This window comes from Peromyscus californicus, unplaced genomic scaffold, assembly GCF_007827085.1.
Source record: "Peromyscus californicus insignis strain IS unplaced genomic scaffold, ASM782708v3 Scaffold_8__1_contigs__length_139910024, whole genome shotgun sequence".
Classification (NCBI taxonomy): Eukaryota; Metazoa; Chordata; class Mammalia; order Rodentia; family Cricetidae; genus Peromyscus; species Peromyscus californicus.
The window spans coordinates 38,220,058-38,292,146 of record NW_026294606.1 but is presented as its reverse complement, the minus strand read 5'-3'; positions in this window follow the sequence as shown (position 1 = coordinate 38,292,146).

The following is a 72,089-nucleotide window of genomic DNA, read 5'->3' as shown; positions in this document are numbered from 1 at the left end:
GCTTTTAAGAATTTTTTCTTCTCTAAAAGAAAAGGTTCCTAATAGCTTTCAAGACATTAATGCTTTATTCTCCTAGTTTCAACAATCTAAGAGCATCTTTAATAGAAAAATATTAGTAGACACTTTGAGATGCATATTACATTTTTATGTTTAAATCTTAACATAGTAAGAAAATTATTCAGAGAATATTGTATATTTGGAATAGATTTCTATATAAAGATCAGAATAATGCATATTATATTTAAAAGAATCTCAAAAGTCATTTAATTTTAATGATGCTTAATAGTATTAAATTACATGTCTAAGCATAGAAGCTAGTATGTAGGAGAGCTGGGGGTACATCTCATGTTTTTCTGTGCATTAACTCCATGTTTTTCCTATTTGATTCAATTTATATATGTCCTGATAATTATTTAATGAGTGTACATTCTCAGAAATGGGTCATTGGACTATTCTGTGATATGAACATCAAAGGTGTGCTCACACAAAGTAAAATGATGAGAAGATTACTAGGTTGACATATCCTATGAAACCATTATAAATTATGTCCTTGCTCAAAATGTCATGTGTCACAGTATATATGCCACTGTCAACTGTGTTGTCCCCTTAGATAGTATTGTGATTTTTTTTCATTGAAACTGATCTCCATTCATGCAGAAGAGACTGATGACTGTGCAGCCATGCGGGGATAAGTACTGAATAGATCAATACCCAGAACCTGAAACACAGCATTTGCCAGACGAGAAAGAAGGAAGTTACACTGAATGACAGAGTGTCTTCTAGGAATTATGTCGGATGCTCTACCTAATCCTTCTCATTTAATTTACACAGATACCCTTTGTTAGTTTATTTTCCTCATTTCTGTGATGAGCTACCTGACAAGAAACACCTTAAGAGAGGAAGGGTTTGTTATGACTTATAGTCTGAACCTACAGTCCATCATGGCAGAGAGTCGTGGTGGCAAGAGCAAATTTTGGCTGCGGCAGCAGAGGCATGAGACTATTTAGTCACATCTGTGTGGACCAGTAGGCAGAGATGTAAAAACTGAGCTAGAAGTGGGGCTCAGTTGTAGCCATAGATGCCTGCTTCTTAGTGATCCACATCTTCCATCAGGATCCCCAGTTCTTAAGATTCTGCAACCACCCAAAGCAATGCCACCAACTGAGAACTGAACATTCAAATACACAAAGTTCACAGTTGAATCACAATACATGCATTCTAGTTAGTTTTCTATTCCTATGGTTAAAAAACCATGACTACTTGTCCTGATCACCTTTCCACATGAAGGGAAGCGAGGGCAGGCGCTCAAGTCAGGAACCTGGAGGCAGAAACTAAAGCAGAAACCAACTGGCTTACTCCTCCTGGATTGCTCAGTTTGCTTTCTTTTTTTTCACCCCAGGACCACCTGCTTAAGGGAGGCACTGCCCACAGTGGTCAGGGCTCTTCCACATGAATCATCAATCATGAAAATACTCCACAGAGTTGCCTATAGGTCAATCTGATGGGGGCATTGTCTAGCTCAAGTTCTCTCTTCTTAGATGACTTTAGCTTATGCCAAGTTGACAAAACTCTAGCCAACACAATACCCAACATGGTAACCATACTCACAGTTTTTTTTTTTTTTTGGATTTGTCGAGACAGGGTTTCTCTGTGTAGCTTTGCGCCTTTCCTGGAACTCACTTGGTAGTCCAGGCTGGCCTCGAACTCATAGAGATCCTCCTGGCTCTGCCTCCCGAGTGCTGGGATTAAAGGCGTGCGCCACCACCGCCCGGCCATACTCACAGTTTTATACATGAAGAAACTGAGCTTTGGCAAGGTTGAGAGTGTCCATTACTGCCTGTCAGCACATGCTAATCACTATTATTAGAAGGGGCAACCCCAGGAACTGAAGTTCAGCTAGTTGAGATGAGTGGTAGAAAGCAAGGGTGCAAAACCTTTCAAAGTTTTGCAAGAAATTCTTGAATTGACAATTGGAGCAAACGCATGTCAAATTCCAGGTGAGGCATATTTTGTATCTTACAGTTTTATTTTTAATGATGGTTAGAGTAACTCTATGAATATTCTTTAAATTCATTATTGGATTTTCACACACTCTCTGCAAGGATGCCCCTTTCATTATTGGTTTCAGCATCACCCTGGAAGTCATAGCAAGTGCTATAAGATAGAAAAAAAAAAAAAAAGAAATGTATACAAATGAAAACTTTCCCTTGTTCACAACTGACAGTATTATTTATGTTGACAATTGATTAAGAGCCTCATGGACCTACTAAATAGTTATTAGAAATGTTGAAAATGTAGGACTGATGCTCACAAATGGAATATTTTCCTATATATCAGTACTGAACATCTAGAATTTGAAATTAGAATACTCCAAATGAAATATTAAACTATAAATGTTATAAAACAATGTAAAATCAATGTGTAAAAATTAATAAAACCCTAAACAATGTGTCTATGAATAAGTAAGTAAATGGAGAGACAGGAAGTCTTGATATTTTCAAGATGTCTGTTCTTAATTTCATCTATAGAGTCAACACGAGTCCCTGAAAATGGAACAGATACATTCCTTGTAAAGCTGAAATGGAGCAGTCAAAGGTAAGAAATACAGTTAGAGGACCAGGGCTACCTGTCCTGGATGGTTTTATAGAGTCATAGTAATCAAATGTTTGTTACCAAGTAAAGAACACATGAATACACAACCGGAATTGAGTCTAGAAATCAGCCCACATAGAAATAAACTCCACTGACTGTTGACAAAGGGGCAAAGTCAATTTAATGAGAAAACATATATATTGATTTTCAGCACATAGCACCAGAATGAGTGAGCTTTCATTTGCAAAAATCTCAATATTTGAAGAGACATTTTAAAAAGTTTTAAAAAGTCAGCAGAAATATACTGTAGACCTAAATATAAGCAAGATACAAAGTTATGCAACTTCTCTGATATAACCTAGAAGATATACTAGATATACCTGAACATGGCAAAACACCAAAGATAGAACTGATGAAAGAATTTGTAACTGGATTTGTTAAAATTAAAAACTTTGCCACACTAAAGACAAAAATCCAAGAGAATGAGAAAATGAGAACATATTTGTAGAAGGCATAAAAAGATAAAAAGACTTTTATTCAAATATATGAACAACTATTAAAACTCAAGGAAGAGAATGAATAAATTGAATTAAAAATGAACAAAAGTCCTAAGTACATACTTCCCCCAAAGAAGATATACATGTAGCAAATAAGCACATGAAAGATGCTGAATGCCATGTGCTCCTAAGGAATTCCATACCGAAATGAGTAGGTGTCATTGCATACTCATTAGGATGGCCAGAATCCTAAATACTGGCAACATCTAATGCTGGTAAGTATGTGGATGAACAGGGACCTTATCCACAGTGGAAAGAACTGCAACCTGGCACAAAGACTCCAGAAAACAGGATGGTAGTTTGCTTTTCTTTTGTGAAACAAGGTTTCAGGTTGATTTTGCTGTATCTTGAGGTAACCTTGAACTTCTGATCCTCTTGCCTCTATTTTTATATGGCTAGGCTTACAGATATGTGTCAACAGACCTGATTTACACAATTTCAGGATGAAACCTATTTTTTTTTGCATATTCAGCAGCAATTCTACACACCTAGTTACATCCTTAGCTCTAATGCAGTTTTCTTTTCTATGCCAGGCACACTCTAGTCATGCCAACCTGGTGTCATACCCTGAGGGAGGAGCACAGCAATTGGTGGTCCAGTGTCAAATGGTCAGCTCTAAAAACATATATGTAAGTAACATTATATGCACTCAGCAGGTTATGTGTGAGAATATATATATGTGTGAAAATACATATGTGCTTGCAATGGCAATTAGTGAAAAATGAGGCCATCAATTTGAAGGAGTGCAAGGAGGGGTACATGGGAGGGTTTGGAGGGAGAAAAGGGAAGGGAGAGATTATAATTAAATTATTTCATAAACAAACAACAACAAAACAAAGCCTAAGAAATCTGAAAACGAAAGGAAGAATTAGAATGAGAGGTAAAGGAAAAATGAAAGAAAGGAGGGAGGGAGGAGGGAAAAATGGAGAAGGTAGAAAGAGAGAGACCAGAAAGTAGTGAAAAAACCGGTAGAGACTATGTTACAAATTATAGATTATTCAGGTAGAAGAGAAAAATGTTTGCGAAGAAAAATGTCCAGGATGAAAAGAATGGAAAGAAAATACTTAGAGAATCACTTGAGCTATTAAGGTGAGAGGGAGCATGGAGCATAAAGGAATATATAGAAAAGGATACGCATATTCATGGTATGGGATGAAGAATGTGGGTAAGGTAAAGCCTGAGGGATTCTAGGTCTGAATCCTTATAACTATCTTCTTGAGGAAAGAAAAACAGACGCTGGGCCACCCTAGGCTGGCTGGACTTCTGTAAGCGCTGACTCAGAAGCTGTGGGTCCTGAGGTTGGGTTGATGAGCATGGTTTGACTCGGGCTATCTTATAGTCAGCTGCCGAGGGGATATTTGTAAAATATAGTAATTTTCTCAGGCATATTTTTCTTTTGGCAAACTACAGTTGCCCCTTGTTAGGGATGAGGAAGCTGGCACCGTATTGGGGTGTCATCAATGCTGTCCTGGTTAGCTAGCACAGGGGAAAACAGCAGACTTACACTTCATCATTTGGATTTTTCTTTTCTTTTCTTTTTTCTTACTGTGCTGGAATAGCACAAATCAGAGGGATTTCATGGAAGTTTCCCACAAAGAATTATAGTTTTGCAGTAGCACTGATTTATCATCCAAGAGACCAGTTCATAAAATAGAAATGCAATAAAACATAACAGGGGGTGGTTTTCCCTTGTCCCCCGTGCAGCTCTTACTGACATTAATGGGACTTGCACGTGATCTGGGGAAGGGGCGTCTGCATGGTGTTTCCATGCTTTATATTTAGACAGATTCACTGAGAAAAGGCCCATGTGTTTTTTTCAGGCACAAAACAGAATAAAAAGAGAGACACAAGACCTGTCCTTGGAGAATACTGTGCCTTTTGTTGGTGTAATTTGATTTATTTTCCTGTTCAGGAGTATGAGAACAGGGCAGGGGAGCCAGGGGGTACAGAGAGAAGAGGGTGCCATTTTATTACTGCAACCTAATGTGCTGAGAATGAGTTCACTATAATCATTTCAAAGCACACATTTTAAAAGTGCATCTATTTCGTGTTGATTTAGCACTCCACATGGTATATTTTAGTCCACTCCCAATTCTGACAATATATAAAAACCATCTCAGAAGGGGGAAAAGTAATGATTTTTTTCAATCCTAATTCAATCAGACTTCTAAGCCTCTCTGGAATTGAGGCAATTGCTTTTTGCATCTGTTTCTTCTTACTTAGTAAGGACTGTCCTTGAGGTTGTGAGTGCTACTGAGTGGGTAACATTATTCCATTTATTTTTTTAATTAAAAAATGACCCATTTTCATGGTGCAATATGTGAAAAGTATAAGACATTCATATATAAAAACTGATGATAATCTTACTACCCAGAAATGTACCATAGAGATATATTGTGGATAATACTTATGTATATTTTATGGAATTAACATTTTTAGATCTTGCCTTGTAAGTTGTTTTATGATAATCATTTCTCCATGTCCTTGTACAGTCTTTGGAAACATGATTCCAATGGCTGGATAATTAACCACTTATTGATTAACGAGAGGTGTTTAGGTTGTTTCTAAATTTTTGCTATTAACCATATTTCTTTTTTATAATGTTTTGTGCATGAAATTGATACTCAAGTCTTACTGCTTTTCACATATTTGCCATGTTGGTAGGTAAAATTATTCCAGCTTAAACTTTTTGTTTTCATTAGTTTGATTGATAAAGCAACTGAGCAGTTACTCAAATATTTATTTGGCTGTGAAGTCATTATTTGGTGACTAGAAAACATTCTGTAACACCACATAAATCCTCCCATTTCAGTCTGGGGTTTGCTTTAGCCTGGATTTACGTATCAGTTCTGAGCAAATGGTTTAGTGCTGGAAGCTACAGGTTTTATTAGAGAATGCTTAGAGACAGCTTGTCTTTAAAAGACATGTAATTACTCGTGGACTAAGAAAGAAATGTCTATGTCCACATCCCACTATGTCTGAAATATGTGTATACAAGGATCAAAACCTGCTTTCTTAGTAGTCTGGGAGTCAGTGTGCTGCCTTGAGACAGTGTGTCTCCCAGTACCAGTTACATCCTTAGCTAAGGTAGATGTGGGCTCTGCTCAAGTGCCAGAAGTTCTAAGCATAACTGAGCAAAATTCAACCATGGGAAAAGGGCTAGAGAGCTGGCTCAGTGCTTACAGCTCTTGCAGAGGACCAGGATTCAGTTCCCAGCACCCATGTGGCAGCTCACAACCTCCTGTAACACCAGTGAGTTCTGGGGGAACCTATGATGTCTTTTGGCCTCTGAGGGCTCCTGAGTCCATGTGACACGCATAAACTCAAGCTGAATTACACATAGACACATAACAAATAAAACCAGAAAGAAGTAGACCTTAATAAGTGCTGAAAAGCTATCTTTTGGAGCATTCAAATACCAGGGATATCACCTCTAGAACATGACCAGAGTTTTTCTTTTCAGGCTTTTAATTTCTTTCCTCTACCCTGCTTCCCATTCTCTACCGTTAGCACTTTAGCTAAATTAGTGAATTCTAAACTGCGAGTGACAGTAACCAAGGCCTACAACCATGACAACTCCATCCCAATGAGCGATGAGCGTTGTCCAAGGGCTTCTGAGGCCAAGACTCCTGGGGCAGGGCAGTGTTAAGAGTGAATTCATTATATAGCACTTCCTTTATTTTCTTTCTGTTCTGAGTTTCAACAAGATCTAGTTTTTGTATTCATTCCATGCTAACAGGCTGCTTGGCACACCCATGCTGGTGACAGCAATAGGTTTACAACCTTCATCTCTTCAACTTCATTGGCCTGTGGGCTGGAAGCTAAGTTTGATTTTATTCAACCCATTGTTTATCAAAATGTGGATAAAGAAACAATCCCTTCTTGCACAGGAATACATCCACCTATATAGTTCAGGATTTCTGCAACAGAGTGGAGTTCAAAGAATAAAATAAAATAAAATAAAATAAAATAAAATAAAATAAAGAGCACTTCAAGTACAGTCTTTAAAATGCAGAGGTTTATTGATGATAACCCCTCTCCTCTCTTCCCCTCTCCTTCCCTCTCTTCCCCTCATCTCCTCTCCTCTCTTCTCCCTTCGCTTCTTTTATCCTCTTCTCTCGTCTTTTTTTTTAAATCTTCTTAGACAGGATTATACTAAATAATTTCCAACTCAAGATCCCCTTGCCTCAGTCTACTGAGTGCTGTGTTTAGTCATGTTACCATATTTGGCTCTATTTTATTTCCATTTTCTCTTTTCTTAAATATCCTGGAGCTTTAAACAGTCTTGTATCAAGGCACATGCAAGAACAGAATTAGTATTTGTCTTCTCAAAGGCAGTCATTTTCTGTTTGGTTAATTATCACATCTCTAAAAGTATGTTTGTCTAGCTATTTATTGATACAATTAAAGTGTTAGACAAATTATTTTGCTAGGATTTGTGTTTTATATTATTTTGGTGTAATTTTTATTTCCCAATACAATTAAAAAATTAGACAGCTTGTTATATGATACATTAAGATTTCTCCTGTCTTCTCATACTACTTGACATAGTTTTTTTTTAAATTTCTTTCTGTCTACTTTTGGTTCTCTTGTAAAGAAAAATTCCTTTGAAAATATGTTTCTTGTCCCTTTTTTTCCCACTGAACTCGGACAGAACTCTTTCTTATTTTTAATCATGTCAGAAACTTCTAGAAGGCTGTGTTAGCTCTTCTCTCCCTTGAGCATTTTACTTTTCTGTTCCTTACTCTCATTTTTGCCTGATTTGCAGAGGACACCAGAAGGGAAGTAGACATTTGTATCGAACCTTGCACAGGTGACGGCCTATGTGATATCACTATGGATGGGTTTTCACCGGAGGGTAGGAGATGTCTCACCAAGGAGTAATCTTGAGGTGGGATTTTATGAATGATTGATCGTTGCACCGAGAGGTAAGACAAGAGGTAAAAGCTTAAAGGGAAGACAGCAGAGTGGAGGAAAGGGCCCTGGTGCTGTGGAGAGGGACACTTCCAAGAAACGGGGGACTGTGCTCCACAGCATCCCACTTGGCAGGCCCTTTAACAACTCATAAAGCAAGAGAAAGAAAATGCAGAGTGGTTTAAAACAAAACACAACACAAAACAGAAAACAAAGTAAGCACTTACTGGAAGGCTGGCCAGGTAGAGGAATGGGTACCTCACCTAGAGGGGAGTAGCAGGCCTTCATCGTGGACCTAGGTAGACCGGCTTTGGGGGGCAAGGCATAGCAGTTACTTTGGTAATAGTGGTTTGAGTGATTACGGGAGCTATTTGATTAGTTTTCAAATTAACCCTCTTAACTTACACAAGCGTATTTCAAGCTTGGAAACATGTAATTCAATCCTCACAGAAGTTGCTTCCCAGGTAGTCTGTCTCTAGCAGGGTGGCTGCAGGAGAGACCTTTTCCTCCTCCCACTCTGTTCTGCCTTGAGCCCCAATGCCACCATTCCCTCTGAGGAGGGCAGTAGAGACCCACTAATGAGGCTGTGGTTGCAAAGTCTTTGTTTCTTTTTCCTGCTCGAACCAGATTTGCCTTCTTTCCCTGCATAATTTGATCATCCATGCTCAGGAGAATAATGGTGTCCAGGGGGAGATTTTCAATGACTGTAACTTGGCACCGTTGTCTTTAAAAAGAATAGAGTCACAAATGCAGACTGCAAGGGTGAAATCTAGCTTGTAGATCAGTACACAGTGCTCACCTTCTCTAGCCTCTGAAGCTCTAAAGCTGCCTGGGCCACAGGAGGTCTCAACTACTAGAGGAGCTGACCTGGAACTAGGGTCCACATCTCTAAATACTGCAGCTTTTCACATATGATTCTGCCCTCTTTCTGCTCACAGTATATTTACCTACATCCAAAGAAAAAGCACCTCTAGTTCTTATAAGCACGTTAAGAATCTTGACTCAAGGTCTGGTTCTGTCTAATTTCACATTGGACCCAAATCTGAGTAGCGCTTCTCCCCCTTTAGCAGAGGACTTATTAGTTTCTGAATATTTGCCAAATATTATACCCCACACGAAGTTCCTTGAAGGATGAAAAAAGACCTAGAGGACAACAATGTCTATTTTGACGGAAAAGATAGAAACAGAAATACCAGATGGGGTAAAACAGTGTGAGGCCGTAAGAGAAGGAGTGTGGTCAGGTGAGTTTGAACCCGCTGCTGCGTGAACACTGTGCACTCTGAGACGCAGATGCTGGTAGCAATGACTTTGGGATAGAGAAGTGGAATCTGACCCAGGCCTCAAAGATGGGGCGACTGGGAAGAAGGAGGAACAGGAAGGAACATTCATGACCTTGTTCTCCTATGTCAGATACTGGCCTAGGACTGGGCAGCAGACTCACTCCCACAGACTTCAGGAATGGTAGAGCTTTCACTCAGCATCCAGTAATACCATAGTCACCGTGATTGGATTGGATATTTAATGCAGTTCAGGTGTTTTAGTCATGATGTGGAATTAAAGATCGACAAGGACGGCCGGGCGGTGGTGGCGCACGCCTTTAATCCCAGCACTCGGGAGGCAGAGCCAGGCAGATCTCTGTGAGTTCGAGGCCAGCCTGGGCTACCAAGTGAGTTCCAGAAAAGGCGCAAAGCTACACAGAGAAACCCTGTCAAGATCCACAAGGACACCTAGAAGGTAGAGCTTTCGTTTTGTTTTTGGTTCTTGAGATAAGGTCTCACTTTGTAGCCCATTTAACTTCAAATTCCTGATGATCCACTCATGCTAGCTAGGTTCCTGGGGGGGCGAGATTACAGAGGTGAGCCACTGTGCCCTACTAGAAGCAAATCATTATATTCACTCATTTACAGAGATGAGTAAAGCTGAGTTTTCAAGGTCTGGCCGGGCCTTACCTGTCCATAGAAGAGCTGTAGGGAGTAGTTCTCTGTAAGTACCTATGTCAGGACACTCCTCCTAGAGTTGACCCTGAGGAGCTGGAAGTGGAGTTTGAGCATTGATTCTTTCATTTTAAAGATGTACTTGGCAATTATGTTTTCTAGTGTAGAGGTGTCATTTAGTATAAGAAAGAGTTGACTGTAAGCCTTCCCTGTAAGCTTGAGGGGCTGTCAGATGCAGGAAAGTAAAGCGGTGCTAGTGGCTGTTTGTGCTCATAGTTCTCATTATCTAACTCTCTCCAGTGATGTTAATGTGTAGCCAGGCTTAGGAAGTCATGGCTCAGAGGACCCAGAGTGGGTCCAAATTCATACATGTAATGCAGGGTAAAAGGTCAGTGTTAGAGCTCAGGGGCCAAATTCAACCTCTCCCGATGTGACAGGCTGTGTCCAGAAGAGTGGGGCAAGACAATGGCAGAGAGCATCGTTAACAAAGGGTGTGTGCATGTGTGTGTGTGCATGCACATCCACATGTGTATGTGTGTGACATATACAAATACCTTGAGGAGATAATGCACACAGCAGTCTAGCTAACTAGGGCACAAGCGGTGTAAGGTGAACAAAAAGATTCAAGACATGATTGGGTTCGCATTTCTGGTGCCTGAGGCTAGAGCACTCTAGAATTCCCAATAAACAGAAGAAACTCTGCCAGTTGTTGCCTGGGTACTACCTGGGTCACATTTCTGAAAGCACCCCGAGTGTTTTGTGAATGATCGGACCTGAATCTAGAATGTTGACAGAAACTGACTGAGCTCAGTCTTTTGTGTATGTAAAGCTATCTGGAACTGAATAAAGGAGATGTTGCCAAAGCCAAGGGAATAAACCAGATAAGCACAGGCCTGCAACTGTGTGAGTCGGACAGCATCCAGGTGCTCAGCACTCACAAAAACCACTGTGCTCCAGGTGCCAAGGCTTAACTGTCACAATGCCACACTCCCTAACTACACAAGATTTCATAATCCACTTTTCTAAGAAAGGAGGTTTAGTTAACAAGAGACCTTGTGGGATGCTACACCCACAAGTGTAGTGAAGAGCGATGAGTGATTTCTGGACATTTTAAAGGTTTAGGGTTCATTGATGGGTGAAAGGAAAGGGCTAAATCCAAACTCAGATGTTGTCTTGTTGAATAGGCCCAGGTCCTGCAGCCCTCAACTTCCTTGCTCAGGAAATATTTTTCTGACTTCGGGTCAGGCGAGCACCACAATCTGCATCCTTTTTGGCCACCTGCTCTGCCTGGTCCCACATCAGAAATGCACACACAAGGCTTTGAATAGCAGGCATGCTTCTGCTGCTGCTCTCAGCATCTGGTGAGAGTGAGTGGGAGGTGTGGCTGTAATAGGTCTTTAGAAAAAAAATGCATTGATTTCTCCATGGACTTTTTTTTTTTAAAGGCTTTGGGACATGACTGAGGGAATGGCTAATTACTATTTATGACTGTTTCATTCAGAGCTAATTGCCAGAGCTGCTGCAGACACCGAGGCCTTCACAGTGACTCTGCACCAAATGTGCAAACACTCATAAAACAGTCGATGGGGCCAATTCTTTGCACGTAAGTCCCGAGACACAGTCAGTGTGCTTCTGCATTTATGTGTGAAGGCATGTATAAATAAATACACACACACACACACACACACACACACACACACACACACTGGTCCAGAGGTAGTTCTTAAACTCCTCTGTAGTAGTTCTTGGGTATACTAGGAGTCATATGGTATTTTTTCTTCTTCTTGATTTGATAGGATGATCAAGGACATGGAAGTAGTATGGAAGAGACACAGGTTCTCTGGAATTTCATTAAGGGTAAAAGCAGAGAGATGCTCTTCTATGGAGGCTGGTCTCCTCTCCTCTCCTCTCCTCTCCTCTCCTCTCCTCTCCTCTCCTCTCCTCTCCTCTCCTCTTCTCTCCTCTCCAATCCTCTCCTCTCCTCTCCTCTCCTCTCCTCTCCTCTCCTCTCCTCTCCTCTCCTCTCCTCTCCTCTTCTCTTCTCTTCTCTTCTCTCCTCTCCAATCCTCTCCTCTCCTCTTCTTTTCAGTTTCCCTCCCTTCCCTTCTCTCTCCTCCCCTCCTCTCTCCTCTCCTCTCCTCTCTTCTTTCTCCCCCTTCACCTCCTTCCTTCCTTCTTTCTTCTCCCTTCCACTTCTCTCTCCTTCTCTCTTATCTCCTTACCTTATTCCCAGGGAGAAAGTAAAGTGTATTGAATGAGGGTACATTAAAGAGTCATTAACAGATAATCAATGTGGTGTCTATGAAATGTTAGTTATCTTGGAGCTTAAAATAGACACAAAGCATGTAACAGAGTGATTTAACAGCAACAAAAAATAAAACAAATAACTAGTGAGAATCCGTTTTTCCTTTTGATTTTCCTCTCAAGGAAACCAGACTGATCTTAGGTAAAATGCAAGGAGCTGGGGAAGACTCCATAGGATTGTCCCTATAGTAAAGAGTGAGACTGGTCTATCTTTAAGCTGAGGACTGGGAATGGGATCAAGGCTGATGTCCGGGATGGGTCTATGGCTTCTTTACCAGGGAAGGTCCATCCTTAGAATCATGAGTGGAGATGCACCCTAAGGTGATGATTGTATAGCTCTTAGAGGGTGTAAGCAAAGCAGTTCCTCCCAAGGTGAAGACATCCAAGGAATGGAGATATTTTCCTAAGAGAGGCAGCAAGAGCAGCTATGCCCATTGGGATAATGCATTTTTGTGACTAGACTTTGGTTTCTAAACCCCTGGGCTCCAGGCCTCAGTGAAGGTTAAAAGCAATTTTGCCTTCTGAGGAAAATTTAGGAACAGGTTCCTGAGAAGTTCCGGGGAAATTATAACAGATAAAAAGTAGAGCATGTTCTTGCTCACTGTAGGACAATGCACGTCCCCACCATTGGTCATCCTGGACATAAGGAAGCACCTCTAAACCCAAATAGGTACCGGGGGTAGAAGCCCAGGCTTGAAAAACCCAACATTATGGAGACTGAGGCAGAGGCTTCACAAGTTCCAGGCTAACCTAACTACACAGAATAAAACTAACAGTCAACCAAACAACGGTTGAAGCAAAAACTATCATCTCACCACTCTTCCCGTCATTTCATCCATCTTGAAGTCAGAGCTTAGAGTCAGAAATAAGTTCATTTAGGAAGTACAGTAATATGATAGTTTTCTTTACCAGAACGTGGTTTATTAAGTCCATACTCATTGAAAATAGCTGAAATTTGGGCTGTAGTGATAACTCAGTATTTAAGACTGTGTGTCACCCTTTAGAGGGCCAAGTCTGGTTCCTAGCACCCAGATGGGTCACAAAGTCTGCAATTCTAGCTCCGATGGATCCATTGCCCTTTTTGGGTCTCTGTGAGCACCTGCACACATGTAGCATACACACACCCCAAAACACATATACACACATGCAAGAGTAAATATTATTAAATATCTAAAATTGAATTTAAATGACAATAAGGAAATATTCATAGGCATGGCTTAGAGTCACAGACCAACTAGATAACAATTCCTGGTTGTAGGTTGGCTTTCTGGAAACAATGGATCACTTTTTTGTTGTTTTAAAACAGTTTTTATTTATACTTTAAATTTTTCATGTATGTATGCAATGCATTTTGATTTTTAAAATATAGTATTTTAATTATTTTTGAGAATTTAATGCATACATACACATAATGTATTTTGATAATATTCATCCTCTACTCTCTCCCAACTCCTCCCAGATCCACCTTCATCCCTCCCAAATTTTTATTTTTAATAGTCCACCAATTTTTGGTGCTTATCAATTCATGAGTGTGGGGTCACCCACTGGAGCATGGTTGATCTATGAGGACCCACATACTTAAAGACAACTGATGCTCTCTCCCCAGAAGCCATCAACTTTCGATAGTTTGTTAACCTCTTATCTTGTTCTGGAATAACTAATAATTATTATTCTTGGGAAACTCATAGAATTGCTGTGGATCCTGTGCAAAGTACAAGGACTGTAAAAATAAATAAGGTAGTGCCCCAACTGAGGCACTTGGGAATACTTGAGTAGAGAGATGTGGAGAGAACACACACTAACATGTGATGTTGAAAACAGTTATGAATGCCACAGCTGAAAACTTGGCTTTTCCTTTTTAATGTCTAATGACACCTGAGGCTGAGGTACTGAAGCATGTCAAGCATGCCTGATTTTACAGAAGGATCTGATTCTGCTTTATTTTTAAAGCATTGTTTCTGTACCTTTATAAACTATATGTAGAAATGCTTTCATTGTTTTTGTTTTTTCTAAGTGGATTCTAAGAAAATATTGATTTGCTAGGGAAGCTGTGAAAAGATCTCATGCCCTGAGGGGCATAAGTGACAGCAATGTGTTGTCTCACGGGAAGCTGCAGGATATTCTGCCTCTGCAGGCTCTAGGGCAAACTTCCATCTTCACATGATTTGGTCCTTGTTTGTGTCTTTGTGTTCCAATCCTCTTTTCACAGACACCAGTCCTACGGAATGAACAGCCTACTTTCTCTAGTATAACTCTGTGTTACTAATTACTTCTTCAATGATATGGTTACCCAGTGAAGCCACATTCTTGGCTTCTGGTAGCTATTATTTCAACATAGGAAAAAAAAAAAACCAAACCAAACTTATTTTCAGCAGAGAGCACCATTCAATGCACAACAAAGCTTAACTTTTGTTCTCTAACCACTTGACAATCTTTTGTTCTAGAGATCTCAGTATTTTATCAAGAAATTTTTATTCATTTTCCATACCAATTACAGATCCCTCTCTTCCCTTCTCTTGCCCTTCCAGTCTGACCCCCCCAACCCAACCCCCCATTCCCTCCTACAAGAAGATAAGTAAGCCCTCCCATGGGGAGTCAGCAGAGCCTGGTACATTCAGTAGAGGCAGGTCCAAGCCCCTCCTCCTGCCTCAAGGCTGTGGGAGGTGTCCCTCCACAAGTAGTGGGCTCTGAAAAGCAAAGAAATCTTTGTGTAGCTTGATCTGCTTAAGAGGCCCCCTGGCAGTAGGATCAGGATCCATCCCTGGTGCGTGAGTTGGCTTTTTGGAGAGCTCAGTTTTGAGTTGTTTTACCATTATCTCAAGTGGGCTGACTTTCATGGCCCTCTTCTGTATAAGACTCTAATTGAGAAATATTTACAAAGGGATTTTTGAGACACATTCTAGGAAGCTCTGTAGACAGAGCAAAGATCTGCTGCTTCCATGTACTGCATATGTCTGCCTCACTCCACTGATGTTCATTCCTCAAGAACTATGGGATTCACATGAGATGAGGTCTGAGTTTCAAAAGATAAAGTTAAGCATGTTAGTGTGTCCACATTAAATACAGATGTAAAGGGGTTATAGAGACTGCTCACTCAGTAAAGCATTTGCCCTTACTGTGTGAGCATGAAGACCTAGTTCAATCCCTAGCACCCATGTAAAAATGTAAGTCATGGTACACATGTTGGTAATCTTAGCTCTGAACTGGCAGACAGGACAATCCCTAGAGCTCATGGGCTAGCCATATTAACTGAAGTAGCAAGCTTCCAGTTCACTGAGAGATCCTGTCTCAAAAAATAAGGTGGAGAGTGATTAAAGAAGACACTAAGCATCAACCTTTGGCTTCCATATGGGCACATGCACACATACACATACACACACACACACACACACACACACACACACACACACACACACACACTGGGAAAATGAACAGACTCTCTGACCCCTATTTTCTAGTATGGACAAGGTAAGAAAGTCAAACATAAGCATTGTAATGGGCATTGGGGTTGCCTTACTGTCTTACAACAGGTTTGCTGAATGGGTATTTTTAGAATGCTGGTAAACCCTTGTACAGTTGCTCAAAACTTGAAATATTGTTTCATTTCTCAAGCCACAATTGAGTTAAAAACCAACCCAAGGGCAGAGACTTCTTTTCCATTTTCTTTCCTTGTTTCCTGACAACATTTAATAGAGTTACTTGTGCAATATACATGTTCAGTGGTTGACTATGGAGAGTTTTGAGTTTCATAGTTTTGACCCCTGAATAAAACTATATTTTGTGGTTCACAGTTTATATTTTTAAGTGTGAGTAGTTGATGTACCAAGTTGATATATATATACATATATATATGTATATATATATATATGTATATATATATATATAGTACAACCAACATAATGAACCAAGATCATAAAAACGTAAGATGCAGCCGGGCGGTGGTGGCGCACGCCTTTAATCCCAGCACTCGGGAGGCAGAGCCAGGCGGATCTCTGTGAGTTCGAGGCCAGCCTGGGCTACCAAGTGAGTTCCAGGAGAGGCGCAGAGCTACACAGAGAAACCCTGTCTCGAAAAACTAAAAAAAAAAAAAAAAAAAAAAACGTAAGATGCATCTTTCTTGTCATAGTAAAACATATTCAAGAGCTAGGCATGGTAGTGTGTTGCTGTGATTCCAGCACCCGGTAAACTGAGTCAGGAGAATTGTTGCAAGTTTGTGGCCACATTATGAGACTATACATCTACATTCAATCAATCAATTAAGCAAATCTCTCCAAAACAAAAGTGTATGCATTTAAGGGTGAAATGGGCCGATGCACAACTGAGCACGGCTTCTATGCAGACACTCCTTTCTGCTCTCACACACTAACTGCTTGATATTCTCAAACAACTGATTTTGTAAGAAGCATGTGTTCATTGAAACATTAATAAATGTCCCAATCTTCCTTAAAACGAAGGATTGCTGGTTAGAGAGGTCCTTAGGGGAGAAAGTACTTGTGGTGGAAGCATGAGGACCTGAGTTCAGGTTCCTCAGGACCCATATAAGGCTTGACATGTTAATACAAGTCGGTAATTCCAGTGTTCATATATGAGAGGTGGATACAGGAGAATTCTTAGAAGTTAGCAGTCCAACTATCTTGACATACATGACAGCAAACATCAAGAGTTTACATCTCAAGGTGGAAAGTGATGACAGACACCCAAAGTTGTGCTCTGACGTCTACATATATGCGGTGACACATGCATCCACACTCACACAGACATACATGCACGCACATACAGTAGAAAGGTAGACAGACAGACAGATAGACAGAGGATAGATTGATGAATAGATAATGAGATAGTTTCTTTCTTTCTGCTAACTTTGAAACAGTAGCTTCTGGTCCTTGGTAGAAAGCTCTAAGCTAGATTTCAGCCTTTTCTTTCTGCCCCAGATACTTATAGCTGGTACTTATAGGTACAAACAGCTGGTACTTAAATGCTGTGGGGTGTTCTGTATGTTAAGTGTGTTGCTCTGATTGGTTAATAAATAAAACATTGATTGGCCAGTAGCCAGGCAAGAAGTATAGGCAGGACAAGCAGAGAAGAGAATTCTGGGAACAGGAAGGCTGAGTCAGGAGATGCTGCCAGTCGCCACCATGACAAGCAACATGTAAAGATATTGGTAAGCCACAAGCCATGTGGCAACTTATAGATTAATAGAAATGGGTTGATTTAAGACATAAGAACAGTTAGCAAGAAGCCTACCATGGCCATACAGTTTGTAAGCAATATAAGTCTCTGTGTGTTTACTTGGTTGGGTCTGAGTGATCACGGGACTGGCGGGTGAGAGAGATTTGTCCTGACTGTAGGCCATGCAGGACTGGAGAAAACTTCAGTTACACTTATAGATTCCTCTAATATCAAGTGTGAAAAAGAAGGATCAGGAAGGAGACAGGGCAGCATTTCCTGGTGTGTTGTTTTCTTTTTTCCTTCTAGAACTTGGTAGTTAATATTGACCTCTTCCTTTGGGCACTGTCATTGGCTATTGGTGATGGTGATTCCTGGAGACCTTCTAGTCAAACTTAGTCAGGATATGAGAGGAATGAGCATCTCTGTCCTAGTTCAGTCTCTTTATTCTGTAACTCACAGAAATATAGTCCATTACAGTTCCCAGCATCTGTTCGAGCCTCTTGTACATTCTCCTTGTGAGTGGCCCCAGAGCATAGAATACACTGGTAGCCATCTTTGCCTTTTCTCCTTCTTTGTTTACATCTATCTGCTTATTTGCAAACACCTCCTCATATTTTACTAAATCCAATGGAGTCACCTCTTTCCTCTTCCATAGCCTTCTGTTGTCTTCCTAGATTTAAACCACACTTTGAGTAGTGTGATTCTCCTAAAGGCCATGAAAGATTTTAAACATTTCTGTGTTGTACTCCAAATGTTGCTTTACTATGCCTAGAGATAAAAGAGATGGTCAGCGGGTCTCACTGCTCTTTTTCACGTCAAATGTGAACTCATAACAAATATTGATTTCCACAAAAAAAGATCTTCACAAAGCCTTTCTCCCTTATCTATCTATCTATCTATCTATCTGTCTGTCTGTCTGTCTGTCTGTCTGTCTATTTATTTATTGAGCTGTCACTGTGTCTGTTAGCTTTCTCAACAGCTTTTTAAAGGACTTATGAGTATCCACACAGTATTTCAACTGTTATCATTTGTAGTCAAAATACACTTTTGAAAGGAAGACAGTTATTCATGACAGCCAGATGAGGAGTCTGATGTCCAAAGAGAATAACTACCTTGTACAAATACACATGACAGCTAAGTTAAGCCACACTAAGTGTCAGATCCCAGCATCTCTGACTGTGTGAAGAGTTCATGTCTTTCCATCAGGTAATACAGTCCTCAGAGTAGGCGGTAGACACTGGAAAGATGGCAAGAAGGAAGAGGAACAGTTGGGGAAAAATATATTCCCATTATTTGATATGTCTTTCATTGAGCCAGTAATTTTTAAAAGACAGTTACATCTATGAAATTCTTTCAGTTTTCAAAATGAGGGATGAACAAGAAAGGACAAAAATAGAGGCAAACTAAACTCAAAAAGGTTTTCTCTCACCAATTCAGTTGTCTTCCTTTGGCCTGTTGCATGATGGTCAGGGTTAAGTTGCAGCTTAACAAGATGACGATTATTCCAAAATAGCTAGTCAGTTTCTTATTTCAATTTACTTTCTAAAACCAGCAATATGAATGGTACTTTAAAATAGAGCTGATGAAGACTCTAAACTAAAATTTCCAGGAATTTGCTGATTCCAAAAGCTAAGGAGCCAAGCAAACAAAAATAACCTCTCAGCAGAACCATTCTGCCTGTGCCCCAGCACCTTGAACCTCTCTGATTTTTCTGGTTTATTTTGAGCCCCTGGGGAACAAATCCCTGGCTGTTTCTTAACAAGTGAGAATGACTTGCCCAGACACACAATAAAACATTTGTGGCAAGCGACTGTGCACACTCTTACTCCAGATCATGCTCAGCACAAGGTTCAATGACTGGCTGACTCAACAAAGGGCCTTCTGTCTGAGCTCCCAGCCAAGGCTGAATGCCAATTGTCTTAAATCTGATTGCTCCTTGAACCCCAGCCCCTCACATGGATGAGAGTGCCTTCTGGAATGCCAGGACCCAATACAGCTGACCAAGAATATAGTTTTAAATCACATTTCCTTTGCTCTTCATTATTGGTCATTTTGCTTGTTTTTGTATAGTTTCTCATACACACACACACACACACACACACACACACACTTCTCCCTTCCCTTCCCATCTACTATCCCCATCCCTTTTTCGCTGGACCTCTTTCTCCTCCCCATCTAGTCCTGCAGTGTCTATACCACTGAAGAAAATGGCATCACTTCTCAAAGTAAATATAAACAATTGGTGGCTCTTCAGGAAGAGATGGAATCCCATGGCACTTTCTTTTTCTTTTTTTATTTTTCCTCTCTCCTCTCTTCTCATTTCCTCTTCCCTATCTACTCATCCTCTGTTTCTGTTCAGAAAGGGGCAGACCTCCCATAGGTATCAACAAAGCATGGCATTTCAAGTTGGGGTATGACTAAACACCTCCCCTTCTATTAAGGCTGGGCAAAGCAATCCAATATGAGGAATAGGTTCCCAATAATCAGCCAAAGCGTTAGGCTCCCATTGTTAGGAGTCCCACAAGCAGACCAAGCTGCATAACTGTCACATATCTGTAAAGGGCCTAGGTTGGCCACATGCAAGCTCCCTGGTTGTTGGTTCAGACTCTGTGAGTTCCTATGAGCCAGGTTAGCTGCATCTGTGGGTTTTCTTGTGATGTTATTGACCTCTTTGGCCTCTACAATCCTTCCTCTCTCTCAAGGCAATTTCTTTATCTGTAACAGAGTATTGAAGGGCCCAATCTTGTCTGCTTCTGTTTTTCATGAGTGCAGTGTCCATGTTGTATTGTAGCTGAATGGCACCATTTCATGGCATTCCTAACCATCCTTCTTCTCATACGGTCTTTTTACCTTCTCTTCTGCTAGATCTGCAATGGTTGGGGGAAGAGTATAGATTTCTTGTTTAGAGCAGAGCACTCAATACGTTTATTCTCAACACTTTGACCCAGATATAAAGCTCTACATTAGCCATGCCTTCTGCAAAGTGTAGCTTCTCTGCTCCATTCTGAGAGCAGTACTTGTGCACAGGTATGAACAAAAAAATCAGAAGGAAGTTCAACAACTTGTCAATTTAAGGAAACAATGCAGCATGATCCCAATGTGGGCTCATGATCTTTTAGCCACAGTCCTTTAAACAGGTTTAAAAATTAATACCAGATGCATATTCCTTGTTGTGGAATGGGCCTGTATTGAAATCTCAAAGTGCTTAGTTACCCCCAATATAATCAGACCTGTGATCATACTACCTGACAGATTAGAATTGGATCAAACATGCTCTACACCTGGATGAGAACATTAATGAGTTTTCATCCTCCACAGCCTACATAGTATCTTCACTAGATCACTAGACAACAGGAGGGATTTTCCATCTCAGTTCCTACTTGGTTTTTGTGTCTTATAACCAAAGTGCATGGCATTTTAAGTACCAGGGCCTTATAATCATTGATTATTATGAATGTATCCTTATTCTTTTTTGCTTCTCTCCAAACTTTGTGTATTCACTCCTTTGGGCTTTTTTCACATACAGCAGCTCCTTAGTGCGAAAGCAGATCTTGAGATCTCTTACAGTGATGTCACCAATTTGATCTAGCCTTCATACAGTACCCATCCTGAGGGTGCACTAATATACAGTATACCAAGAAGCAAGCAGGTGATGTAGGACTCAAAATACCTTGGAATAAACAAGTTGAAGAATGCTCTGGAGGGGATAAATGGGAAAATAAATTAAAAAGGCACAGTGTAGAGGTGTTCCCTTAACAGAGAGGACAGCAAGGCAGCCTATGGAATCCCTTTGTCTACCATTCCTCTACATTTAAAGTCACAGTTTGCTCTATTCCATGGAGATGGCTTAGGCTTTATTCCTGCTAGTCATTATTTTACCTAGAATTTCTTATTTTTAATTTTGAAAGCATCATGTTTACCATAAGATTAAAAGAGCAACTATGAAGAAGAAGATAAAGAAATCTCCACAATTTGAGATACTTCATTATAGGACACACACACACACACACACACACACACACACACACACACACACACACACTTGAGCATATAATACACATGGAAAATTATTTATTTGGGAAGCAATGTACTTTTCTTTCAGTTTGTTTTTTCAGATATGATTCTGAAAATTCTCATGAATCTCAGGTTGAACTGAAACATACTATGTGGCTGAAGATTACCTTGAATTCCCAGTCTTCCTATTTCTACCTCCTGAGTGTTGGGGTTATAGTTATGTACTACTATATCTGGTTTATATGGCATTGAGAGATGAAGCCCAGGGCTTTGTGTTTGCTAGGCAAAGTGAGTTACTTCCTCAGCTCAACCCCAAAGGGTTTTTCTTTAGCAATGTATTTTGAACATATCTTATCAGTAGAAAATGTTCTTTTACTATTTGGCTAGCATTTTTATTTGTGCTATATAATTATTTATTTTATTATTTCCATTTGTTCTCATGGTTGGAAGAGGATTACAAGAAGATTATAAAACTCCCCTGTAATGGAAGGGAAACTCCAAGGCAGAAAGTCTGACACCAGGGAATTCAGAACAGAGTCTCCATGATCACCAGACTCTGAGTCCTTAAGGACAAGCCCTTCTGAATGTCTCTTACAGCCAAGCCTTCAGGTGTTGGTCAGAGGGCTGCTCATCTTCCATATAAGTACCACTTGATCAATTAAGAAGAACTTTTTTGGAAAGTCAGTGACTTGGAAGGTAGGTATGGAAAATCAAAAGGACTAGGTTTTTGTTCTCCTGGGACAGGTTGGCCTTCCCAGCATCCACTACTTGTTTTTGAACAACTTGGGCCCTCACTCATTATCTCCACCATATGCCAGGAGCAGTGACTATCCCCACCCTCATCATCATGGTGGAAAAAGAAGCCCAAGAAGAGAAGTTGATTTTAATATATGGACAGGTATAGGTTATGGAGGCCTCCACCTAGATGGAACAGTAGTGACATATTCCAGAAGCTTATGGTAGTTGGTAATAAAATATTAACTTTAACACATAGCAGCAATAGATACCTGCACAAGACTGGGCCCCTCAATATTCCACCATGGATAAAGGAGGTACCCACCAGGCTTATCCATTCTGAGGAACTATTGGCTGTTAATGGTGGAATGGTAGATGGGTTAATTTTTTTTGTGTGTTGTTTGTTTGTTTTTTGTTTTTGTCAACTTGACACAAGCTAGAGTCATTTGAGAAAAAAAGAAACTTATTGGGGAACTGTTTTCATCACATTGGTCTGTGAATTAGTCTGTGGTGGCATTTTCCAGATTAAGTATTAATGTAGGAGGGCCCAGTTCACTGTGGACAGTGCCAACCCTGGGCATGTGGTCCTGAGTTTTGTAAAAAGCAAGCTTAAGGAGTCATAGGGGCAAGCCAGTATGTAGTGTTGCTCCAGAATCTTGTATTGGTTCCTGCCCTGCTTGAGTTCTTGCCTTGGCTTCCCCAAATGACTGGCTGTGATGAAGCCATGTAAACAAAATAAACCCTTCCTGTCACAAGCTGCTTTTGCTCAGCGTTTTAGCACAGCAACAGAGGAGCAAACTAGAAAAGTGTGTTTTCTTCAATGGTGTACCTATTGGGGGAACACATGGGGAGAAGAAGTTTAGAGGGAGAGGAAGAGGATGATAGAGGGTGACTTGGGGTAAGCATAGTCACCACACACACATGCATGTGTGTTGTATTGATGTTTTAGGCAGTCTTGTGTGTGTGTGTGTGTGTGTGTGTGTGTGTGTGTGTGTGTGTGTATGTGTGTTTTTGTGTGTGTGTGACACACACAAGAGAGAGAGAGAGAGAGAGAGAGAGAGAGAGAGAGAGAGAGAGAGAGAGAGAGAGAGAGAGAGAGAGAGAGAGGAGAGAGAGAGAGAGGTATTGTTATTTAATCTGGAAGGAGATGATAGAGTATGACCAATAGGATAGTCCCTGAGACTAAAGCTGAAGATTGGAAGACCACAAAAATACTAAAAATAGGAATGGGGTTGTCTAGTGCAAACAGTGTTGAGACAGTGGGCAGAGTCATGGGACCACATTGACATCATAATTCATTTAAGTGATTCTCTTTAATCAATTGTTTTAGATGTCAACAATTGTTATATATTCTAATTTGCATTGTAAAGGAAATCTTTGTAGCTATTAACCTAATTATTATGACAAATAATAACGGAATTTTCAAGTAAAAGGCAATGTACCTTTCAAAGTAATTTTGTATTTGTTGAAATCATTCCACTTTCACACATTTCTTGAAAAGCACTCCAACTGTGTGTTCTTCCTAATAGCCACTTTCTTTTCACTGAACTTAACTGTTCTCCCATCCTCACAGTCCTAATACAACTTCATCAACCAAACTTTAAACTTTTATGAGTATTGGGTTCAAATAAGAGAACTCTTTTATGTACACATAATGGAATATATCAATTATTCAGTTTCTACTTCTGTGGCTATTTCCAGAGCTTCATGATGAGTTCAACACTATGCTCAGTGAGGAATCAATAACTTATCTTTTCTGGATCTCATTCACTTGGAAAGCAACATTCAGATGACTAATGAGTAAAGTCTTGAGCACATAATTTAATTGTGAAGTTCCTTGTATTCTGTTTGGAAATGTTTATCTTAACAGAAAATAGACACTGTTATCTTCGCAGCAGAATCATTATTCAGCTAGGAATGAGTGAAATTATCTGATTATTTATAAAATCAGACTTCTAATTATATTTTTTTAATCATGCAGCTTTTGGTGGGGTTATGCCCATTCCCAAATTGAGGTTTTCCTTTCTCAGAGAGTTATTTTTCTGTACAATACTATATAGTTATCATAAAACAACCATCACTGATTTCTTAATTGCATTCTTAGATATTGTATAACAGAACATGGTAGTAAATTTGATGGAGTTATTTGAGATAAGTTGCCATATGTTTACTGTTTATACAAGCCAGTTCTTCTTTTCTAGTTCTTAGAACAAGAAAGGTGGTAGTTCACCTCCTGATACTGTTACCCATTGCCCATTGGCTCTCTGCTGCACACACACACACACACACACACACACACACACACACACACACACACACAGACACACTTCAGACCTTGTCAGGAATGGATGGCCAATCTTCTACATTTTTCTAGCCCAAACACAGTTTAATTTTTAGGATACAAAAGGACAAATGTGAGCAAATACTGTGTTAGATCTTCACCAGATGTCTCAGAGTTGCTTTTGCTTCTTATCTTCTTTCAAATAAGTCGAATCAGATGATGGGGCTGGAAAGTAACTGCTATCTAAGTGTGCAGGCCTACAAGACAGTGCTGTGAGCCAATCTTTAATACTCTCTTGTTGTATTGGGTAGACTCAGTTATCAATTTTGATAAACAGATGCTCAAAGGTTAGCTAGTTCCCCTTGGTTCAAGGCAGTAATAATGGGCAAGACCTCATGGGGCCTCATAAGATGGCATCAAGAGAAGAACTAACAGCACCACTAATAACTGATTTTAGCATTGAGGAAGTAAGCCTATGCAAACTTAAACCTCACCTGTAAAATCCCAATTCCATATTATCTCTCTGCGATAAAAGCACATTTCTAGCCTAATACTGAAGTTGAAATCTGAATCCAGCTGTCCTCTTGTGTATTGGTTTGAGTGAGAAATTTCTCACTTAAGCTCAGAATTTGAATAATTGATTCCAGTTAATGGCACTGTGTGGGCAGCGAGTTTGGGTTGTGCAGCCTTGCTGGAGGAAGTGTGGCAATGGTGGTGGGCCTTGAGAGATTAAAGCCTCATGTCTCTTCCATTTTTTTCTCTCTGCTTCCTCTTTGTTTTTGAAGATTTGATCTCCTGCAGTCATGCCTACTGCTTGTTGCCATGCTTCCCTGATATGATGATACTTATCCCTTCAGAACCATAAGCAAAAATAGAGTCTTTCTTCCTTAAGTTGCTTTTATTCATGTTGTTTTATCACAGCAACAGAAAAATGACCAAGATTCTCCACTTAGCTTCTCCCCTAGGCAGAAGAGGTTTATTTTCCCCATCAAGATGGTTTTATAGGTAGTGGGCACTTTTAATTCCTTAACTAGAATCATCTCTGATCTTTCCTTCCTACCTCACAGATTGATAAACATACAGAAAATAATCACCACTATGTATATGACCTCTGAAGAAGCAAAAAAAAAAAAAACAAAACAAAACAGTGATCATGGTAACTTATTTATGAATTTTAAATAATGGAGTATGTGGCTTATCTTTAGAAGTCAACCCAGGAAAATAAATCTCATTCAGCCAAAAGTTCTACTATGGCAGAAACCTCAGCCTCTTGCTAATATGTCCATGTTACAGCATACAAGATAAAAGGTAAAAAAAAATTAAATCTGAGTTTGTCTAATCAAGAAACAGGTCAGAATGCTCTATGGTTATCATACATCTTTCAAAATTCACCGTGAGATCATGGAACTATTGAAAGCTAGGATCCTACTTTCACAGAAACATCTTTTAAGACACCAAAAGCATGGAATAAGTTCATTGGAATCTTCATCTTGACATGGAAATGAAGACATCAGCATGGGCTGTGCTTGCAGGATTGCTGGAGCTTCCGCCTGTATCCTCTGAGCTCCTTGGAAGGTGGCCTCGCTTCTGTCTTCTACATGGGGCTGGCATTTTGTTTCTTTTTCATAGATGCAAAATATTCTTTATGTTCTAGATGGTACTGCATATTCTAGATTACCCTAGATGTAGGTAAAATTTATATTTTGCTTTATTTTATTAATATTAAAGTATAATTTTAAAGTAACATGTATCTGTAAGTACAAAGTATGTTTTTCAGTAGTAAAATTTGAGAAAAATGGACAGATTTTCATAAAATCATAATTCTATCAAGATATGTTTAGTCTCTCATTTTTTAAAAAGAATCTAATTAATTTACTTTTGGTCAAGTAATTAAAATTATTTAGATTAACTTCTAACTTTAACTAATGCTATTTTTATTTTTTTTGTTCCTTCATTCACAACAGTGTTAAACAGTGTGGATACTGTCTCTGAACATGCATTTTGTGCTGATCTATGTGATACAGAATATCTGAGGACACACAATATCTGAGGACACACAGTTCAGTTTGAGGAATGGTATATAATTTCCTCTCTTATATTCTATTTGTTTAGCATCATCAAAGTTTAAATCCCAATTCGGTGGTTTTTCAAAACTAACTCTGAATCCTAGAAGAGTTATTTCTTTTCTTTTCCATATAACTTCATATTTCATTTCATTTATTTTTCATAATTCTCTAAATGTATATATTATCATAAACAATATGGAATTTCTACATTTAATATGAAACATGACCAAACAGCAAATACACATGATCATAGATTGGCAAATTTATAGATGATAAGCTAATGTTAAGCCACTTTTCATACTTATGGATACAGGTAGGCATAAGTCAATTAAAAAGGAAGCAATCATATGGATTTTTTTTGGCACCAACTTATGTGTAGTACTTTGGAATAAACAAGGACATGGTGCTTTTGTTGAAGGAGGCAAATAGTAACCACAGCTGCAGAATTAGATGCAGATGGTAAGTAGCAACTAGGAAAGGCACATAATTGATGCCAGTTCCAAATTATCTTGGTCATCAGGGACCATGGTGTGGGAAAGTGGTAATGAAAGTCCCTTCATTCTTAGATTTTTATAAACAATAATAATAGTTAAAGTAGTTCTCTTAGTTTTGATTTTCTTGATGAAATATGCCATTTTGTTACAAAAAAATAGGTTTTGCTTGTGAAATAGAAAAGGGCATCACAGTTTGTGTGAGATGGGTGACTGGGCTGCAGGAACATAAGGAATAGTGCTTGTGAGTCACACAGACATAAGTCACACACAGCATCAGGACCCTGTCTCGCAGACAGTTTGTAAACACTAGCTTCATTTCTAGAAGAGAAAATACAATATAAATTTACAAAGATGAAGATGCATAGAATGAAATTATTTTGTCAAGTTCAGAAAGAATTGTGTCTTGAGATTTGGTAACACAAAAATAATCATTTAACTTTGAAAAGTATCAGTTTATGGTTAAAAACAGAACTATGAATCTCATGACCTTTTCTGTGAATAGCAATATAAGAACAGAAATAGGAACACTTCCCTTAGAAATAGGAAAAAACTCATGGAGACATCTGTCTGTCTAAATTAGTTAATTTAATGCAATCCTGGTAAAATACAATTGTTATTTTTTTTAATGCAGATACACATTGAAAATGTATTTTTAAAGCAAGGCTACTTAGATAATTTCTTTAAAAATTAAAACTGGTAATGGGTGGTGGGCATCTCAGTCTATCAGAAATTAAACTACACCATAAAATCTATAATTATCATAATTCAGTGTTGGTGCAGAAATAGAAACACCATTGAATCAAGACAGGAATATAGAAATGTATATAAATATGGTGCAGCAGCTTATGAATGATATTCTACAATGGAAGTAACCAGTGGCCCTTAGATAAAAAGAGGACTGTTCTTTCCAGGGTTGGGATAGGAATGGTATAGCAAAAGCATGTAAGTGTGTGAGTGTGTGTGTGTGTGTGTGTGTGTGTGTGTGTGTGTGTGTGTGTGTGTGTTTCACATGTACTTGTTTTGCTTATGTGAATTTGTGCACATATTCATGTGTGTGTGCGTGTGTGCGTGCAGGTGAGGTGTGTATGTCGAGGCCAGAGGTCAGTGTTGGCTTTCTTCCTCAGCTACTCTCTACTTTGTTTTCTGAGATAGATTCTGTTACTGAACCTGGAGCTCTTGGCTTTGGCTAGGCTGGCAATCCAATCAGCTCTAAGGGGTAACTGTCTCCTCCTCTCCAAGTGCCTGGACTGCAGATGCTTGCTGACACACCTGACTTTTTCTTGGGTGCTAGAGATTCAAACTTATGTCTTTATACTTGCATGACTGACATTTTACTGACTGAGCCAATTTTAAAGATCGAGCATAATTTATGTGAAATAACTGTTTAGGCTATTTGCTTTTGCACATATTTGAATTTTTTACTAATGAAATATTCTTAGAAAGCAGGATTTCTCTGAAAGGATTAAAACACACAAATGGCTTCATTTTGTTAACTCTAAAATGATAATTTTATTTCAAAGTACAGTTTGCAAATTAAGAGCTTGCCTTTTGGTGGTGATGAAAAAAACATCCCCAAACATGGAGACAGTGGTGGCGAACCATATTTAGCTTTACCCCCAAACACCATACCAACTTTCTGCCAGGTATCACATACATGATAATTTTTCAAGTTGAAGATTCTAGAGAATATTTTTATGCATGAAAGAACATGTGTGTCTGAGAACAATTAAGCTATGCTTTGTTGAAGGAGGTACCATTAGCAAAATGTTATGAAAACACACATCTCAGGTTCATTTCTCAATGTCACAAGTAAAGCTGAGCTGCATCATTAAATCCTTTAATTATGAAACAATGCGACATTTTAATGAGACTGTATCAGTTTTCAGTGAGATCTATCTGTAGCTGATGGAAAGAGATCCATTGATCTCTGTGAGAATCAAAGTCAACTTGAATGTTCTGAAATTCACAAAAACTTCATTTAGCTCTTGTGAGAATGGCAAATTCTAACATATCAAACTGGATTTAGATGTGAAAAAATGATGATAGACAAATATATGATAGATCAATAGATAACTGTTAGGTAGTTATAAGATAGTAAATAGACAGCAGCTAGCTAACTATAGCTAGCTAGCTAGGTTGCCAGACAGACAGCCAGACAGACAGCCAGACAGACAGACAGACAGACAGACAGACAGACAGACAGACAGATAGATAGATAGATAGATAGATAGATAGATAGATAGATAGATAGGTGGTAGATAGATGATTGCTAGTTAGAAGATGATAGATATTCCTGTAAATAGAGCCATTAAGCAAGGAAATTAAAAACTCTGCAAGCTATTAAAGACAAAATCAATCCATTAAAAAGAACAGAAAAAGTTTCCACAGTACTTGGGGTTGAAGCATACATTACCATATTCTTTAAAGAGAAACTTTACCAACAGATGCTGAAGTCGTGGGCGGTGACATCTTTAACATATTTGTGACCACATATTATGGGCTTGCTAAAGTACTCTGCTAAGAGAAAATTTCCATGGTAAGGAAGATAGAGTAACATACTTTCTGACACTTTGCATAGGTATGTTTCTGTATTTTGCCATTCATCTCTACCATCCACATCACTCTTAGCTTGTATTTTAAAGATTAAGAAATCTGATTGTGTAACATGCTTATTGTTTTCTGTTGAGGCAAGGTCTCACTATGTAGCTCAGGATTGCCTTGAACTCACAATCATCCTGCCCCAGCTCCCCGAATGCTGCCAAAGCTGCCACACATCACCAACCTGGCACTGTGCTTTAGTTCTAATCTGAGTGAATGAGTTCATGTAAAGAAACCACAGGACAATCCCAAGAAAACAATCCATGTTGCAAAACTGAGCAGGCTGCCAAGTATTCTGTACCATCAGTTAAAAGCTGCTGTCTTAAATCATGGCTTCTTTTTGCATGAATTTTTACTGATAATAACTGAAAAATTGGGTGAAAATTTGAAAACTGGTGTAACAAAAGATGATTTCAAAGGTTCTTTATAGTTCCAAAAGTATTCTTCTATGAGAAATACAGACCTTAGGATAGCAGGCAGTTGGGGGTTGTTAATATTCCTCTTCATTTTATACCTGGGAAGAAAGATTCTGAATTTATATCTGCTCCTTAAAACATAAATTTATGCATCACATGATAAAATATTCGACCTGAGGGTCTCAGTCCTATCTTGAAGGAATACCTGGAGAGATGGAGTAGTAAATTGAATTTGTGGAAATATGGAGATAAAAAATCCCTAACATTTTAAAATAGGGAATAAAGAAATTTAAAAATAAATTAAGGTAGATACAAATGCAAATGATAGGGGAAAATAAAGAAAGGAAGCATGCTGTCTTCAGAATCAATCTACAGACAATTCCATGCTATGAAAAAAGGTAAATATATGGACTGCATGGAACAGCTTGTTTCCTGGCTCCAACTCTTACTAGGTAAATACTACCCAACAAGCTGTGTGGATTGCAACTGATTGTCACTACAGGTGTGTCCATTTGCCTGTGTTTATGATGCTGTCCCCATATGAAAATATGAACCGTATATCTTGTCCCTCTCAAAAATGTCTTTGTAGCAATTTACAAGATAAGTTTACATGTTGGTCCTTGTGGAGGTATGAATAAACTTGTGCTCATCCCAGATAGGTCATTGATTACACATTGATTCCACCCAAGTCTAGTTTGGGTGAACCAATAGTTTATTGAGGTTACTTAACAGGAGGGTGGGTGACTCAAAGGCAGCTACATCACCAAAAAGTCAACTCCAGCATGAGTAATGATGATTCATGAAATCTTCCTCCCTAGAGCTCTCTGTCCCATGTACAGGCACCTCCACTGGAGAGTCTCCTCTCCCCAGCAACTGCTTTTTCTGCCTTAGGGAGTGCGCACACGCACGCACACACGCACACACACACACACACACACACACACACACACACACACACACACACACACACACACTATTGCAGCCATGTCCTCATGTATCCAACTTGTCTTTATGGATGATATTCTTTTATTTATGTTTTCTCTGGCATGCCCTGACCTATTATAATATACTCAAATATTAACAATGAGCTCATTATGTGTGTGTGTGCATGGTAGGAGGTGGGGAGTTGCTCTCACTTGTGTAGGCTTACATAAAGGTGAGAGGAAGACATCCAGATGTCTCCTTCAATTGCCTTTTGACCTCTTATTTTGAGACAGGGAGTAGCAATATAGAACTTTCCAGCTTAGGAAATAGATTGTGAGTGAGTGAAATCCCAGAATCTGTGTTTCCAATTCTGGGTTCACAGGTCCATGTTACCATGCCTGGGTTTTTACAGGGATGCTCAGAGTCCAAACTCAGTTTTTCATGCTTGTTCAGCAGGCACTTACCCAATGAGCTGTCTCTACAGCCCTTGTGAGTCCATTCTAAGGCTCCATTCTAGTTTTTTAAGTATGTTTGCTATCAATATATGTCTTAAGGTCCTGGGAAGTCATTGCTGTGCTTTGAGTAGCAACAGTTTGTTCCCAGGTGTTTTACAACCTAGGTCATGATGCACAAGGAGTAGGTTTTTCCTAGGTACTTATATGAAATGTGTAACTCCACAATAGACTCACTTTATAATTTTGTGCATCTAGAATGGCAGTCACTTCATTTCTCCTAGTCATAGAAACAGGATACATTGGGATGGACAAGTATGCCATAGATGATACCCCTGACACATTGGGTAACTTTTTCTGCATTTTTTAAAAAAAATTTAATATAGAATGCTAAGATTTATTTCCCTGCAAGTTCTGGGGTTAAGGAAAACCAACACAGTTGTAAAAGCTTTTGTGCTAGGTTCTGAAAAATAACAACACAATTTCCTTCTTTTAAGATTCAATTCAGTTCTTCATCTGCTACTCAAGTTCTTCCCCATTCATTGAGTTTAGAAAGCAGAGTGACATCAGACAAACAAAGGCATCTCCGGTCCCTGTCATTCCCTCACAGTTGGAGAGCCATGACTGGGACCAGATAAAGAGTAGCATTATCTTCTGAAATCCATTTAGCAAGGGGTCCTCACTGCCGGGTGCAGCCCAGGCCAGTGGCTCCATCTGCAGAGGGAGGTGTCCAGAAGCACAGAGTTGTGTGATCTCCAAGGTCTGCAGCACTTGGTGCATTCCAGGTGTTCTCTGAGCCAAAGAATGACTTTTTTAATCACAATTTCTTTTAGTACACACACACACACACACACACACACACACACACACACACACATCTCTAGTCAACCATGGGTTGTATTGTCCAAATGAAGAAAGAAAACCAGTTTTATAAAGAAAACCACGTTCATTTATTTTTTCTTTCCCAAATGGATCATAGAATTCTCTTCACAGTGGGAATACTCTAGCTGAAGAGGGCCATCCAAAACTGAAAACCCAATGAAAGGGTTCAGAACTATAAACTAGAAGTTGCCGGACCCTGTCACCTGCTGCCACTCGTCCATCTAATAATAGAGCAATTGCTAATTCATGATGATAAGCCAAAGGGAGGGGATTATGCAAGTGCTCACACAATGGCAAGAAGTAGCACTTTGTTTCCTCCCACTGCCATCCCACAAAAGCAGCAGTGAGAAACAGAGTCTGTTCACCCCAGTAGCCATGGAGTTGACAGGGCCCATCCTGGCATCCCGTCTGCTCCCAGACAGCCAGTGCCCTCCCCATCACAGGGTTCAGTATGTGGGCCCTTGCACACTATCGTGGCTCAAATTAGCTGGCTACACTGGGCCTCTTACAGCACCTGCTCAGACTCTCAAATCCCAGCTCTGCTGGGAATTATGAATCTAGCTCCGGTCTTCTCTCTCCCTCTCCCTTTGTAATTATGTTTAATCCCACAGACACCTGCCTTGGCTTTGAGACACTACTGATAAAAAGAGATGAAAAGATCTTTTTATCCATTTGTATCCAAATCTTGCAAATAAACACGGCAGGCCCCTGGGTAATTACACATGTCTAGGGGGGAAGGTATGAGAAACCATGGATAAGGGAGCTCATTCTCCACACTAGTGCTGTGAGTTTATCTTCACCTGGCCCCAAACTCAGACATAAATAAAAGTAAGTAAAACCATGTTAAGCCCTCCCATTCCTGCAGCTCTGATGGCAGTGAGCCTGAGATCTAGGTGATGTTACTATGCTTGGTACAGCATTGATTTAAAACATGGTGTGTTCCCTGTTTTCTTTGACTAGTGATAAGACAGATAAATGTCAGACTTTTTCATTTACTGAGACACTGACTCTAAAATTTTACAACTCAGAACAGGAGGGTTCCCTGTAACTACACTCTGACTCTCCCTACTCCCTTGATTTAAATTTAACTTCATCAAACTATTTTGAAATGACTTTGACATTAACATTGCCTTTACACCAAAATATAGCATGAATGTTAGTCTTTGATTCTCTGAAATATTGAGGTTTAAACTGAACATTTTAGATGAACCAACTGCTTGTTAAGAATTTCCTCCAGCATATAGTAGAGAAAAATAAGCATTTATCCCTGTAAATAGGGAATGAAAAGATCCCAAGGAACACAGGACTTTGCACTTAATCAAAATATTGTGGGAGAAAACTCAGGGAGACTGGATGGAAAACCCTAAAAGATTGCACGTCATTTCAAATAATACCTCTTTAGAAATGTTTCTTTTTATTTCAGTGTGTGTGCATGTCTGCATATGAGAGAGAGAGAGAGAGAGAGAGAGAGAGAGAGAGAGAGAGAGAGAGACAGAGAGAGACAGAGACAGAGACAGAGCGACAGAGAGAAGGGAGGAGAGTGAAAAAATGCCATGTGGCATGGGTGTAGTACAAGAGAGTTGGATCCCTTGGAGCTGGGCATACAGGTGATGGTGATTTTGAGGCACCCAGTGTGAGTTCTGGAAGACAAACTAGGGTCCTGTGTAAAATGCTCAGCTTCTAACCGCTGAACCATCTCTCCAGCCTCTAACTAAAATCTCATTATATATATATATATATATATATATATATATATATATATATATATATATATATATATATATATATAATAAAAATTGGATAAGCTCTACTTTGCTTTCAGGGAGACATGGTTCTCTTTTGTATTGCCAGTTGCAGAGGTCACAGGCAGAGACAGAATTTCTTTAGCTTGCCAGTTATAGATGTCAGTTTGGAAACAAGAATACTTTACTAGAACAATAGTATTAGAAGTGAGGCATTGCATAGAGCAGTGGTTCTCAACCTGTGGGTCATGGCTCTTTTGGGGTTTGAAAGACCTTTTAACAGGGTTTGCCTAAGACCATTAGAAAACACAGATATTTACATCATGAGTCATAACAGTAGCAAAATTACAGTTAGGAAGTAGCAAGGAAAATAATTTTATGGTTGGGGGTCACCACAATATGAGGAACTGTATGAAAGGGTTGCAGCATTAGAAAGATTGAGAACCACTGGTATAGAGGATTAAGGGTATTTTGATGATGCTAAGTTTGTCTGGACATAGTTTAGAACTCATCTGTGAAGCTGGATATGAGGAAAGCATAGATTTTTTAAAAATTTGTGTTCATTTTTATGAAACAAGTGATACGTGCATAATATGTGAAGAAATTTGCTCTGGACCCCCCTCTGTCTGTTGGGCACTCTCTGTGTTACAAGTAGGAGAGCCACAAGGACCAAGCACCTGATGCTCAGAAGTTGCGTCTCTGGTGTCGTCCATCTGTTGCACACTTTGTGTATTAGACGTGTGAGAGGTACGGTGACTGGGCACCTGTCACACAATGGTTCTGCACTTGCTGTCTCCACTCTATGGGCTTTAAAACTGTGTGAGAGAATGTAATTTGCATGCTCTAATTAACTTGGATTTTAAGTGCTGTTATCTTCTTTTCACTAGCTAAACTCTCATGAAATGGGCAAGGGACTTAGTCCTAAAGAATAGTTCAGGGTCAAAGATAAAACAAATCTCATAATCACCATCAAAACCAAGATACTGTGGACCTGATACCTGTCTGCCTCCAATGAGTTCATTATTATCTACTTCAGGGTGAGGGGGGAATGATATGAGATTTGAGTAGCAATTGGCATGCTAGAATTAATATTAAAAAGAAGATTACTTGAAGCATAGACTGGGATCCCCCATGATTCATGACAAGCTTTGCATTAACTATGTGTTCTGCGGTGGGATACTAGTTAAGAACAGCTATTGCAGCAAGGGATTTAAAAATCATATGCACTGTACTTTGCCCCATCCTTCACATTTTACTACTTCTTGTGAACTTAATAATTTGTATGTATATTAGCTCATTTTATATATATATATATATATATATATATATGCATTTTTTTATCATGTAGTCTAAGAGGCATGAGTTGATTACTAGTTCTCAACTGTATGTTACTGATGAGTCATGGGACCTCCCAGATATCTGTTATCTCATGTAGAAAATGATGCTCACTTACCATATCCAAGTTAATTGGTTTTATAAACACTTAATGATGCTTAACTTCAAGAATCTTTTGCCAGGATTTTAATGGAAAAATGAAGGGGTCTGATGAACCCTTTCCCAGAAACCATAATCAAGGGCCTGTCTGTTAGACTTTGGTATACACACACACACACACACACACACACACACACACACACACACACACAGTTTACAATGTAAAGTCATTACCAAATATGATATCTGCTTGAACTTTGGGTGATCTGAAATCTGCCAGTGCACATTACAGGATGGGACATCTGGTGGCCAGTAAACTATTTATTTATTTATTTATTTACTAACTTACTTATTTACTTATTTATTTATTTTACACAAAGCAGCTGTAGTTAAGTAGCTGACCAGGGGCTGTGCAATCAGCGTGAACAGCAGAATTCGTAAAGTAAAGCACAGTGGGCTTCTTTAGTACTGGCTGAAGGGTTACATGTACCTATTTAATTTTCCTTTATTAAGGTTTGCCCTAAACATGGCAGTGTTAGCAGAAGGGTTATTAGTGACTTATTTGCTTCATTAAAATTTATGACACATTTTACGTTCACCATCTGGGGCAATGTCTCCCCACCTTACTGTTAAAATGTAACTTAAAACCATGTCTAGCTCTGATAATTGCTGAAAAATAAAATCTCTATACATAGAATTCTTTTATTCCAATGCCAGAATTGTCCTGCCAGAAACTCAACACACAAACACTGGAACAGAAAAAGCAGTATTTCCTGTCCTACCACAACCACTGTGAAAACACAAAGTTGTATGCTCCAGTTTCTTTGCTATAAACTTCTTGTTTATAGTAAAGAAAAAAACAAGGAGTGGGGGTGGGAGCTATTATTTTAGAAGTTGCAAACCCTATGGGGGAAAAATGGAAGACCTTAAAACACCAGTGGCAGAATACTACATACCTTGCTCTCCTGGGTTTAATTCTGGGCATGTTTTGGTTTACGAAGCTAAAAATATAAAATAATTGAATTAATCTAAACTAAAATGTAGCACAAATCTTAAAGGTCTTATTAATAAAAACAAACCCAGAGCCAGGTATTCGGGTGAACGCTGAAAGATCAAAGAAGCAGAACAAGCCACAGCTAACCTCACCTCGTCAACTTCTCGGCTGATTCTGTTTCCTCAAACTGGAAGCCTCTGGGTTCTCATCCGAATGGATCTCAGCTGAACTGCTAAAAGCCTAAAAGCTTAACAAGGCTCTAGTTCCTGGTCTTCATGCCTTATATACCTTTGTGCTTCCTGCCATCACTTCCTGGGATTAAAGGCGTGTGTTACCATGCCTGGCTGTTTCCAGTGTGGCTTTGAACTCACAGAGATCTGAATGGATCTCTGCCTCTGGAATGCTAGGATTAAGGGTGTGTGTGCCACCATTTTCTGGCCTCTATGTCTGTTTAGTGGCTGTTCTGTTCTCTAACCTCTGATAAGTTTATTAGGGTATACAATATATTAGGGAACACAATATCACCACATTAAAACATTGTGATTTATAAAAATGCTGATTTTTGAGAGCCTATCTGATTAACCAGAATGTTCTGATTCAGTTTTGGTGAAAGGTTATCAAAGCTGTGCCTACTTATAAGCTTAACTTCTATGTTGGTTTGAATAAAAAAACGGTCCCCACAGGTCCATAGGGAGCACTACTAGGTGTGGCTTTGTTGGAGGTAGTGTGCCACTGGGGCTGGGCTTTGAGACTTCAGATGCTCAAGCCACACCAAGTGTGATATTCTCTTCCTGCTGCCTGTGGATCAAGATGTAGAACTCTCAGCTCCTTTTCCAGCACCACGTCTAGCTGCATGCCACCATGCTTTCAGCCATGATGATAATGGACTAGACCTCTGAACTGTAAGCCAGCCCCAGTGAAATGTTTTCCTTTACAAGAGTTGCTGTGGTCATGTTGTCTCTTCTCAACAATAAAACCATAACCAAGGCAACCTCCTAGCCAAATGGAATCACATGGGTGAAGGAGAAGACTCTTCATGACTATGTGATCTACTCCACAGTGGCATGTTCAGATGAGGGGAGGGATCTCTGAGGTGATACTTTGTGTTCCTAGGGATACAAATAGTATTAACTAAATAGTATTTTTATTTAAAACATACATACATGTATGTATCATATATATGTGTGTGTGTGTGTGTATGTGTGTATGTGTGTTACAATTTTGTATTGTTTGTGATAAGCTCTAATGAGGCTTAATAACCTCAAATATTAAGGCTGTATTATCCATAACTCTTCCTCCAGACAGCATGTTCTCCTTTCAAATATTTGTCATCAAAATGTCAATATCATAAGAACTTTAAAAAAAATACAATTCAAATTAGGAGTGTTGTTTTCAAACACAGCAATTGCTATTTTTGGCTTTTAAATCAGTTTTTTTTATGTTAACATATAAAGCAATGAGTTTCATTGTGACTTTTTCATGCATGCTTTCTTTTCTGTTGGGCATGAGGGTCTCTTGTAGCCCAAACTGTTTTATGTTTACTAGGTAGATAAAGATGACCTTGAATTTCTGGTTCTCCTGCTTCTACATCCTGCGTGCTAGAACCACAAGTCTACTCTACTATAAGCCTAGAGCTTCAAGCACATTAAGGAAGTGCTCCACCAGCTAGACCACATCATCTTCTCTTACTTTGTTATGATTTGTCCTTTTTCCTTTGTCATCTCCCCTGTCCCTCTGCATTGTATTGCTGGTTCCTTCTTCTCCCCACCTAACATCTCTTCTACTTTTATGTCACGTATAAGTAATCAATTATCCTCAAGAGAATAATTTCAGGCCTTATCTGCCCCACTGTGTTTATGTTTCCTCATGCATGAAAGGCGAAAAAGAATTTTTTGTAGACGTAATGCACAGTGCTGTGATAATCAAATCAAAACATGAATGCTAAGACTTTCATAAACGCTCAAAGCACCATTCAAAAGCAGTTTATTGCCCAGGGATGTATCTTAGTGCAGTTTATTCTTAGGATGTGTGAGAACTGTGGTACAATACCACTAAAACCAAATTAATTAATTAATTAAACAAAAATGGTTTGCATTATTCTAAGTAAGGAAGACAATGTAGAGTGGAAATGTCTCCTGAGGTCTGAGTACATCCCTCTAGATAAGGACGAAAAGGCTCATGGAGAAGAAAAAGGTGAGCCTTAAGAAGCTACAGAAGGTTACAGAGACCACTGTGGAGACTCACTGCAGATGGAGCTCAATAGCTTTGTTGCCGGGGGAGGGCGTCTCTGCTACTTCTAATCTAGATGTCTGACCCTTTTTAGGAGCCCATTTTATCATTGGGGATCTGCCAAAATGAAGTTAGAAGTAGGAGTCAAAAAATAAATAAGTAAGCATACGAATGAAATAAAAACAGATTACATATATATATATATATATATATATATATATATATATTTTTTTTTTTTTTCTTTTTTTGTGACTGTGTATCACTATGTAGTACTTGCTTGCCTGACACACACAACAATCTTCTGGTCTCAGCCTTCCAAGTCTGCGAGTAAAAGCTTGAACCATTAAAGTTTCTGACCTGAATCTTTCACTGCTTCAACTAAGCATTTGGCTAAAACAAAGTGCAGTGGAGCTAACACCTGTATTTCCACTTGTCAACTCAATAACACAGTTATGTCTATGAGCCCTGGACAGGAATCTTTAAGAAATTATATCAGTCTACTTTAGTCTTTTCTAAGCACCAAAATATGATGTTATTTCTTACTTTTCTGTTGTTGTGATATAATTTCGTGATCAAAAGTGACTTCTGGAAGAAAGTATATGAGTCATCAAGGCAGATGGGCTGCTTTTTTGCTTTGTCAACTTGATACAAACTAGTGTCATCTGAGAAAGAGGAACTTAAATTGAAGAATTGCTTCTATTAAATTGGGTTGTAATTAACTATTTTGTGCATCAAAGAGCTCAAATCAGAAGGCAGTTTTGGTGTCATATAAATAAATATGAATGTATTCTGAGCCTTCTGGAAGCTTCAAAGTCCATGACCAACACATGAAACAAATTGCCTATGAAATAATAAGCAGAACCAAGACCGTTTAAAACATCTAATGCTGTGTGCACATACATTTACAGAAATCTCAGGGCACAGCAGAAAATAGTTTGAACAACAAGAAAATTTAACATTAGACTTTGTAGAGTATAACCATAGAAGTGATTTGAGGGGAATTTCAAATATTAAATGCTTTATATTAGATAAGAAGAAAGATTTTTCTCAAAAACATCTTTATAAATTTGTAAATAAAAAGCAATGAAATTCAAATTATATTGGAAGAGATCAATAATAAGGATAGTAATAAACATCAATGAAATAAAATGTGTAAAAACAGAAAAACTTTGTCAAAATGATACAATTGGAAACTGATACCCAGAATAATCAAGGACAAAGGAAGAAGTCACAAAGAGTCAGAATTGAGAATAAAAGCAGTCACTACTATTAACAGGGATGATAAAGGAATGACATTTGAACATCATAAATAATCTTAAGAAAATAGACTTCACAGTATAGATGAAAATGACAATTAATTAAAAGATGCAAACTGAAAGCTTATTCACACAGAAACAGATTGCCTAAATATTTTTAAATCAACAAAATGGATTTGTAGCATACATATTTCTTTACATAATGAAAATTTAGGCCATATTATTTCACTATTGAATTTCACTTAAAAATTGGCAGTAAATAATTCTAACTCTACACAATATTTTTATAATATAAAAGAAAATGGTAGACAGTATAACTTTATTTTTCGTACTTAGTTTTATTTTAAATTGTGTGTGTGTGTGTGTGTGTGTGTGTGTGTGTGTGTGTGTGTGTGTGTGTATGTGAGTGTGTGTGTGAGTGAAGTTGCCTATGGTGGACTTTGCATCCCCTGGAGCTGGAGTTTAAGATGGTTGTGAGCTGCTGGACATGAGTGTTAAGAACCTAAATTCTCTGCAAGAGAGCTCTCTTAAACACTGAGCATTCTCCAGATCTAGTAACTAACTCTTTCTTTTGTTGAGGCCAGATTTATTCAAATGCCAAAACAATACATGAAAAATATAAACTCACAATTCACAGAAAGACCAGTTCTAACAGCACTGTTAAGATCATATTCATCCATATATAAAAACTGAACCCCTTATGTTTAAACAGACTTTACTTCCAAAATATAGTTAATTTGTGAAAATAAAACAATTTAGCTCATCATATCTACAGACTAAGAAAAGAAAAATAATTTCAAAATGACAGAAAAAGTATTTAATGAAAGTCAGTATCCATGGGTGATAAGAAAACCAGTAACCCTCAACTGACAAGGAATAGGATCTTCTCTAGTCTGATGAAGTGATCTATGGCCAACACCAGAGAAGGGCATCACACTCAGTGTGAAAAGACTGCCTGTCTTTCTCCTTAAACCTAGAACAAAGTAGGATCTCACTCCACTCAAAGAGGGATCCCAGGTTGAAAATCCACAGAGTCTATTTAATGAGTAAAGGAATTTATTTGTGAGTTAACTCACAACCATGGGAGATTTTTCATAGGATCCAGGAACGCTGAGCTATGTCCCATGTTGAACTGCATGGTCCAAGATCTTAGCATCCAAAACCACAAGGTAGTGAAGAGAGAGCATGTATGTGCATCCCAGGTCTTAAGAATAACCCCATTGGCCATTCCCAAGGAGCATGTACCTCAAGGTCATAGGCAGGTGTAACAGTTACCTGCTACCTCACTAGGGGAAGTGCTTCAGGGCATGGCTCAAACAACCACCCACTACACACTTTGCTGCAAGTGCCTTTCTCTTCTAAGCTGTCTAATCTGCCCAGAAATACAAGTTTTACCTATAGACAGCATTATTTTTCAACATCCTTAGAAATCTATCTGTGGGAATATGTTTGTAACAATATGAAAGAGTATACATTCTGCACACAACATTCAATCAAAAACCTATATTGATGCTCAAGTGGGCATTGATATGAAAGTGTATACCTTTAACTGTATCAAGAGAAGAAAATGTTTAAGCCTAAGTTTGACCAAACATATCAAGAAAACACTAAATCTCCCCCCAAAATTCTGAAAAACAAAATAGAAGAGCATCTAAGCAAGTGGATTTACATGCTTTGTTCATATAATAAGACCCCAAATAGTTATATATATTTTTAATTTCTCTAAAGATTCAAGATAATCCCTATCAAAATCACAGTAGTTGTTTCTTCTTCTTCTTCTTCTTCTTCTTCTTCTTCTTCTTCTTCTTCTTCTTCTTCTTCTTCTTCTTCTCCTTCTCCTTCTCCTTCTCCTTCTCCTTCTCCTTCTCCTTCTCCTTCTCCTTCTCCTCCTCCTCCTCATTATTATTATTATTAAAAATCAACAGACTGATTTTAAAATTCACATGAAAACAAATACAATCATGAGATAATAGTGTGCCTATATCTGATTTTTACACTAATTCTTCTGCTTGGTGTTTCCAAACAAAAAATAAAAAACAAACAAGCTGAATTTTAAATTTTTTGTCTGGTTAGTTTTTATCAACTTGAACCAAACCAGGACATTTCTGGGAAGAGGTAATATCAATTGAGCAATTGTCTCCATCAGATTGGCATATTGCCAAGTCTTTGGGGGACATTTTCTTAATAATTAATGTGGGAGGGTCCAGATTAGTGTGGGCAATGGCAACCTTGGGCAAGTGGTCCTGGGTTGTAAAAGAAAGTAAGTTCAGTAAGCTAGAATGAGGAAGCCAGTAAACAGCACTCCACTGTGGTCTCTGCTTCAGTTCCTGCCTCTAGGTGCTTGCTCTGCTTGAGTTTCTGCCCTGACTTTGCTCAGTGATGGCCCATTTTCTAAAATTATAAGGTGAAACAAACACTTTACTCATCAAGTTTCTTTTGGTTATGGTCTTTATTGCTGCAATAGAAAGCAAGCTGAAAGATATCTCTAATTAAATTTGGCAATTTTTAAATCATTTTTTGCATGTTCTTTGTTTCTGTGGAATCATGTTTAAATTCATGGATTCATCCATGTGTGTCTTCTCCATCCTGTCCATAGCACATCTAGTCAGTTTTTCAATTCTTCCACATATATTTCAGTTTCCCAGTTCCTGTGGTATTGTTTCTAATTCCCCTGCTGATATTTTCCAATGTGAGCAGATTTTGTTGTATGATCTTGATTATGTGACTAATAAATACTGTTGTGCTAATTTTACCACTTAGTTCTCCTCGGTGTTGCTCAATGTTTGTTTTATTGTATGTACAGAATGGCTCATCCCTCTCACTTTCTCTTATTTTGAGTCCTTTTGGATGAAATTCTGGCCATTGCCAATAACACCTCATGGGAATCCTAGTCCTGTTGTACTCCTCTGAAGAACCTTGTGCTGTTTTTGTTAACTCTTAGTTTCCCTGAGCTTTTTTCCCTTTTGAGGTGATATCAACTTAAATTTCGTTTTTGTTCCTTTCTATGATTGATTGCAATTTGCACATAATGTGTATTGGATCTTTCATGGGTCTCACAGGACTCAGGAATCCCTGGGTAGATTCTATACACAAAACATGAAAATCCCCCTCTCCCTGAATCTTTCTTTTCAGGAATTTTTGTTTATTTGTAGAAAAGTAAACATTGGAAAGAATAATTACAATAAAACATCATGTTAAGATTGGCATTAAAAGTGTTTGCATTGCCTTTTTTTTTTTTTTTTTTTTACTGTGACAAATACCCTGATGGAAGCAACTTCAGTCTATTACATCTCACAGTTCAGGGATCCAGTGAAGTCACAAAAGAAGCTTGAGGCACATTGCATTTGCAATTGAGAGGTACAGAGCAATGAATACCTGTGCTTACAAAATGGAGGACTGGCAATTTGATTTCCTGATTGGCATCTGTTAGACTCTTCTTCATACCCTGACTGCCATGATCAAAGGACTTTCAGTCAAGGGGCTATTTTGACTACCCTTATGCTTATATCAACAAATTTCAACACCTAGATGCTTTGAAGAAGCTACACGATAATTGCAGATGTTTGCTGTTGAAACACAACCCCAGTTTTTGAAGGGGAGCTCCTCCACATAACCATTTCAAATACCTTTTATATGAATTATATAACCACTTTTGCCGGGGCTAGAGGGAGAACAATCCCCATGATGGCTTAGCTCCTAGACTATTGTGACTGGTGCAGCACAGCTTTCAAAATCATGAGGGTCTGCAAGTGTTGGGTGTAAATACCACTTTTCTGGTTGAAAATCAAGCTGTTTGGCTCATGTGAGAGTTGCTTAGGAGCTATCCCCCTGTGCTACCCTTCTGGATCTCATCCTTATACCTAATAAAAGGCTTCTCTCAGATTGTACATTCTTGCTTCCCTTTACTAGAGTAGGCTGAGCCAGATAGACCAAGGGAGAAGCTGTATGGAGTGATGGCAAGGAGAGGGGGCGGTTAAGCTACAGAAGAGGTAGAGCCTTGGCAGAGGTTGAAGTTGATCTGTAAGTTGGTACAGAGAAGAACTGTTGAGAGTGATATTGGCAGCAGCTGATAGCAGAGCGGTACTGAAACAGCTGCAGCAGGGATGTGACACCACTGGTGTCAGTGCAGAGGTGCCAACTGCAGCCTCGAAAGTCAAGGTCTTATGCATCCTAGGTCCCAGAGAGGTAGAAGCTGCTGGCAAAGGCTAGTGATCATGACTTCCTAAGCATAAGCAAGATTTATAATATGTATACCATAGGGCTAATGATCTCAGGACCTCAGACCTAAACAATAGTTGTGACCTTAACACCAGAGGTCTAAGTGTCACTGTCCACAGTGCCTGCCTGTGACTATAACACGAGGGGTCCCAACTGCTGCAACTGCAACCAGAGGCTGCTACTGCTGGCTGAAGCATTATTTGCTGAGCACCAGGAGTAGAAACACTCCACTCACACCCCCTACTTTTTCTTTCTCCTTCTTCACCTTCCTCTTTCTCCTTCTTCCTTCTCCGTTTTCCTGCTCCTTCTTTCTCATCTGCTCATATCTTTCCAGGTAAAGCACAGGGGTTGAAAGGACCCCATCCAGCTAATGAGTAATGTCCGTAGCAGGATTGAGTCTACACTAGGAGTACCGCTCTATGTGCTTCCCTTTCTGAAAGCTGTGTCTGCTCCCCTCTCCCTCTTTCTTTCTCTCGTACTCTTCGCCTGCCTCTCTCTACTCACCCTTCTCTCTCCCTTTCATCTTTTTTCTTGCTTTGTCTCTGTCACCTACAAATATATGTGTATGTATCACGTACAAATGTATGCGTACGTCTTCTCCCACAATTATGAAAATACAAAAACAAGCCCTTGTGACATTAGATGAAAACAAAATCCCCATTATCTCTTATAATTGAAGTCCAGAAAATCCTTACCTGCCTAGGATGTGACATTTCCTCAATCACGTACTATCTATTAAAATCATGAATAAAATGAATTACACAAAAGAAAGGTTAGGAGGCATTCCTATTTGTCTTATGTTTTATGAAATTTTTATTTCAACAGAGAATGAAATATGACTAAAATCATATCTTTCTCCATGATTGTAAATCCACTGTTACGTAATCTGAAATTTTCATGTTAGACTTTGGAGTCCCTAAGAAAATTGAACCTTAAATCTCCAGTAATAAATATGTGTGTTCTTCATGGGATCCCATGACTATTTGAACCTCAGTTGTTTTTTTTTGTTGTTTGATTTTTTTTGGTTTTTCGAGACAGGGTTTCTCTGTGTAACTTTGCGCCTCTCCTGGAACTCACTTGGTAGCCCAGGCTGGCCTCAAACTCACAGAGATCCGCCTGGCTCTGCCTCCCTTTTTATCACTGCACAAAGGATGCTGTGATGTTGACACCTGGCATCTGGGTATCAGATGAGCACTAAGCACCCATATATCCATTTCTCTCTGCTCTTGACTGTAGATGGAATGTGACTGGCTGCTGCCTTGACTTCACTGAAATGATGGACTATAACCTGTTTCATCTATGAGTCACTTTTTGTTCAGGGTATTTTATCACAGAAACAAAATGAAAATGTGGTAATAGGTGAAATAGATCCACAATATGTAAATTGGGTTATGCTTTTTTGTTGTTGTTTCTGGATAGTGTCTTACAGTGTACTCCAGGTTGGCCATGAACTTGCTATCCTTCTGGATTGCATTGTAATGCATAGCCATCCACTGATTTTCATTTAGGTTTTTCCCCTAAAAATTTCCTTCAGAATCCTCCTTGGAGTTTAAGATGATATAGATAATGAGCTTGCACCCACCGGGGATGACATACTGCTCTAAAACATGTTAAATATCTTTGCATTTGATTTCTAAAACTCCTGAATGGTGTGTGGCTGTCTTCTCTATGAATTCTGCCTTGATAGGCACAGGCACTCTTTTGTTAATTTGAACACTGAAGAGTGAAAGAGCAGAGTCACTCTGCCTTGCTGAGCCTACAGTGTTGACAATCTCCTCTGCCTCACAAGTGCTTCTGAGTCTTGCAAGGAAAGTTAATTAGAAAATGTCAAGAAAGCTCTCCAGGATCCTCAGAGGGAAGAGCACCATGTGACTGCAAGGTATCATTAGTGTAAAAATAAAACCATTCCTAACCCCATTGCTCTTAGCGGATCTTAACAGGCTGCTAGCACATTTAAGAAATACAATTATAGACTCCTTGCTAAACTGGAAGCCATCTCAAGACATAAGAGGATCCATTCTCTGACTCAGGGGACACAAGGTTCCTCTATTCCATATATGTTACCAATCTATTTCTAAGACTCATGTAGTAACAATTCCAAAATTGGCCCCATAATTTGCTTCTTTCACTTCATATCTCTTGGCCACACAGTTATGTCTTTCCAGTCTGAAGAGATATGATGGCAGATATAGTCTGGAATCAGTTACAAATTGCTGACTTCCACAGCTTTGCACAGCTAAGGTCAGTACTGTGTAGATGGGTGGTAGCAAGGTTTGATTGGAACCTGCACTCAGGTCCATTTTTTTTTTTTTTTTGTGTGTGTGTGTGTGTGTGTGTGTGTGTGTGTGTGTGTGTGTGTGTGTGACAAAGCTTTCATTTGAAATAATTTCCTTATAAAATCTTAAAGATCTCTTTGCCACAGGAAGTAGAAAAGATGTTCATCTCTCCCATTCTGTTTTCAGTTGTGTTGGTATTTGGAATATAGACCAAAAATCAGATTTGGGTTTTAAATTAATTTTTAACTGCATGAGTATGTGTGTGTATCTGGATGTATGTCTGTGCACGATGTGCAGGCAATGAGTACAAAGGACAGAAGATGGTTTCAGATGCCCTGGAGCAGAGATATAGAAGGTTGTGATTTACCTGATGTGGGTTCAAGGAAATGAACCTCAGCCCTCTCAAGAGCAGCAAGTGCTTTGAACTGTTAAAGCCGTCTTTCCAGCCCCAAATCAGATTTTAAAACGAAGTCATGGCTGTACATGAGCTATAAGATAAGGAAATTTTTTAAGGTAATTTCAGAAAGCTCACACTCTTTCCATATTTTCTTGAGTATAATCATGATGACATTAAAAATGGACCAAGCCCCTTTCTTCTGCAGTATTACATTCAGAAAAATATTAAATCAGACCAAACAGATTTATCTAAGAAAGAGAAGGTTTATTCATTTTAGTATTGATAGATATGTATTATTTGGGAACGATATCTATCTGAAAACAGTCAGGGATTTAGTTTTAGTTTTAGTTTTCTTATGAATTTTAAAGAAACCCAAATCAGCCAGTCATCAAGGGAATCATTCACAAATCTCTTCCAAGCAGGCACTGGCTTTCCTTCCGTTCCCTTGTGGTCCATTTCCTCCCGTGTGATCTGCTTTATGCCCCTTCCTATGTCCCTATTCTTCAGTTTATTTCATGATGCCTCTAGACTTTATTTCATCATGGAACTGTTAACTTTAAAAAATCCTTTTTGTACAAGGGACCAAGCAGTTAAGAGAGTGCAGTGCACAGGACCTGTGTAGCTTGAGTTTTTCTGCCTGGCCCACAGTCAGGACAAATCTCTCTCACCTGCCAGTCCCACAGCTGCTTAGACCCAACCAAGTAAACACAGAGACTTATATTGGTTACAAACTGTATGGCCGTGGCAGGCTTCTTGCTAACTGTTCTTACAGCTTAAATTAATCCATTTCCATTAATCTATACCTTGCCATGTGGCTTGTGGCTTACTGGCATCTTCACATGCTGTTTGTCATCTTCACATGCTGTTTGTCATCTGGCAGTGTCTCTCTGACTCAGCCTTCCACTTCCCAGCTTTATTCTCCTCCTTGTCCCACCTACACTTCCTGCCTAGCCAATGGCCAATCAGTGTTTTATTTATTGACCAATCAGAGCAACACATTTGCCATACAGAACATCCCACAGCAGACCTGTACTCAGTTCCCAGTGTCTACATAAGGCAATTCACATCCTGTAACAGATCAGTGAAAATACATGTAGATTTTTCAGGGCATTTTGTTTTGTTTTGTTCTGTTTTGATTGGTGACAGGGAACTTAATTTATTACATTTTTATTTATCTACTTTATATTTGTGTGGCCCTGCATGCGTATGCCATGGGGTATGTGTGGTGGTCAGAGGACAGCATTTGGAAGTCAATGCTCACCTCCAACAACATTGTGTCTGAGGATCAAACTGAGGTCCTCGCGCTTGGCAGAAAGAGCCTTTACTTACTGAATTATCTCACTGGCTCTGAGAACTGAGTTTTTATCCAACAGTACCTGAATACCCAGACTAGGCTTTTTCCAGTAGCCATGATTTAAACAAACAGGTTCTGAGACTTAGATTTCCACATAACGGTTCACGACCAGAGGTTTTATTCAAAACGATTATTAACTAAACTCCCCCCAGGGCCTTGTAAAAGATTGTATTGGAATTATAAGTAGACATACCCCATTTCCCACATTTTGCAAGCTGCTGTGGAATCTCACTCTCTCTCCTAGCAAGGAAATGGCCCCTAGGCCCCTATTTTTATTTCTATGGATCCCTGTTATGAGTTTTGGGGAAGGATTAAAAGTGTGATTATGTGTGTGTGTGTGTGTGTGTGTGTGTGTGTGTGTGTGTGTGTGTGTGTGTGTGCTTATACATTAGGCAGGCTGATTTTCAAGCTCTGTAATCAACAAATTGTCCTAAAAGGCTTTTGATGCATACACGGCTCATTAGGTAAAGGTCAAACTGGACAACGTGTTGTTAATTTCTCTTTGTTAGAAAAATCAATAACCACATCATCATTCATTAAATTTGACAGAAGCCAAGAAAGGTAGGTGTGAAGAGCAAGTCAATACTTACTCCTCATAGGATTGACTTGCTGTGGAGAAGGTATAAGACATCAAGTTTTTTTTTTTTTTTTTTTTTTTTATGTACATTGTTCAACCCAATACACCTTTCTGGCTTTAGGGAGGAGCACCTCATCTGATGGGCCTTTAGCTCTAATTTGATTTTGGGTTTCTGTGAGTTACTCCTGAATGTTCTACTATGGAAAGAGTTTTATATTTAGTTGCTATGCATTAGATGGGGTCTTTTAAACTTAAATTTTATTAAGATTAAACTGTGCTTAAGTATTTTCAGATACATTTGTTTCAATAAGCACTTTGTAGATTAGAGAATTTCATTTTCCCCCATTATAGTCATTAGCAGACCTCTAATGCCACGCATTCTAAAGGACTCTGGGGGAGCTCAGTTACTCACACTAGTGCTGAGGATGTGCTTGGTTTGCTCTTGTTATCCCTAAGGCCCTGAGCTGTTTGTGCATTTTTTTGAAACTAAACACTGCTTTGACACTGATGTCCATATTCACATCTACCTTTGATTGTACAAATTTGGAGATACCTTTGTGGTAAAAATACTAAATAACATCCATCATACTTTCAATGCTTTTTTTATTTTGTTGTGTTTTGATAAGTGTATGTGTGTGTGTGTGTGTGTGTGTGTGTGTGTGTGTGTGGTATGCACATGAGTACACGTTTGTGTGCACTCAGGTAGTCACTGTACAGGATGACACAGTTCCTCTTCATTCAGTGACTCCTTGGCCTCTCAGGAATCCCTCAGTCATGTTAGAGCTGGCTTCATTTACATTAGGTTACAATCCAATACAGAGAGAACTGGAGTCCACAGGATAAGTACTTGACCATGTTGAAAGATATTATTTAGAAAAAATATAACAGAGATCAAGAGAAGCAACCACACATGGGGAATAGAAAAAGTGAGATGTTAATTTCTGTGCATGTGAGTATGCTTTTGTGTGTGTGTGTGTGTGTGTGTATGTGTGTGTGTGTGTGTGTGTGTAAAAAATAAAAAGGATTTCATCATTTATTTTCTTTCATACTTGCTGTAACTTCATTGAAGAAAGAAAGAAAGCACCTACTCTTGGGTTTCTCTCTAAAATGTCTAGAATCTGATGCCTTGTGTCCTTCACTATATTTCCCCCCTTTCAGTTCACGACTCATTAACTAAATATGTAGCCTATGTCTGTCCCAAATCATGCCAAGGGACCAAAACTTTTACATTTGCTGGTCACTCTTTCTGAAACACTCAGCCCTTGGATTGTCTTGTGTTGTTTTTCATCACTCCAGTCTTGACTTAAAATTTGCATATTAATAGATTCCTTTCCTCATACCTCTGGGGAAAAAATGATGCCCCAAACCCAAACAGGCCTTGTGCTATTATGACCATTATCACAGAATAATGTATAAATAATGTGTATAAAACAAAGATGTGTCTCTGTGTAAGGTACCTTAGTAAAGAACTAAATGGCCAATAGCTAGGCAGGTGAGTATAGGTAGGACTTCTGGGAAGAGAGAGGACTCTGAGAAGAAGAGAGACAAAGACACCAGCAAGACACTAAAGAAGTTGGACATATGGTACAGAGGAATCGTAACTGAGCCACTTGGCAGAATATAGATTAATATAAACAGGTTAAATTAAGTTATAAGAGCTAGTTGGGAAAAAGCATAAGCTAAGAAAGAATAAAGTAATATAAAAAAATAAGCCATGTAAGGATGGGAAATACACAGGGTGCCTGGATTCTGTATGTTGCTTTTTTGACTTTAAGATTTTTGAATGCCAATGAGCAAAGAGCAAATGCTGGTCAAAATTGTAGAAAAAAACTGTTAAATTAAATCAACTTATGTATTTTAAGAATGTTGACTTCAGAATGGAGGTTAGGAAATATGTTGCATTGGGGGAGAGGTTATGCCTTTGTTTGCACAGGAAACAAAAAGCTATAGATTTCTTCAAAATTAATAAAGATCAGATTTGATTGGGGAGACTTCCTGAAAATCTTGGCTACAAACATAAATAAAGAAATCAAGAGAAACTACAAGATAGGTGACATATATGTTGATTCCTCAACATGGGGACAGCTCTAAAACTGAATGAGACATGATTAAATCTTTTTGGCTACAGACTTATTATATGCCATCCTTTCATATGGCATGGATAGAGATTTATATTACAGTTTGGTTATGCAGTCCAAATGGACTTATAAAGTTAACAGATGCCTTTTATCAGCTCAAACATAAAACAAAAAATAATCTTTAACTGACTTGTGCACACTTCATATTCCATATTTGTGTTAATACATATATATATTATTCTATATATCTGTTTTTATATATTATATATCTGTTAAATATAATATATGTTTATATATATATTTAGAGGTTTTATATATACATATATATATACACATATATGTATATATATGTGTATATATATATATATATACACATATATGTATATATATGTGTATATATATATATATATATATATATATTACCTCTAAAATTTGAACAGACACCAATGAAGACAAGTAGTCCAGGTGATTCAGCCTCTCAGAATGCCTCTGTTGCAGTTTCCTCAAAATTATATATCTAAAACAATTTCAAAGCTGCTAGCTGAAATGGTCCAGTCTCACAGACGACTCCAGCCATGACTTCAGATAAGCTCTACACTCTCCCATCACACAAAGACTAAACAAAATATAATACAGCTAGCTCTCCCAGGACTTGAATATTATCCCAATTTTCTCAGGGTCCCCTAAAGATACCATCACACCAAGACAACAGGAAGCAGTTTAGAGAACATGGTGCCCACATTCCCAAGAGATGGCATAAATGGTTTTTGGTCATTCAGTGGGTTATGGATGCAAGTCATCATTTGGGGGGTTGATAGAAAGTTGTTATTGGTCATGGTCAGGAAAAAAAAACTAAACAAAGTAGGTTAGATTCAGGGATCTCTTTCTGAAAAGAAAGAAAAAGGGAAATATAGGAATGATTAGATGAAAAGGAAGGTTATTGAATCTACTTTTAAATTAAAAAGCAGCTACTAGTCTTAAATATTTTATATTTGTATGGATTTCTGTATATAGACACAAATTTAAGATTAATTTTGTTTTAGTATATATGTTTTTGCTCTTTTTAAAGGCATCTACATAGCTCATTTAACAATGTAATGTAAACTTCTAGTCCTTGAAAACTATTATTATAAACTATTTAGGATAATTAAGAAATAGAGGTTTGGCCAGGTAGTGGTGGTACATGCCTTTAACCTCAGCACTCTGGAGGCAGAGTCAGGTGGATTTTGTGAGTTTGAGGCCAGCCTGATCTACAGAGTGAGATCCAGGACAGACACTAAAACTACACAGAGAAACTCCATCTTAAAAAATAAAAAAAAAAAAATACAGGTTTGTAGCTAGTGTTCTAACAGTCAAATCTGTGGTCATGTTAGGTATGTTTTCAAGGTCAAACAGAGATATATTTTAGATAGACAGGTGGTATTCAAACATTTCAGAGACCTACAGAATATAGCATTTAAGATGTTTTAATAACAAAGGCTTTTCCTGACAGTGATACACATTTGCTTCTGGCAGCACCAATTTACTTCAAAAAAGGATGATGGGCATCCATATGAAGTTGCTTTCTTTGTGGCAAAAGTTAGCCACTGGGCAAGAAATTGCCTTTGCCTCAACTGCTGACAGTATGCTGTCCAAATTGGACAAGCAGAACACAAAAGATGACTGCCAAATTTTGCCAAGACAAGGCAGGCCAATCCTTCAAAATTCCTGCTTCACAGAAAAATTTGTCAGATATTCTAGGCCTGTAGGCTGAAGATGAATGCCTGAACACTGCAGAGGAAATGTGGGTGACTATCCAGGTAGCCATATGTCTCTGTCATTTCTGTAGTTTTGGAAGTTGTTTGCTCTGCACTCCTATTTACTCAGGTAAAATTTTATGTTCCTCAGGTCTCTGATGGGGGTTGAAGGTTAGATACTTATACCATTTTCTTTGTGACCAATAAGCAAACTTATAAAAAGAGATATGAAATTTATGAAAGTTGAGAGATATAAAAGCTTAAGTTGTTTATCTAATAAAATGTTATAAGATCTAAAGAGATAATTTTAGGTTGGTAATACAAGTTATGATAGAAAGTGGTTTAGGTATAAAACTTTTGATTCATCAAGATAGGATAGATAATAGAGTATTTTCTATGAATATGTCAAAATAAATGGAATGGACATTATGAATATAATTCTTACTTAATAACTGTTCTTATTATATATAGTTTTACTGTGTTAGAGTTGGACCTTTTCCTTTTTATTTAGACAAAAAGGAGGAAATGTTGCTGAATATTTGTATATTGTAAAGATGTGTCTCTGCTTAAGGCACCTTCTGACTGCTCTAATAAAGAGCTGAACAAAAGCTAGGCAGGAGAGACTAGGTGGGACTTCTGGGGAGAGAGAGGACTCTGGGAAGAGAGATGGAAATGCCAGCAAGACACTAAAGAAGTCAGACATAGGGTACAGAGAAGAGATAACTGAGCCATATGGCAGAACATAGATTAATATAAACAGGTTAATTTAAGTCATAAAAAACTAGTTGGGAAAAAGCCTAAGCTAAGGCCAAGCTTTGGTAACTAATAATAAGTCTCCATGTTGTTATCTGGGGGCTGGCAATCCAAAGATAGTCTGATAAGAAAGCTTACTACTGACCTTTGTTTTCATGGCACTCACTGATGGTCTGACATGATCTATTCTATTTGCTTATCTTTTATGCCTTTCATTGAAATATAAACTCCAGTGATTAGTAGTAACTGTCTAATGATATCAATGCCTGCTATGGCAACATTTCCATACATATACATATGTACATTGAATACTAAATGAATTAGCAGGATCAAGTTAGGCCCTCATGTCCAGTGTAGCTGTGGAAATAAGATGTTATGTGGGTTTATGTGGCAGAGATTCAGATACGGACATGGAAATGGTTGTCTAGTGAGATAACACAGAGGGAAAATGAATTCCCCAAGTTCCATTTTTGTGATGTGCTCCAGTTCTATTAGCAGGCTTTCATCTACTTCTCTGTGTTAGACTTACAGTCTTGGCCAAAGAACCTGTGGGGATCAGAGCTCACATTTGCCATTTTATACCCAGTTCTTAGCTATTCTAACAGGCTCACTGGATTCCATGTCCCTTTGTGCTGAGAAAACATTAGCTGTTCACAGATTTTCCACATAGATGCTGGTTAATCTCCAAGGTCCTCTGCTTTTGAGATTCTGTAAGCTGATGATCCTCTGAAAAAAATATGGACTCCTCTCTTACATCTTTCTCACAGGATGGTCAGAAGATCTCTAGATCTCCAGTGACAGGTCAGCTTGGTTTTACTCACATGCTAGTGATATTCTCAAGTTCCCTTTGATAGGATGAGAATTAGCCCATGAGAGCTTACTTTTGAATGCATATCATAATTGCTTCCATTAGATTTAAAGTCTGAAGATAAGAAACAATTTCTCATCAAGACATGGCACTCTTGAGAAGGAAGCTGATATGTCATCCTTAGAGTAGGGTTTCTGGAATAATTTCCTTCCAAGTAGATCACAAAGCAAGATGCAAATCCACAGGATAATTAAAAATCTCTTCACCTCAATACCTTCTTTGGAAAGACCACATAAACTTATCAACATGGTCATTGTGTTGACCAGTTTTTTGCCAACTTGACACAAGCTAGAGTCATTCTGGAAAAAGGAATCTCAGTTGAGAAAATATCCCAACTAGACCAGCCTGTGGGCAAGCTTGTTGTGCATTTCCTTGATATGGAAAGACTCAGCTCACTGTTTGGGGGAGGGCTGCCAACCCCAGGCTAGTGGTCTTAGGTGTTATAAAAAAGCAGGCTGAAGTTATGAGGAGCAATCCAGTAAACAGCATTCCTCATGGTCTCTGCTTACGTTCTTGACCCCAATTCAGTTCTTGCCTTGAAATCCCTCAGTGATGAAGTATGACCCGAGTGTATGCTGAAATAGACTCCCTGTTCCCCAAGGTTCTTTTGTTCATGATGTTTTATCACAGCAAGAGAGACGCTAGGGCAGTTTCACAGCGATATAAAATTTGTGAAAATAGGATACTCCTCTTCTGAATCTCCTTCCATCCCTGTGTGGATTAATTTTTGTCAGTTTGACACACACACTAGAGTCACCTGGGGAGATAAAAATCTTAGTTGAGATATTGCCTCCACAGATTGGCTTATGAGCATGTCTGTGGGTGTGTTTTCTTGATGTGTTAGTTGATATGGGAGATCCCAGCCCACTGTGGGCAGCACCACCCCTGGGCAGGTGGTTCTGACTTGTGTAAGAAAGCAAGCGGAGTGAACATGAAGAGCAAGCCAGTAAGCAGCATTCTTGATGGTCTCTGCTTCAGTTCTTGACTCCAGATTGCTGCTTGAGCTCCTGCTCTGACTTCTCTCAATCATGGACTCTAATTTGTGTTATGAAATAAACCCTCTCCTTCCCCAGGTTACTTTTGGTCAGTATTTTACCACAGCAATAGGAAAACAAAGTAGGACAACCCATTTTTTCTCACTTGGTTGGTGACAGGGGTGGCTGTGGGTTTTTATTTTTATCTTTTGGAGGGGAGTAAACTTGCATACAGTAATGGTGGGTTTGTTGGGGTACATTCATGTGGCTTTCAATGACTTTCACAAACACCAGTTTTGTCAGGCATCCTGATAGAGACTTGGGCTTTCATTCAAGGGAGATATTCTCATTGACTATTTAATGCTTGTGGTGCTTTCAATGCCGCCCCCCCAACTTAGCTTCAGTATTTGGACCCTTGGTTCCCAGTTAGTGGCAATGTATGGGCAGGTAGTGTAGCATTGCTGGAGAAAGTGTAGGACCGGGGATGGGATTTAAGAGTTAAGAGCCCCACTCCACATCCGGTTTTCTCTCTGTGCTTCATGCTTATGTTGAAGGTATGACCCCTTAGCTTCTTTCTCTGGCTGCCTGGTGCTATACTTCCATTCCACTATTTATCCCTCAGGGACTATACACCAATTTATACTCCTTCTTACATGAGTTGCTTTTGGTTGTGCTTTTTTATTCACAGCAACAGAAAAGTAGCTAATACAGTGCTAATACCAATTACTTTCACAATAATGGGACAATGGGGCTGTTAAATTGGTCTTATGCAGGAAATTTGTCAACTACTAATGTTTACAGTGCTGCTGCTGGTGTGACTGACCATGTAAAAAGTGTTGATCTTGTATCTGACTGTTACCATACACCTTCCCACTGCATTTCCACACAAGTTCAGTTTGGAGGCTTGAGGTACAGGGGCTTTCATTATTTGTAGTAAAATATTCTGTAATAATTATTTTCTGTACACTGTTTATGACCTAAGCAAACATCACACTTATTCTTAAATAATCTTTATAAGGTCATTTCTGCTTGCATGAGAAATGTTTCCTGGAGGAAATGAGCACACATCTATGTGTCAGGAAATATAAGAGGATAAGATTCTCTCTCCCTCCTCTCTCTCTCTCTCTCTCTCTCTCTCTCTCTCTCTCTCTCTCTCTCTCTCTCTCTCTCTCTCTCTGTGTGTGTGTGTGTGTGTGTGTGTGTGTGTGTGTGTGAAAGTATTACAGAGGGCAGGCTTGGTTTGTGGTTCCATTACTGATGCTGAGCCAAAGAAATGGCTGGGAGTATATAATGTGCCCCTGGGTATGTTTTTGATTTGGCCTTGATTAGGGTGGTGGAGACATGGAGATTTTGAAGCCTAATGGTGCTTCCTGGGAGCAGGCTGGTGAGTTTCCAGCTACAAGTTAGACTCTCCATCAGCCGGTGCATCCTCACAGCTGGTGTTAATAGGAGCTGTGCTGCCTGCTCAGCAGACGGAAGAGGCAGCTCGTTTTTGAACTCTGACTGATTTGTCGTCATGAGTAGAAACTGCTGTCCTGCTGCTGACCCAAGCTGCATTCACCCCATGGCTAATCAGAAAATCTCTCTTGTATGGTCAGGCACACATCTTCTAAGATCATTATTTCATTAAAAACATTGTAGGAAAATGCTGGGAGTTTCTTTGAGTAACTTTGGTCCTTCTACAAGATGCAGAAATTCCCAACTCAGTGAGCAAGAGGTCATTCCATGGTGAGTATTTTATATAATGAAAAGTCTTCACTCGATGCTAAGACATTTTTGACTTGTAGTGCTTAAGGAAATGAATTTTATACTTTAACAAAACAGAATAGCCTTATAGAATTGGAGATAGATAGCCAGGGAAATTTTTAGAAATAGTAGAAAGAAAATAATTCCATCAGGAGAAAAGAGCAGGAATAAGACATGAACATGTGAAAAGAATGATGGGGAATGAATTGAAAATAAAATCAGGATATTTTTAGTACTTAACTGTCAATAAATCTACAGTGGAAAAGTTATAATGTTCTGGCTAACTTCAATACAATTTCAACAAAAACCTTGATGCCTGGATCACTATTACAAGATGGGTCATCTTTTTAAACAAAAAAAAAGAGCTTGAATTCATAGGGAGCTTTGCAGTTGAAACATAAACTGAATCTGATCCATATTCCTGGCTCACTATCATACTGGCTTTTATTTCATTTCCAATGGAAAAGTAAAGCCTCCACCTCTGCACATCTCACATCACCCCACGGGAAAACAAATTCTGAAGATTAATGAGTTCTTAATGACCTAGTTATCTCTTAATTATTGAGAGAGCACACACTCATAATCACAAACCTCTGTCAAAGAAAATGCTTTAAATAAGTGCCAGGCGGAATCACACAGTATTCACCTGAACAAATAGAACCCAGCATTAAAGTAACGGCAACAACAAAATAAGCAAAATAGAATGCAGTGATCACTCATTAGACGACTTCAAGAAAGTGAGTAATTACCTGCTGGCCTGCCCTGCAAACATGGTGATCTGAGTTTGAATCCCCAGAACCTGCACAAAAGTGGATGTTGTAGCACACATACATCTATAATCCCAGCACTCCAGGGCTAGAGACATGGTCCAGAGGTTAAGAGCTCATTCTGCTGTTTCAGACAACCAGTGTTCAGAATCTAGTTAGGAGGCTCACACCTGCCTGAAACTCCAGCTCCAGGATATGTCTCCCCTTCTAGCTTCCCTGGGCACTGAATTCACGTGAACATTACTACATACACATACATATGTACTTAATCCAAAATAAAATCTTAATTTTTAAAAATTTAACCTCATAGCTCCCATAGGAAGATGGGAGAATTTCAAGAACTTGCCAGGGAGCTAATCTGATATACACAATGGAAAAACAAGACACCCTGTTTGCAACCAGATAGAAGGCAACCCTCAAAGTTGTCTTCTGAACTCCATAGGCCTACGGTGCAGGTACACACACACACACACACACACACACACACACACACACACACACACACACACAAGCACACAGTACACCGAGATAAATTTGAAAAACAAAAGCAAAAAAATTTTATTTTTTATCAGAAAAACAGGTCTCGATAACTTTATAGGAAATTAAGATTTAAAAAAGAATAAAACAAGCAAGCAAGCGAGAAAACAAAAAACAAAAGGAGGTAAAATCAAAAGACCCTTGACAAAATGTTGCACTTCAAAGGTCAACAATAATAGAATGAATTTTACAATGGTAGCTCTTTGAATCCACATATGTTGCTCAGTAAATAGTAACCTGTTGGGTGACTGTTTCTGACCCTGCAAAAGATACTGCTTACCTTTCCGTATTTCCAACCTCTCGTTCTTCACTTTAGGGCATTTGAAATTGGAATGGGGTGGGATGATGAGTCTCTTTCCATTGTTGTAAAATGAATTCTTGGGAGCTTGAGGGGATCTGCTAGCAATTGCTAATGAGGCTTTATTAACCCAGGACAGCACCCTGTGGAATATCCGTATAAAATAGATGGATGCCTAGGACTTGCTTGTTTTATTAATAACATGGCAGGAAGGCATGCAAGGCCCTCGAGGATTAAAATGGCCAAATTAATGGTGGGTGTGGCTTTTCCTCCTAGAGCAGTTTATCACCTCTGGTTCAAGTCAGATAGGATCCCAAACATCCCAAATATACACCACAATTACAAAGTCAGATCTGCTTTGTCCCGCAAATGATGACAAGGGTCTACTGATTCTGTAGCTCTGTGTGTGTGTGTGTGTGTGTGTGTGTGTGTGTGTGTGTGTGTGTGCATGAGTGTGCATCTGTGTACCTGTGATGGACTTCAATGGATAGCCTTTATTTATAATTTAGTTAATTTTAATCCTGTAAATTCATAGTTCTTTTTTTCATGAGAAAAAAAATGGAATTACTACCTTTGGGATGAAAACAAAATTCCCACTGGGAGTTAAACAGAGAAGTGTGACAAATCACTGAAAGACAGATTCAGCTGAGGCAAGGAAGCCCTGTGCGATACAACACTATGTGTAGTGAGCAGTCTATCATAGTTGGGAGTGTTCCAAGGAAAGAAATGCCGTATCTCAGGAAATGCAGGATGTTGGCTGCAGGACTTCAGTGTCTGTAGGGGATTGGCTCCAGGATCTCAGGGTCTGCAGGGGATTGGATCCAGGACCTCAGAGTATGCAGGGGATTAACTCCAGGACCTCAGGGTTTATAGTGTGTTGGCTACAGGACCTTAGGGTCTGTAAGGGATTGACTACAGGACCTCGAGGTCTATAGAGGATTGTCTATAGGACCTCAGAGTCTGCAGGGGATTGTCTGAGATTTGCAGAGTGTTTTTAAACTTATTTCTGGATCACACATAATAAGAAATGTAAGTGATATGTAAACTGTTGTTACCTTGCATTATTCAGGAAATAATGACAAGAAATAAAAATCTGTATGTCTTAGGGTTTTCTATTGCTGTGACGAGACACCATGACCATGGCAACTCTTATAAAGAAAACATTAAATTGGAGTGGCTTGCTTATAGTTTCAGAGGTTCACTCCGTTCCATTATTATCATGGTGGGGAGCATGGCGGCATGCAGGCAGATATGGTACTCGCTGCATCTTGATATGCAGTACACAGGAAGTCAACTGAGATACTGGCTGGTTTCCTGAGCATAGGAAACCTCAAAGCCTGCTCCCATAGTGATACACTTCCTCCAACAAGGCCATACCCACTCCAACAAAGCCACACCTCCTAATAATGCCACTCCTTATGAGCTTATGGGTGCCAATTACATTCAAGCTACCACACTGTGCATTGCCAGTACAGAACATGATTTTTCTTATAGGCCTCCCCATAACTTACTGGGTCTGTACATGGGAAATCTTTGTCCTGGAAAGCAGACAATGCCCTACCAAACTCAGATGAATACATTCAGGACAAAGAAAACTTTCTCAAACTATGTAAACTGAAAATTACAAATGTGGATTTAAAATAGTTATCATTCTGGACCTTGTTCTCCTGAGATGGAATTTCTATATTTTGTTTTTGAAACAACTTCTCTCTATGGAGCCCTTACTTGCCTGGAACTTACTATGTCAACCAGTCCATTGTTGAACTTGGAGGCAATCTTCTTGCTCCTGTCCCCGGAATTCTGGGATAGCTGGTAGGTGTCACCATGCCTGACCCATAATAAATATAGACACTTGATTCTGAGGAACCCTTTAAGGATACCTGTGTTTGCTACAGTGATGGTCTGCTCTGAAGGTGCAAAGAGGATCCATCCACTCACCATTGCACACTAGTAAACAAATGGTTGTTGGAGGCATGGCTAGCAATTTGCAGTTACTGCTATTCAGTAAGAATTTAATTGGTGACCAATTTAAATGTAGGAATCCTTCTATGCATTTAAATATCATTTATCCTGAGAAGTACACATTACCGAAATGAACAGGAGACCCTATTGGGACTTAATTAGGGAAAGCTGAGCTGGGAAGTGACAGTTTCCATGCTGTTTTGGAGTGTGCTCTAGCCCTTGTTCCCAACTCTTATGGAACACAATTAATATCCTGTATCTAGTTTTAATAGAGGCAGTAATTCTAGTAAGACACATTATTGCTTCTTGGCCCAAAGAGAAATGTGCATACATTTCTCTTCTTGCTGCTATCTGTCAAACTGACTGGTTTGGTCTGTACCCTGAGACATTACATATTCAGGAAAGCAGTTGTTTCCATATGTCTTGTGGGAAAATGATCCCCCCACACCTTTTTTTTTCCTTTAAAAAAGGCATGAGGTATATGGAACATTTTTCTTTTTTGCTTTTCGTCTGCACATATCAGGTGGTAGCCATTACAGCATTCCCAGTCCATGCCCCCGGGTGTAAGAACTGGAGCTTCTATAACCCTGTTTATATTCATTTCACAGGAGACAGACTTACCAAGTTGCTCTCTGACCTGCAAGCACAGCTGCAGTTTCCGGTGGCCATATTGCAAAGGAATTCAGTAGGAGAGGAACAGTTAGCTAGAGAGTGCTACTGGAAAACCCAGTTACCATCTAGAAAGTAAAGAATGATGGACAGCTCACGGTCTTGTTTTCTGTTTATTTGACAACAATAGAGCATAAGGGCAATAATATCTCTGTTTGTAAACAACGTTTTTTTAATTACATTTATTATTTCCAGGCCATTTTCACATCCACAGTTAAAGACCGTGACTCGAAATAAATCTAGCTTATGAAACTCATTTACACTTCATGAAAGATATTGGTCTGCAGTTTTCTTTTCTACTGTCACAGTGGGGAGCAGATGAAGGCCTGAGTGACTGTGTGTTGTTGATAAGAGCACAGCCATGCCAGGGACTCCAGCGCCTGATGTTTACAGCCTGAGATTGCTCCCCTACAGAGAATCCCTAGCGACATTAGCCAATCTCCTCATCCAGCTTTACAATAGGCCTCCTTTATTCAAATGTATAAACTAAACACTGAATTTCTAGGCTGCTGCTGGAATGCTTCCATCAAAGCACACACCTCACCTGATTCCAGTGTTCCTGTATGTGTGCTGTCATTGTTTCTTCATTCTTCATCACCCAAGGCACCAGTTAAGTCCGTGCCTAAGCTGAGCAGGTCACAAGTGCCTTTGTTGTTTAAGGTGTTAGAAGAAGTCTATCCTTGGAGAATGCACTGGAAGTAAATCTTCTGTGTGCGATTTGGAAGAGAATCCAGAGAACTGATTAATTACCTGATATTGACCAGCAAGCTGACTCAGAGAATTAAGGCACTTGCCTCCAAGCCTGGTGATCTGACTTCCATCCACCCACATGATGACACAAGCAACTCCATCAGGCTACCTTATTTTATTTTATTTTCTATTTTTTATTAAGAAATTTTTTTCATTTTACACACCAATTAGAGATCCCCTTTTCTCCTCCAGCCCCCACAGCCTTCCCCCTAACATACCCTCTCCCCCACTCCACAAGAAGGCAAGGCTTCCCATGGGGAGGTGCATTTAGTAGAGGCAAGTCCAAGCCCTTTCCCCTGCCTCAAGTCTGCACGAGGTGTCCCATCATAGGTAGTGGGCTCAAAAAGCCCCCTCATGCACCAGGGATGGATTCTGATTCTACCACCAGGGGATCCCCCAAGCAGATCAAGCTACACAATTGTCTCGCCATGCAGAGGGCCTAGTCCAGTCCCATGCAGGTTCCACAGCCAGGAACTCAGGAAAGTTGGATCAATGGTTATGGGACAGGCTACCTTCTTACCTCCACACATGGCTGTGGCATTTGTGCCTCACCCCCCACTAAACAAATGAACAAAACTCCTAATTGTATAATCTAATTTATTGGTGAACTAATCTTTCCTGGAGATTTTTGTTTAGGAAGGCTAAATTATATTTCAGTGAATCAAAAAAAATTATTGCTCTTCCTAAAGGGTGCACAGTTTTCATAGTTGTCTTTCAGATTTTTTCTTTATCTTTGTTTTCTATAGTTTGACAACAAGTGTGTGTAATTAGATTTTTTTTTCAGTTTGCATTTATCTTATTGGTGTTGTCTCAGCTTCTCAAAGTTGTGGTTTGGTCTCTCACATTAGGTTTGGGGAAATTCTAAATATTTTGCCCATTTTTAAATTGAGATTTTTTTGTATAAGTTTTAAGAGATCTTTGTGTAATATACAACCTATTTTTCTTTAGATTTGTGTTTTAAAATGCTCTCTATTTTTGGCTTGGTTTTACATTCTCTTATTTAGCATTTTTACTCTTTATTAGTCATGTCTTCATTATCTTATTAAATGACATTACTTTTCATTTATCTCATAGAGGAATATCGCTTATCCTTAAAAATATCATGGGTTTACTGACTGATGTTTCTGAAGTAGATTTTTAACTGCTAGTTCTATGAAAGCATAGACTTCCAATTTTTGTAGTACAAGAAAATGAAGATAATGCAGCTCCAATTATACAGCTGAATGATTTAATGACACTAATAACTTTCTATAAATTCCTTAGATTCACAGGGAAGAAGGATTCCAACAGATCTCAAGATAAGACTGAGGGTCAAGGGAGACACTGTAAGCATATTGAAGACTTTCAAAACTCTGCTCTAGGTCAATGATTCTTTTCACACATGAAATAATTACTACTTAGTGACCCTCCAGAAACTGTCTGCTAGGCATTAGCAATAGAGAAACAAACAAGAATCCATCCTCCTCTTCACAGACTTTGCACATAGCAGAGGGATACCGATGGGCAGAGATAGGAGGGGAAGAAGAGACAACATAATTGGTTCTTTAGTCACCATTTCTCTTTGTGTCCCTAAGAAATGCACAATGCTAAGGGACATTGAAGAGGCAGGGGAGGTAACTTTTCAGATGACTGGTAAAGGGCAAAGTATAAAGAAAGAAGAAAGTACAATCTGTGAAAATATCACAAGAAAGTTCATCTCTTTATATACTGACCAAATGACTAGTGATAAAAATAGTAAAGAATCTAATAGTTGAGGGGAAAATAATGATTCTAAAGGAACAAAAGTGTAAGTGAAGACCCAAAGGCAGAAAAAAAAACTTTAGAGAAACAGAAGATCATTTAGCATAGTTGAAGTATGAGTTCAGAGAAAGAAAGAAGCAGAGAGAAGGTCCAATGAAGTTATGGAAGGGATGCACTTGTTCATCATCACAACTGCAGGTATGCATATTAACTCACTCAGCCTGAATATATGACTAACGAAGTGTATTAGACTCTTCTTAAAATGCCTACTTCCTACTCTCTCCACTTCCAAGAAGGAATTTGTTCTTACAGTTTGGGGTTGACATGCTTGCTTTGGCTAATGGTATGTTAGAAAATGTGACCTAGAGCCTTTTTTAAAATTACTATTTAATTAATTTTTTTTCATTTATTTTACATACCAACTGCAATTTCCCCTCCCTCTTCTCCTCCCAGTCACTACCCACCCATCCTTGTCCCTGTTTCCCATCTACCCCTTAAAAGAGCCTTATACAGGAGTGGTTTGTATAGTCTACCTAAAACTTTCTACCCTTGGTCAGCAGCTAGCACCCTGAAGTGAGTAGCATGGACTGATGGGGACCAAGTCAGGTCTCAAGTAGCTTACCACTGACTGACATAAAAAAGCACACCCAGGGTGGAGGTTTCAGATGTTTGTCACTGTGTTTTATGAAGCAATAACCATCTAAGGCATGGAACTCAAGCAATAGCAAAAGAGGGGGCAATTGTAGGGGGCAAACCTTGAGATTGGAAACATTTACAGATTGGATTGAAGAGAACTAAATTAGACTGAAGCTAAAAGTTCCCACCTTCTCATCATTCTTTGGTTATCCATGCAACCATTCCCACATCTGGCAAAGAACTACCTGCCAGTGAAATCATTAGCATACAAAAGACACTCTCAGCACTTGGCAGAACTTTGTGTTAGTTCAACAGAACTTGGAGTCACAGTCTGTATCCCAAGAAACCCAGTTTGGCCATCAGTCCTGGAGAAGCCAAATAAAACAGTCAAATTAAAAGTGGAAGGGTGATTCAGTCAATGTGTCCACATTTGGAAGAGCGACAAGGAGATCCAGTGAGCACCTGGAGTACTTCTTTGGGGTACCAAAGTGAGAGTAAAGTTTAAATAGAGGACCAAGGCTATGCACATCTAAATATGTCTGGTCAAGGTGTGGTCCAAGTCCACTGTTGATCCATCATTGACTGGGCTGCAGTCTCACCCTGTAAGGTGGTCTGGCAAGTTATTAGAACTGTGTAAAATGTCTTTCCAGGAGACAAGTTTTCCTCCTGGCTAGGCTCTTTCCCTTTTCCCAGCATGAGGCTCCTGGGGAAATTCCCATTTCTTTGAGGTTCACTATTTCAGTTGTCTAATAGTCAGATTGAGGAGCACAAGTGTCTTTTTAGCATACTTCATTTCTTCCAGCCTGGTTACACTAGGAAGTAGGAACAAAGACAAAACTCATATATGATGGTTGATATATTCATATCACATAAGGGACTAGAAAATGCAGAGACTTTGTCAGTAAGAAGATAATGGCTTCCCATTTTACCTGACCTAAAAGGGTGCTGTCCTTAGGATCTATACTTTCCCCATGCTTGAAGTCTAGTCCCCAGATGAGCACTATTAGGGAATGATGGAACCTTTAGGAGGTAGAGCCTGATAGAAAGTGTTTTGGTTATTGGGGGTTTTCCTTTGAAAAGGATTGTGAGACCTTTCTCCTTCATTCACAGCCTTGAGGCAGATGGCTTGTCCTATCTTGTACAAGCTCCCACCATCCCATGCCAGTACAAGTCCAAGGAATGGTACTAGTCATAATTTTACAAAACCCGCTAGAGCTGTGAATCAAAATAAACTTTCTTCTTTGTAAGTTTGTCTTAGGAATGTGTTTCAGTAACAGAATGATGACAAACACAGTTAACCCTGCTTGCTGTGGGTGACAAAAATCTGTCTGAAAGCCTCCTCTTGAAGTTTGAAAGATTTTGTTTTGTATTTGTCAGCTTGCCTATTTTTCAGAGAATGGTCATGTTGTTCAGCTATTTCCTCCATATTTTAACAGTCTCCTGGAGGGAAGAGTGTAGGTGAATTTCTAAATGGTCTTGTTAAATAAAAAACATGGAGCCAAATATAGGGGTGAAAGCCTTAGAGAGATCAGGGAAATAGGGAAAGCCACCAGCCAACCTTACCTCACCAACTCCACAGCTTCCGAATGCGAGCTACTTCCTGCTCTTACCCATGCCTTTATTGCTTTGCTGTTCTGCCCTCTCATTGGCTATCTTAGATCAGCTACCTCACTTCCTTGTCACTGTCTGTCTGTGCATACCTCCAAGTCTCTATGGTTGGTACTGGGATTAAAGGCATGTGTCACCATGCCTGGCTCTGTTCCCTAGTATGACCTTGAACACACAAAGATCTTGCCTGATAAGTGATCTGATTAAGGGTGTGTGCTGCCTGATTTCTTGTTTACTTTAAGTGGCTGACCTTTTCCCCAGATCTCCAGGCAAACTTTATTAAAGCACAAATAAAATATCACCACATTTCAGCACACATCAAATATCACCACAGAGGAGGAGGGCTGGAAAAAGGCAGAAAATTTGCCAGAACCAGGAGCTAATTTTGAACCACCTAAGTTCCTATAACTAACCCCTCACTTGTGCCCCTGTAAAGTAGCTCCAATAAACTCATCAGTTCACAGAGCTTGTCTTGAGTTGAAATGTTTCCGTGGTTTGTCACCAATGCCCTGTCTGGGATGAGAAAAAGCATGCAACAGGTACCGGGCAAGTTAAGTATGCCTTCCTATTCCTCTAAATCTCAAATTTTGAAGGTAAAGCATTGACATATGAAGTTTGTATGAACTGCGAAGGAAGGGTAAAAGAATAGAAGAGGGGGATTTAAAATCAACATTAAAACTTTAGCTTATCTTTACAATACAGAGTTTTAGCCTGAAATTTTTTCCAGAATTTTACAGACTTCATGCTTTCTACTGTTCTCCTTTCAAATTCGACACCCTGGACACATGTTATGTTATACTGTTTTACCCTGATCCTCAGGTGGACTCTCCCTAACTGCATCCCATCATGTGGAGCATTTGCCTTGCTGAAGCTTTACAAATGCACTGAAACCTTCAAGAATTTGTGACACTTCTCACATTCAAAATAAAAGAAAAATATACAGATCCCGAGGAAGATTGCAACCTACCTTGTCATAATTCAGAGTAGAAGAAGTTTAAGAAGTGTGCTCAGAACCACGTTGGAGGTGACATGTGGTTTTGATTCTAATAGTTGTGAAGGATCTTCACTTGGGAAGATTATAGACTCTTCTCTGACAAAGTCTTGATATCTTCCGTGGAAAGGTGGAGGTCAAGGCAGCTTGCCCTGAATGACTAGGAAGTGCAGTGTCTGTTGCATTGCAGCCATCACCGTAAGGCACAGTTGGAATGCATGGCCAGATTCTCTCATCTGTGCGTTGACGCTGGAGTGCAAGAGTTCGTAAACATTTTCCACTCATAACTAGTTTCCCCTAGAAATCTGTACACTGATCTCTGTATATAGGTATCTAAAAAGGCATACATATCATACATATACTAATAAAAAGTGTTTTAGTCAGGATTCTCTAGAGGAATAGAACAAGGGGATGAATATTTATATATCATTTAAAATAGGAAGGGCAGCCAAATCACACATGAGCTACCAGTAAATACTTGGTCCTCGAGGCTTGGTGCCTCAACAGTTGGTGCATTCTCAGAAAAGCTATTATTTACTAAGTCCACACGGTGGGACACCTCTGTCGTTCCAACGTGGCTCTTGAAGGCTGAAATATTCCTAGAGAGCTGCTGGTCCCTGGTGCCTGATGGAAGCGTGGGCAACACCGGCTTTGCTGTCTATGTAGGGATCACCAGCAGCAGCAGTAGCAGCAGCAACATCGCGAATCAACTTGACAGCAAGAGGGAAGGCCAAGAAAGCCAATGCAGGATGATCTTCCTTCTAGCTGACACACCCTTTCAAATTTGGGCTGCAACCCATAGGTGCCACTCACAATTGGGGTGGGTCTTCCCACATCAATCAAAGCAGTGAGGACAGTTTTTCAGATGAGGCTTTCTATTCAGGTGATTCTAATTTGTACAAGTTGACATTAAAATTGACCTTAATAATAAATCACAAGAAGTTTATTTTGAAACAATTCTTTGGCATACCATTTTACTAGTTATTGAAGATTAAAGTAAATGTGCAGACAAATGAGATGAATGTACTTACTTATTTTAACATAAGGAATTAAATATTGAATGAACATTTGATACTGTAAGACACAGAACATCTTCAATGTTTTACAGTTAGTTGATATTTTGATTTTATAATTACTGTTGAGACTGCCACTTGGCATCAATACACAAGTGTACACAAATACAGAAGTACGTTTAAGGCTACTTCAGAAATTGTTCATAATTCTATCATAGTCTCAAGCCAAAATTTAATGATTTTTAAATGAATTTTAGTCAGCAACCAAAACATTTACTTTTAAAATCAAATATTCTAACACAATCCATTCCAAAAATTTACTAACTTGAAACTCATATGCTGAAGGATTGTGGTAGGAAAATATTAAACGTCTGTTTTTCACAATTAAACCATTATGCTTCTAGAGGAGCATAAAATGTGGTACAATAAGAGCACTGAAATTCACAGTGCACAATAGTCTTGGATCTGAATGTGGAATTTTATGCAGCATACAAGGCATTGTGTGGTGTGGCAGTATGCAGTCCAAAAGTTCGCAAGTCCTGTGTCCAGACTAAGCCTGCAGTCCAGTCATGTGATGTGACATAGGGGACCACCCATAAACATCAGTGAGTCATTATGCCTTTAATTTTGCATAACTCTTGGTGGTTGTACATTCAGAACATTTTCCTGTGGCCGTCCCTTTGGTGACCATTCAGTCACATGACTGCTCATTTTAAGAGGCTGGGACATAGTGGATGCCATGGCTGCTCTGTTTAGACCCACTCTTTAGGTCTCAGAAGTTTCTTTTCCTAGATACTAAACGATGGTCTGTGTTGACAATACAGGTCTCCCACACCAGGCATTGCTTCAGCTAAAAGGAAGAGGAAGCATTTTCCCTGCTATTACATTAGCATGGAGCAAGCTGTCATTACAGCTCAATGATGGGGGTTAATTTGGGGCCTGGTGGCTCTGCTGCAGGCATCTCTGTGGGACTCTCTCAGCTACCTGGCTACCTGTGTAGTCACCGAGGCCTCTGTTGCAGCTGCACCTGTGAGCAACCACTCTTGCGACATTTGTTCTCCTTTCTCTGTTACTGTGTTTTTCAGAGTAGTCCCTATTACATTTTCAATGCCAATATCCATCTCAGTATTTGTTTCTGAAGAAACCAACTTAAGACACTTATTGTCAGAAGTGGTCCTAGGATGCAGAATATGAAGAAGGGTTTGAGGCAGGTTCTCAGCCTGGGACCATCAGGCCCTGTCACTCTCACTCAGCAGATATAGCAATGATAACCCCTGGAAGGTGATGGTGTATTAGAAATGCTTTGACTCATGAAAAGCTGGGGAGCAATGCACAGCCATGTAGACAGACGTCCCAGGTCCTGGGTAGTTCCAGTGAAGTAGGACCTATAGTATTAGATGATCGTTCCTGGGTCCTGCTAGTACACTGGGGTAGCACGGGTGCAGAGAATTTTTATATATTTTTTTCTCTAATTGAAAATAGCTTTTTCATACAGTATAATCTGATTATAGTTTTCCCTCATCCTACTCTTCCCAGATCTTCTCCACCTCTCCTCTCATCCAAATCCATGCTCTTTCTTTCTTCTCTTTTTAGAAAGCAAACAGGCTTCTAAAACGTAATAATAAAACAAACAAACCAGAAGAGTACAAAACAAACAAACAGAAGAAAAGGAGCCAAAGAAATTGCACAAAAAAAAACCACATTTAGACATAGAGACACTCATGTTCCTATACACAGGAATCCCATACAACACAAACTGGAAGCCATAATATACACAAAAGACCTGTAGGGTCAAAAAAAAAATCCTTGAAAAAGCATTATGAGATAAAGAGCCTCTAAAATGCCATTGAGTTCATTTTGTGCTAGCTATCTACTGCTGGGCATGAAGCATGCCCTTCAGGGTGGTTTGTGTCCCCACTGAGATTCTGTTGGAGGAAACTAATTTTTCACTTGCGAGCAGTTATCAACTAAGTATAGTTCTGAGTTAGGGATGGGGGCTTGGGTCCATTTACCTTCTCAATGCTGAGATTCCCATCTGGCCCAAACTCATGCAGGTCCTGTGCATGTTGCCATAGTCTCTGTGAGTTCATATGTGGGTTGGTCCTGCTATGTTTAGATGGCCTTGTTTTCTTGGTGTTCTCCATCTCCTTTGGTTTTTACAATCTTTCTGCCTCTTCTTCCTCAGGGTACCCTGAGCTCTGAAGGGAGAGATTTGGTGGAAACATCCCATTTAGGACTGAGTGTTCCAAGAGCTCTTACTCCTTGTACTCTGCATGTTGTCCAGGTACAAGCTCCTTTTCTATCTAAGAGGAAGCTTTTCTGATGATGGCTGAATGAGAGGCTTATCTATAACAGAAGGTCACTAGGAGTCATTTTATTGTCACATTTCCTTATCAGAAGAGTAGTAAGTGGTTTTTCCTTAGGTCCCTGGCCTATTTAGCCTCAGTTTTGGGGTCCCCTAAGCAATGTTGAGGATGTGTTCCATCTCATGGAATGAGCATTAAATCTAATTATAGGTAGTAGCTGGTGACTCCCACAAGCTTTGTGCCACTGTTGCTCAAGTGTATCTTACAGGCAGGTCACCATTGTAGATCAAAGGGTTTGTAGCTGGGTAGACGTTTCCCTTTCTCCTTTAGTAGTGTACAAAGTAGCATTCAGTACCATGATGCCTAGTCAGTAGGGATGAAAGTTCTAGGTAGGCATCAGCTTGACTTCTCTGTTTAGTGACTTGTGTAGGTGTTGTCTTCAAGAACAGGGACTTACTGTCAGTTTGATGGAAGCAACTAATAGTCTTGGAAATAGCATAGGCTGTATCAGGGGGAGATCCATGGGGCCCCTTTTGCCAACAACTCAATTAGATGCAACCCACTCCCAGAACTGTAGACTTCATTTTGTTATGAGAGATGTCCAGTTGGGGTTCTGTCTCTCTTACTTGGCAATTACATCTAGATTTCCTTCATATGGGAGATTAATCAATGCAGAACAGAGTAAAAAAGATAGAAAATATAATTCCTCATCTTCTGTAGTCAGAGGTCAGAAAAACTGAAAAGCAGGTTCAGGACAAACTTAAAAGGATAACTGAGCTCTAGAGGTTAGACTCTAAACACCAATAAGTCAGTTATGACAAGGTGAGCATCTTAACTTACAAGAAGACACCTTAGGCTTAGAAAAAGAATACACATTTCAATGCACACAAAACTCTGGTGTCTTTTGCCACTTCTGACTCCTGTCAAGCAATAGAAGTAGGCCAATCTTCTTTGTGGAAGACTGATACATCTTCCTCTGTGTTTGAAATCAGTGCAGAATATTGTCTTTCAGGTCAAGGTATGACACTTCCTTCAGAACTGGTCTCAATAGCCATTGTACTTTTGGCCATCACATTATTAACTAAGGTAGGTCAAACATTTTTAGCTGATGAAGGACTGTTCCAAGAAGCTCATTCTCTGAAGAAAATGCAAGATAGGTACAGGATAACTCAGCAAGAACAAGAAGAGTGTATGTAGAATTGTATGGTGAGAATACTTGATCAAAGCAAGCCCTTTCTTCAGAGATAGAATGGACAATTTGTGGTAGTTTGAATGTAATTGGCCCCCATAAGCTCATAGGGAGTGGTACTATTAGGAGATGTGGCCTTGCTGAAGTAGGTATGGCTCTGTTGAAGGAAGTGTGTGACTGTTGGGGCAGGCTTTGAGGTGTCTTTTGCATAAGCTTAGGTCAGTGTCACAGTCCACTTTCTGTTGCCTTCTGATCAAGATGTAACCAGCGCCATGTCTGCCTGTATGCTAACATGCCCCCTGCCATGCTGATAATGGACTGAACCTCTGAAATGTAAGCCACCACTTCAATTACATGTTTTCCTTATAAGAGTTGCTGTGGTCATGGTGTCTGTACACAGCTATAGAAACCCTAAGTAAGACACACATGGACAGAAATTCCAGGAAAGAATCTCGATACATAATGAGACTGACTTCTGAAGCATGGTTAAATTAAAATGTCCAGTACTGTTGTAGTGGAAGATAGAAAAAACTAAGAGGAGCTAGAAGTGGTCCTTACAAATAGCACACATTGTGGAAATCTACCCACTGAATATGCTTCATAGGAGGGTCCATAGAATCTGCTTCCCTGAATGACAAAGAGTGAACCATTGACAGAGG